The sequence below is a fragment of the Scleropages formosus genome, chromosome 4 (assembly GCF_900964775.1).
Source record: "Scleropages formosus chromosome 4, fSclFor1.1, whole genome shotgun sequence".
NCBI classification, from domain to species: Eukaryota; Metazoa; Chordata; class Actinopteri; order Osteoglossiformes; family Osteoglossidae; genus Scleropages; species Scleropages formosus.
The window spans coordinates 21891309-21963397 of NC_041809.1; the positions used below are offsets into that span (position 1 = coordinate 21891309).

At 40.8% G+C, this 72089-nt stretch overlaps 3 protein-coding genes across 4 annotated transcripts in view; 1 reads left to right on the plus strand and 2 right to left on the minus strand.

Moving 5' to 3' along the window:
• The window catches only part of zbtb44 (zinc finger and BTB domain containing 44), a 12986-nt gene extending 10513 nt beyond the window's left edge, over positions 1-2473 (minus strand). For both annotated transcript variants that reach the window (XM_018755516.2, XM_018755517.2), the window contains exon 1: positions 2098-2473. The gene's annotated coding sequence lies outside the window, so the exon portion shown is untranslated. The remainder of the gene's footprint in view (positions 1-2097) is intronic.
• A 2557-nt stretch (positions 2474-5030) lies between these two features.
• Positions 5031-16295, minus strand: LOC108936184 (A disintegrin and metalloproteinase with thrombospondin motifs 8-like). Its single transcript, XM_018755354.2, has 9 exons — positions 15544-16295; positions 12849-13088; positions 11992-12124; positions 11720-11887; positions 10061-10353; positions 8962-9148; positions 8218-8390; positions 7610-7785; positions 5031-7479 (listed from the first exon to the last, which is right to left on the minus strand). The coding sequence occupies exons 1-9, from the start codon at positions 16267-16269 to the stop codon at positions 6747-6749; spliced, it is 2829 nt and encodes a 942-aa protein (XP_018610870.1). The 5' UTR covers positions 16270-16295; the 3' UTR covers positions 5031-6746.
• A 2174-nt stretch (positions 16296-18469) lies between these two features.
• Positions 18470-38771, plus strand: adamts15a (ADAM metallopeptidase with thrombospondin type 1 motif, 15a). Its single transcript, XM_018755114.2, has 9 exons — positions 18470-18552; positions 19762-20614; positions 27653-27785; positions 28640-28807; positions 32254-32537; positions 32759-32936; positions 33759-33934; positions 35770-35945; positions 36136-38771. The coding sequence occupies exons 1-9, from the start codon at positions 18485-18487 to the stop codon at positions 36908-36910; spliced, it is 2811 nt and encodes a 936-aa protein (XP_018610630.2). The 5' UTR covers positions 18470-18484; the 3' UTR covers positions 36911-38771.
• Positions 38772-72089: the final 33318 nt, after the last annotated feature.

The following is a 72089-nucleotide window of genomic DNA, read 5'->3' on the forward strand; positions in this document are numbered from 1 at the left end:
TGTTCTCTGCATATTGCTTTTTCATGTATCAAGGATTATGTTTGTGTGTTGCCATGGATTCCCCAAGGCTACCTCTGGGGATGCTACAATTGGTGGTAAAAGTAGGACGGCCAGCCGTATGAACAGTTAGATGCAGAATTTTTTTCCCTCCTTCACAAATAGCTTTGCATTTATCTGAAAGTCTTAACATACTTGTTTTCAAAAAATATTTTTATTTATGTAGCACAGAGAGCACAAACCAACTCCAATTGCAACTTCATATGATTTTAGCCAAAAGTGTTAATGTGTGCAGTACATGGCCCCACCAAGCTCTCATTTTCATTACCGTAATGAGCAAGGAGCTTCAATTCTCTGTTGCAAAACAAATTAAACTTCGGCAGTTTCTTGCTCAGATTCTGCCCTTTTAAACACAGCTTCATATAAACGCCATCAATAAAAGAATTTAGGATGTATTTTATTACATGTATTTGTTACACATAAATTAAAAATTCAAGATAAAAGTGGAGCATCCAATCTGCAATCCACAAACTGGACGAAGTTCCAATAATTCTTCGAACTACTGATCACAGCAGCATCAGATACTACAGGAAGACAGGGTCTAAGATGCAGAAACCTGGTCCTGAAATCAAGTCATAGAAAATACTCAAGTGAACACTTGCTAAGATACTACCAGCTTCTACTATGGCTATCTTGAGACAGCATACCTCTGGGCAAGCATAACACCACACTCTCCATTCTTAATAACAGGAATATTAGCATGTCTATCATCATTAATGAGAAGCTTGCGAAACTGAGTTCTATGCCTGCTGTGTTCTTCAGTGCAGAAACATGACCCTAGTTCAAACATAGCTACTCCAATGGGGTTCAGATGTCTAAATCAATTATACACATTTAGGCTTAACATATTTATTTAATGACTGACAATGATAATGACTTAAGTAGTGTAGTATCAGTGCTTTATAAATATTAGCAAGTAAAAGAAACAAAAACATCGTTCACAAATGCCCCTGCATTTTACCTTACTAAAATTATTTCAGAAGAATTGAGAGCATTGGAATTAAAAACTGCACAAGACCACCACAACATCAGGTTAGTGTAAACATAAGCCTTTAATGTTATACTGTAAAATACTTAAGGCTATACTTTTCTGAAACTGCTAATACTGATCTGCTTGAATTAACTTCTGCAGCCTATATACAGAATCAATTTTACAGCTATTAACCTTTACTGAACTGGTACTTTTTCCCAAGAAAATCGACTTCACAGTAATTTATATGTTCATAGTGCAGTGTTGTTTCTAGTGTGTCAATTAAAGGTAAGCGATTTGAAGCCTGGTACTGCATCAAGAATCGGACTTAAACCAGGAACCTTCAGACTGCAAGACACCCGTTCTGACCACACTGACACTGCAACCTGCTGCCCTTATTGACTTAAGGCACGCAAATGTCGCATTCAAGCCAGGTACAGGTGAGAATAACCTTAAACAAAACGTCTAACTATTGTAGGTCTGTGTGCCACTCCGTTTTCCTTTCCGCGCGGTGAATCGCGCGCGCGCCGCCGCCAGCAATTTTAATTACGCCGTTTCCACGGAGCGCGGAGCGGTTGTGGGGGGCGGGGTTCCTCCTTCAGCTGTGTTTACAGCGCCCTTTTCCACGCATCCGCCGCGCGACCACATTTTTGAAACACCAGGCCAACTCTCAAGCTACTCGTTTCTGGAACAGAACACCGAGTAGTAGTGTAGTGCGAATATAAATGGAGTCCGTTACCTACCAGACACACTACTGTACTGGCAAAACAACTCACTCACTGCAGGATGTTTTGTTATTTGTATCCGACCGGCTGCTGTTTAGTTCATATCACGCTGTAAACAACACACACGTAGTGAAACCAGTTTCACCTGAAGCTGTTTACACTTTACAATTAGTCATAATAAGCCGTAACGCGCTCACTACTCACTGTGACAGCTAGCAACCGCGCTAACCCAAAACAGCGCGTCAGCCTGGCGAACCGTCCGTCCCGAATTATGTTTATTCGGGTCTATCCACCACACACACACTCATAAAAAGCGGTCATGAAACAAGTATCTGCGATATTTACCTGAAAAAAAAGTACAAAAGCGAGAAAGATGCGGCCTGCGTGCGGACCGTAAGCGTGCAGGCTAGCGGACTCGAGTGTGGTCACGGCGGGCACGGCGCGGTCGCAGGCGCGGGCGCGGGCGTGTAACGTGAGCGCGCAGGCTTCGGTCGGCTTTCCTTCCGCCGATTAAACTTCCATTTCGCAGCTCGAATTTCGTGATTTATCGCATCGTTCAAGGTCCTGGCAGTACGTTCCGTTTCGTTTCCACGGATTTCGTGCAAAAAAACAGACAGCGTCACTAATTGTTACAAACTTTTACAAAAGCCTTTCTGTTTCGGCTTGCGTCTTTGTCCCTTCTGCGGGTATTTTCGCACTTTATTTTCGTCCCACAATGCAACGCGCAGCCCAGGAAGCCGCCGACGGTCCGCCGCTGAATTCCGTTTTTTGTACATGGATGTGCACGCGCCGCAGCGTGGCACGTGGCCCGGAAAGGCAGCGGCAACTCGATGCTTTAAAATTTTAAGGCTTTACATTTTTTGGCAGGTTTTATAATATTTGAGCAGAACTGATAAGCGGCCTTCAAAATGTATTTTATTTATTTATTTATTTTTTTTTAACTTGTGTGGTCTTTGGTCTTTTGTTACAAATTAATAATAATTTCTTGTGTCAGAGCAGATGGAGCGATGGATATTAGATAGCTTGAGTTTGATTGCTGGTCCAAAGGTGTCATTTATAGGCTTTGAGGTTTTACACCATACACTTGCAAGTAGGGTTGCCAACCGTCCCGTATTTTATTTAAGAGTTGCGTTCCATATTAAAACCACGGAACCCGGGTTTGTCCTATTATGGTTTAACCTTTCACACCCAGTGAGAAAGTATTTATTACATATTATTTGCATACATAAATTTCGCAGTTCGCATAAAAGTGTTAAAAGATTAGGTTAGGTTAGGTTAGATTAGATCGCAAAAATGGATGTGAAAGAGCTGTGTTACGTGGGTGAGTCCGACTGTTATTGGGCGTTGCTAGGTTACCTGGATGCTACATTTCACGGTGGGGGGAGGGTCAAGGCAGGTAGTTACTAACTAGATGACTAGATGTCATCATAGCTACTAACAGTCCACCTAGACAAAAAACAATTAGATAAGTATAAAAAAAATGGGAGACGGAGAACCGATGGCTTAGCAAAGTCAGGGAGAACGAGTTCATGGTGAACTGTAAACTTTGTAAGAGAGGCTAAGTGGAGAGGATGTTCTCCGTAATGAAAAACAAGTGGAGTGACTCACAGATGCTCTGTGTTGAACTCATGAAAAGTGAGCTGCTTGTGACCATGAACTTTAATAAACCATGTAGTGAATTTTACAAAACTGTACTTCAGGACGGGGGTGTGGTGGCGCAGTGGGTTGGACCAAGTGAGTCCCGCTTGGGGTGCCTTGTGATGGACTGGCGTCCCGTCCTGGGTGTGTCCCCTCCAGCCTTATGCCCTGTATTGCTGGGTTAGGCTCTGGTTCCCCGTGACCCCGTATGGGACAAGCAGGTCAGAAAGTGTGTGTGTACTTCAGGACAAAGAAATTTTTGTTGCTGCGAGAAGTGAGAAGAAGTACTCATGGAAAAAATAAGGAGGCTCTAAGAAGAAGGGACTTTTTCTGTTTGCACTTTAACCGGTCAGAATATTGCACTTTTGTTTGTGCTGTTCATAAAAATTTATGAAATGCAGTGTACTTTTAATGAGTTGCTGTGCTTAAAGATAAGTTAAGCTTATCAAAGCCTGTGCTTTTCATTGATGCAAGTTTCTTTTTTTTTTGAATTTGTGTCTATTCATTAAAGTAAAAAAAAAAAAAAATCACTCAAAAGGACTGGGAGTCTCGTCCTCATCAGTTGTGTAACAAGTGTTATAAATGGCCTAGGCAGGTGCTCTAGTGATAGCTCTGTAATGGTGTGTGAGACTTTATCATGACATTAAAATTAATTAATTTTTTTACAACTGACATGTATGTAATTGAGCTAAAAGCAAATGAAATGTGTTTCAGGTTCATTTTAGCATTTAATTCAGTCAAGCAGAGACTTCTTTTTTACACATATACATTAGCTACAAAGAAATTCTGAATGTCCCATTGAACTGTCCCTTATTTTCCTATGAAGAACCCAGAAGTATCCCTTATTTTCTTCTGCAGGAGTTGGCAACCCTAAGTGTCAGTGATATACAGGATCCTTCCAAATTCATGCTTACTCACTCCCTTTCATTAACCGCTTGTTGTTATCAGGGTAGTGGTGGTCCAGAGCCTATTCAGGAATCACATGGTGATGGGCCAGGAGGGGTCAACTCTATTACCATCTCTGATTCGAATCCAGTTTTCCAACTAAGTTATTACTTTGTTACTATACCCTGATCTATAAAGATTGCCATATCAATATGCAATGTGGATTTAATGTATTGAGCCCCAACATTTTAAACCGTTTATGAAGGATTTTGTGCAATGATGGGAGAGCACGCTTCCATCTTACTGAAAGATAGATGGGCATGCATTTTGGCAGAAAAGCCTTCAGCATACTTGTATGTAGCAAAATGAATTCCGTATATATGCTTCTAAAGTCATTAAATGGGACATGACGGACCTACAAATATATAACAATGGTATGGGGATACATGCATAGATCAGATTGATCACTGTAAATAACAGGATTACCAGAAAGGATTGTAAAAATACATTTAAAAAAGCCAGCTGATTAAGAATAGGATCACAAAAACTGTATAAAGACAGTCCTTCATTAAGGCCATTTGGGTGCACTGTGTTTAATGACTGAATATACAAAACTTCTTTCTGTAGCCGACATGTGTCCCTGTCACCACCCCTTCTTCATATTCTGAATATTTCAATGCCCATAAAACAAAGGGCTCCTCTTTTGTTGTTTTTTCTTAAACCACTTAAGAAGCAATGAAGAGTTGCAACACATGTACTTGTTCACAAGTTTTTAATTTTATTTGTCCGCTATTGATTTGGAAGACAGCAGCAACTATAAAAATCATCAGTATTAGAAGATGTCAAAATGTAGAAACAATACAAAAATAAATAGCTTTAAAAGGAAGCTGTAGTATTACTTAGTACAGGCCTTCACTGAAGGGATATCATGCATTTTATTTTTTACATTTCTATTTGTACATTTGCCGGAATGCTACATTGCCACACAATAACAAAATTGAGAATAAGAGTGTAAGATTAGCGTTGATTTCGGGTACAGCTGAAATACCTTAGTGAGGAGTCTTTCGGAGTTGTTTCAGCATGCAGCAAAATATACATCTTTAAAAATTTCACAAAATAAACTTTATTGTGAATATAACTTTTTTGTTTGGGATTGCTTCTGTTTATGAACACCTTCAGTTTTCAAAGCTACTCAGAACTGCTAGGATATGGGCTTTAAAAAATATTCTTGGTGGGGTATAGGCAGAAGAGTTTGTTGGAATGATGAATAAATTTCCTAACTGGAAAATAAACTAACAAGGTAAATGCTAAACTATATTTAGTTTTTACAGATTGTATGTGCAAGACAAATGCAAATTAAATTTTTTGCACATTCAGTACATACCAGTTGCAAATATGCCGTGCTTATTATTATTATTAGAGACTTATGCCCCTGGCAACCAGTCCTGTACTGCTCCAGTAATGTTGTAGGAATCTGATGTACTGTACTGGGAATCTGACATGTATGTTATTTAGCACTTAAGCTAATTCCAACCCTATACTCCCATTGAGCAAGTGGACTGTGTGACATTACCTGTAGCTTAAAGAGTACACACTGTATTTCATTATAAAAGAAATACAGCTGTATAATGTAATTTGAAAGGATCAGGACAAGACTATAATTATGCAAAGACTATAAAAGCTAATATATGGCTTATTTACAAAAATGTAGGTCATTAGAGGCAACAAGTAATTTTGTTACATAGTGTGTGTGTGTGTGTGTGTGTGTGTGCGCGCGCACGCGTTTGTGTGTAGACTACTGAATTTGAGTTAATGATATATTTACTGGTTTGTATAAAGCTGGATATAGTCAGAAATCTGAATTTACTTTCTGCTTTCCAACTATAACATTTTAATCAACATTGAATAATATTACATCAATAAGAGCCCATTAAAAACAACAAGAGATGTGAAACTTAAACTGAAGTGTAAGTAGAGTTACAGTACTATATGTCATGTTAGATAAGAGAGTGAAATGTTTTATATGTCTAATTTTTTCTAGTTTTTAATTCTAAAGTTTTTCCTATATTAGGCTTGTAATGTAAGTGTTTTTCGGTGGGACAACAGAGGTATTTCTAAACTCTCAGTAGCTTCCTTTATGAAAAAAGCACAGTATCTTTACCTAAAGTTATTCTGTTACAAATTTTACATTCTTTGAGGTAGATCTTAAATGGGCTGAACCTTCAATAGTGGTTATGAAAAACACCAGTTAAAATAAACAACAGAAAATTAACTTAATTTTCAAACAGGTAAATGCTTTCAGGCCCATGTTGGGCTAGTTAGTGCACTTCTTTCCCCTAGTTTGTCCATTATAATTTCATTCCTTCTTTTGAGGAATGGCTTGGAGTGGTCTGCAGTTTCACTACTGCGTTTGGTGCCGCCACCATCAAGGCCATTTGTTCCTTACTTTGCAACATTGGGGGACTTAGATCTCAGCACTCCTGGTAGACGCACTCTGTTGAAATCAGTGCGGGCTTCTTGGTTGGGTCACATCTCTCTGGCTGTACTGTCTTCCCAGTGTAGTCAATGCAGAATACACTGCGCTGGCGCTCGCTACGCCCGCAGGTCCGTGAACAGGAGGACCAGGGCCCCATCTGCCAAATGGGGCAGGGAAGGTCACCGCAGGGCCGGATGTCTGCGGGCCGAAGGTCCTCATCACAAAAGAAAGAGAGAGCACCATCTTCCCCCCTGCACTCCACATCGCGCCGGGACCACCCAGAACCACAGCTCTTGGAGCACTCGGACCACTCTCCCAAGGTCCACTCAGAGGTGGTAAAGGGCTGGATGGCATGTGGAGAGGCTCTCTTTTCACTAACCCTGCTGAGGGAAATGTCTTTGGGGAGGTAGAATGTGTACTTGACCCTCGGAGGTAATGCATCCCCAGCTGTGGCCAGCAACTGGATGGTGATTGCCTCCCCAAGCTGCCGGAAGCTTTGGATGCGCTCCAGTGATGTGGAGGACCCACTGTATCTCAGTACAGCCCCCTGGACTGGGATGTCCTGCTCCACAGTGGACACAGAGAAGTTCCCGTTCAGGATATACTCTCCATCTTCTCCCATGATAGCCAGGTAATTACCGTCATGCTCAAACCCACGATGGCTGCGCTGTTTGACATCAATATTTGTGGCGCCCGCAGGGATGGTTACAATGTCATTATAGCCATATCTAAGAGGGCAAAAATTGTTGTCATATATAAAGATCAGTACATCAAATGAAATGACAGAATTTAATCATGTTCATTTATTCTCATCGTGTGATTTGTCCATATCACTGGTGATGCAGGAAATATACTCACATGGCCTTGCTCATGGAGCCAGTGACTTTCCTGCAACTAGACCCATCACCTCCACACACACCGCATTTGTCCAGCTTTTCGTTAGAGCCAATCATCAGGTCACAGCCCGCTTTAACACACTGTCCCTGGACACAGATGGATGTGGTGTCAGGGCCGCATGTGGTGCCATCGATGACCTACACAACACAGGGAACGGAAGCATTATAGGTTTACATAAAGGGTTCTGATGGCACTTCATAGTGAGCCAAGGAAATGTTTCAGACCATTAGATGGAAACAAGCGTGAAATAGTTCTGAGAGACAACATCAATATGTTTGATGGGGGGAAATTATCATTAGAGGGCTAATTTTATTTTATGTTGCTGTTATCGGTAAATTGCAATAATATATAGATACACACACACACACACACACACACCCACCATCTGAAACTGCTTGTTCCATACAGGGTTGCAGGATGCTAGTCCATCGCAAGGCACCCCAGGTGGGACTTGAACCCCAGACCCACCAGAGAGTAGGACCTGGTCCAACCCACTGCACCACCCCACCCCCCTGCAATAATGCCACCTTGTTCAAATACATCTGTCTCAATATGAAAAGGTGTCAGACCTTGGACTCAAACACTCTGAACTCGCTGCTGCCCCTCGCTCTGCAGAAGAGTTTACACCTGTCTCGGGGAGAGACACCAGAGTATTTTGGGATCCACTGCTTGACTTTCCCGTGGGCATCCAGCTGAATGATGCTGTTGTACATCTCGCATTGCTCCTCTCTGAAGCTCTTGCCTAAGAACAACAAGGCCCAGAGCAAGTTAAGAAATGTGCATGGCTGAGGTGATGCAGACCCCTCTCCCCTCAGCTTAACTGCTTTAGTGTTCCAAAAGTGTCAACAGACTCTGGGCTTCTTCCAAAGCGCCATTGTGTGCCGATCTCTTAGATGTACAAGCAAAACCTCTCAACCTCACAATGATGATACGGCTGCAAAAGCATGACTCCTTGCCTTATTTCACATTTTACTGGTTGGAATTCTGTGGTTGAATACTAACTGCCAGTATCCAGCCGTTAATTCATAACTGCACAATGTATTTATTCCTAATTGAAATTTTATTCAAATAACTTTTCAGAAGTGAAAATTTATCGCAACGTAATGCATATTTTTTAATTTACATTTTGTTGGCCCACGTTACTGAATGAACCTCTTGATATATACTGTATGCAGTGTAATGCAAGTATAAATTAAAACATTCCATAAGAACCATTTATAGGATTTCCAGTTCCCAGATACAACAGACATATACGCATAAGATTAATATGAAGATGCCTCTTGCACACGTGCTTTGGTGAGGAAAAGGATTACCGTTGTTTCCTGAGCATGCCTGAGTGTTGCACGACTGGTACTTCACTCTCTGTCCCACGCAGTACCGCCCACCGTGCTGGGGCTCTGGGTTGGTGCACTCCCTGTGGGAAAACTCCACTCCCCCGCCGCAGGTTCTGGAACACGGCCCCCAGTGGCCCCACGCCCCCCAGCTACCGTCCACGGCTGCCTGTAGGCCAGTTAGTGCAGAGAGAGGCTTCCTCTATTACAGTCCAGTCTGACTCAACATAAGCAGTGAGTATTCATGTCCAGCAACCTTTTCCCATTTTTGAAGGTGTTGTTGTCAAGTAATTAAAAAAAAATGACATGTCAATTTGTATAAGTTGTTTTATTAAATCTGATTATAATATAGTAATCTTTAGTGTTATTAAATCTTCCAATCTCTGTTAATCCTCTAAAATAAATTAAGCTATTGTCTCCCCAAAAACAATGGTTCATTATATGAAACGACACTGCAGGTGAATCAGTGTTGAGAAATCTGGGCACAGTTAATGTGTCTGTTTCTTTTGGCGCTGTGGGACTCGGGCAGGTATGCTCCTTGGTGTATCACACATCCCTCACCTACCGCATTCCTGCCCCATGCCTCTCTGCATGTGAAATCCCCCTCGCCACCACTTTCCACCAGATCCCTGTGCAGCATGACCCCTCCAGCTTCAAATTTCACTTTATACGATAGACAGGTATCAAATTAAAACCCCTGCGGAAAGCCTTTTTAAAGCCTGGCACCAAGTATAACTACGCTGCTTGTCATACAGGTATATTTAGAGCATGTTCGGGCATCTTGATTATTTTAAGGTTCTCTGCAAGCCAAAGGGGCTTTACAAGGGCACAGACTGGAGGCACTCTTTTTAAGGGTAAGAACTCATCAAACTCGGGTCATACGAAGCTGATCATTTACCATCTGTACAGTTTAAGAGTTTTTGCTTGCAGATGCAGACAAAATGAGAGTGAGAACACACTGCAACAAAAAGTTGATGATGAAAGTTAATCTTAGGTGTCAGTTATAAGTGGCAGCTTCTAGTGCCCATTTTTAAAGCCATTAATTGTTAAAATAACAAGCAGGACAGGGCAAGACAATCACCTGGGGCTGGGAGACCTTGTGCGCCGCCATACAGGTGCTGTGGAGGCAGGTGCGGTCAAAGCCGCACGGTGTGCCATCTGCCCAAGGCAGGCTGCTATTCCTAGTGGTGCAATGCAGCTGGCCCTCCTCTTGGCACCACAGCTGACCGCACACATCTACATCGGTCACGTTGGGACAGTGTCGGAATGCCTCCCCAAAGGCCTGTTGGCATTGGCGGTCCAAGCTGTATGTCAGGCCTGGCAGCTTGGTGGGCAAGGGGAGGGTCTTCTCAGGCTTGTCCAGTAGGCAGTCACCTGGCATTAAAAGAAGAAGGAGTGGGGGGCAAGAATGTTTTCTTTAAACCAATGTGTGAAGACTATTCATCATCAGAGGAGGGACATCTACTGTATCCCGCAAGAGCTACGGCTTGGGAAACCTTCAAAGGAATGCATCTGCGCAGGGGAAAAAATAACAGCCGTGTCTAAGAGTTATTTTTTGTTGGGAAGAAGGCCAGTGGTCAGCTGTTGCCCACACCTGTCAGTGTAAATATCGTGCTCACATCTCACAAGCGTCCTGTTTTATTAATGAACCCTGCCAGTCAATTTATAACTAACCACGACGTGGTAATAAGTCACAGCAACGTCGGTTTCCTGCTCGGTTTCCTGTTGGAAGAGTGAATGTGTGCCTGGCCGCCCCGGACTCCGCAGTAGCAGAGAACTGCTGTTAGATGTGGAATGTGGGAACCAAGGCTGTCAACAAGTAGCTCAGAGTACGGGGGGGGGAGAGAGGACAGCAACACTGACGGATATCCTTCCTCCGGTTACACACAAACACTATTTTGTAAGACAACTATTTTTTTTTGGTCCTCCCTACAAATTTCTTCATTGACAGAAGGGCAAACCCTTGTTCTCGCAACTGATCCATTGGGGAGCACTTAGTTATTTTTTGCACATGCTACTGTAGTGAGGTTAGCCAGCATAATACATATGCTGGAGTCCTCAATTCAGTGTAGTTCACGGCAAGCAGCAGAAAAGGTTTTTTTGCAATTAACTTGTGCGTTTTTTTAGAAACAAGCTAAGACAGGAATGGTACTGAAACAGTGGGGCAACACACCAGAGTCTGGGCTTATTCACATCTAAAAACTACATTAGAGATCTCAAAACTTTGCAGCGGGTTTCCTTTTAGCAGATAATAATGAGTTGCTAGTAGACTAACAAGAGACTTTCAAGATGTAAACATAGATGTCTATAGAATTTTAATGGCTAGCGTTTTAGATTCATGATTGATGATTTTAAAAAACATGCATATAACACAATACCTCTGTAGACAGTCTCACACACACACACACACATTGTCTGAAACCGTTTGTCCCAAGTGGGGTTGCGGCAAGCTGGAGCCTAACCCAGCAACACAGCAAAGGGCTGGAGGGGAAGGGGACGCACCCAGGACAGGGCACCAATCCGTTGCAAGGCACCCCAAGCAGGGCTCGAACCCCAGACCCACTGGAGAGCAAGACCCGGCCAAACCCACCACGCCCCCTTCTATAGACAGTCATGCATATACAGATATTTTACTGATGTAGTGTCATGTATACAGAGAATCTGAAACAGGCAGTGTAAAGAAGGCAATGATCATAAGGCTGGTAATAAACTGGGTTAGATCAATGCAGAGTATTCCTACCATGTCCGCTGTCGAAGAACTCAGTGATATGGTAGGCACTGCATGGTGACCAAGGCATGTTCCTATTGAGGTGCACGAACACAGGAGCCATCATGTGGTGTTGTCCCAGATGACTGAACTTCTTCTGACAGTTCTTGGAATCATCATGCGGCATGCTAAGCACGTGGCCTGTGCAGACATATGATCCCACAACCATTACATCTCAATCGCCAAACACCACTGCCACATTTGTAGAGATTTCTGGCTGAAATTTATTTCTCATGCACATGCACCTAGCTCATGGGCCACAGTGAAGGCCGCTTGCAGGCCATTGTCCTCGATGACAGAGCAGCTCCTCTTGGAGTCGCACATAGTCCCAACGTCGGCAACACCTAGAGGATTGCAGCTTTGGTGTCGACAGATATCCTGCAATCAAGGATGGGAATGTTTCAAACTATGTTCTTGCAATTTAAATACGTTTATTCCTTTTCCATCATAAAAAAAGGACTCTAATGGCTAATAGGACATTTCTGCTTACGGAGGCCTTCAGCCACATAAGGCCAGATGTGTGTACTAAACAAAAAGCTTTGAGAACTCCAAGGTTACCTTTCTTGTCAAAATGCCCATAATTTATGTCAAATGTTTCTTCAGAGTGAGACAGAAAGTGAAACACATGCACTCCCACAAAAACTCAGAAAGCATCTGGCCTCAGGTAGAACACGAAGGAAAGGAATTGGCACGGGATCCACAGGTATGTTGCTCTGAAGCTCAAACACCAAGGAGCAGCTATATCTCTGCATTGCCTTCTCATGCTTACAGCGTAGGTATCATGTCACTGCTACAGAGTGAGAATACCTTAAAATCATTTTCATCATTCTAGAATTCAAATGCAGCCTTGTGCAAAGACCATAGCATTTAATCACAAAAAAAAACAATATAAGTGAAATAGCACGATTATTTTTAATGTTACATATTTTACGTATCACTTGTTTTGGCATCTGTATATTTGCTGAGTAAATTCAGAATATTTTTGAATTACTTTCAGTGATATCAAACTGGGATTTCAACACATTGCTGGTGCCAGTTCCGTAAAGTGTGGTTGAAGAATCGTGTTACTGTCATGTGTGAAAGGCTTCAGGGACACTCTCACCTCCCTTGTGAAGAGCAAGGCAGTGTCATAGTGCTCTGGGTGCCTCTGGCTGGGTGGGTTGAACAGTTGCTGCCAGGCGCAGAAGTTGCGCAAAGTCAGGTCCCCATTGCTGGAGACTCCAGGCCCCACCTCCTCATCCTCCACCACTAGCATCTTCACCACCACCACATTGACTGAATTCTTCAGGCTGGGGTGTTTATAGAGCTGGGCAGCCATGCCCACCAGGGTCAAGAGGTAGTGCTGTAGGAAAGGGTGACATGTCTCTTGGGTCATATGGACTTACAGTTGTACCCAGACATGAGTCCCCATGAACACAGCTGTCAACTTTTCCAGCATTTTCACATGCTATATGTCTGACCAAAAAACGTAATCGTTAATCACACTTGACATTATTCTTTATTTCCCAACCTCTAAAGACTCATAGTGTCAGTGCATATTGGGAAACGCTTCTAATTATGGAAAAAGTGGCACTGTATACCAGAGATGCAAAAGATCAAAATACATTTTGAAGAATGTGTCTTTTAATGGGAAAATATGTTAAATGCTTTGACTGATGGTAAACTTGACACTGGTCTGACAGTATAAGAATCACGCAACTGCACGATTATCTGTTGAGCTGTAATGTGGGTTACTCTTCCAGTCTGGGCAGTGAGCACTGCTTTCAGAAGCTGTGGTTTCCATATCCACATGGGGAGACAGAGATTATATGACTGTGGTTTACAGTTTGGTTAGCTCCTTCTGCCCAAACGCACTGAAAAACGCACACATATGTATAAATCCTACATGGATATTTACGACGCTTTCTCAAGGGTACAACAGCAGTGATTTTCCAAGAATTTAAATATTGTCTGCTCTAGGTCCAGTTCCCTAACCACCACTCCACAGAGTTTACTTTTAAACAGATTCATTTCCAGAGCAATTAAGGCTGATGCCACCAAGCAAAAACGACCACATTCTTTCCACCCTGAACTGGCAGACTTTTAATGACGTGTTAATTTCTACACTGTGGAGATAATGAGTACTCTGTGGCTGGACTAAGCCACTTCTGGCTGGACTTGTACACGCTGACTGATCCACTTGAACCTGCCGTCAAAACAAAGCCATGTGGGTTCATTTTTATTTGGCAGGCGACAACCCTGCCAGCTTGTGACCATCTGCTGAAGGGCTGTAAAAATTTTGGATCAAAGCCTGAAGTCACTATTTGCATGGGAAACTTTTCAGGATCTGTACCCATATGCCATCAGTGTTAGGTTGGGGCAACAGCTTGGTACAGACCACAATCCTCAAGGAGTAAAGTACCCATAAATGGTTTAATGGGTGACACAAGGTTGTGGGTTCCAGACACCATATCAGTATACTCAAGGAAGCATGTCTACAGTGTAATTGGTTTTTCTTTCCTTGCCAGCATCAGCTGAACTGTGCAAGGTGGCCCTTGAGGTTAGTTCTCACTTTCTTTAAAAGCACTGTATAATCTACAGTGATTTAAACCCTGACTTGTAGTAGCCTGTGTCACAGCCTTTCAAATACTGTCTGTGGAAAGACCTAATTTGTCAATCTTGAGAGCTAGGCAATGGCTTCCTAAAACTGGTAATGTGACTGCTGAAAAATGTCTCGGGCCACTGGTGTAGAGCACCTTGCTTCAAATGAATTGGACTGTTTCCCTTCAGCACTGAAATAAAGGGCTCAGCCTTGTCTCTAGCACAATGGATTGTATTCATCAGGTGACTGAAGCACAGTGTCTGTTGTGAACCCTTTAGAAAGTCAAAGAAGAACCGGAGACTTTGAAGGCAATGATGAACACAATAGCATAAGATACCTATTCTGTAAGGTCTATTCCGGCTACCACGTTTTTTTTTTTTTTTGTGGGCAGTGTCTTTCCTGGAGTTTTGCCACGAGCAATCATTCAGCAAATATTTGGCAAAGATCATTGTACGCAGAAATTAAATATTAGTTCATGGAAAGGATTGCTCATAGCACACAGCGCATGGGCTATCGTAAAAGAATAGTCGCGTGTGCAGATTTAACGGTTCTGGGAAGAAAACCAATGCTCTTAAAAATATGTGCAAATCAAAATATGCCAAAACTTCTTGAGAATTTTCTGACGTGCATGTTCTTAAATTACGGCTGGCAAAGCCATCTGGCACAGGAGATGTCCAATTAACGGCCATGCATGCTGCATTAAAGTGCGGAAAAGAGTCGGGACTGCCTCTCATGTCTCTTCTACATCATTCGGCATTTCATGCACCTGGGGGTAGCGGATAGCGCTCACGACAGCTGTCGTGAAGGTTCGAATCCCGCTCCTGCTGCTGTAGCACCCTTTAGTTTATCACGGTATTTATCCTAAATGGAGACAGTAAGAATCCAGCGCTATTTTAGCGCATCACTGTACAGCCGTACTTCACCAGGCTTGGACAAAGGCATCAGTTAAATATTTATTTGTTAATCCTGCAATCAAAGATGTATTCATTAATTTGTGTTCGAGTTCCTTCTAAACTTACGCGGTTTTAGACGCAAACACAGCTTGAGCGAAGTCAGTGCAAGTTCTGGACAGTGTCCGGGTGACAGCACTCGGCGTGTTTATTTAAAGCAGCGTGCGCTGGAATTTATGTACTCTCTCCCCTTAGAAATTACATCAGCAATGGACGTAGAGGGGACACGAGAGCACAGCTCTCAGTCAGGCTGCGGAAAACCCTACCTTTATGTCGTCTCCGTAGAAACGCGCCATAGATGCATCCGCTACCACCAGAGTCTCGATGTACCTCTCTGTAGATACAAAGCGCCTTTTTCGCGTCATCCTGGGTGGCCGCGTCTCCCCTGCTGACCATCTCGTCCCACTGTGGCTCCCGGGCGGTCCATCGTCCGCTCGGTCAGACTGGGTGTCACCCTGCTCTTCCGTGCTGACCAGGCGTCTCCTCACCACATGAGGCTGCGTGAAGCCGGGCACCTCTGATCTCCAAGTGCCGGAGCGCTGGGGCTCGATCAGGTACTCGTCTCCCTTTGCGATGAAGGAGCCGTGGATGCCGTGGCACAGGCTGACAGCCACCATGGAGTTGTGGTTCGAGTCCACCGTGCCCGAGTAGAAGCAGCCCCTCAGAGAGGATCCCGTCTCCTCGGTTGCGTTAATATATCTGAGGATGTCAGAAGCTGCCCGTTCTCCTGGAGATTCGCAAGATAGTGGCACCTCGGAACGGCACCTTGATTTAATGCGATGAATCTTAACGAGCGGAGCTAAAAAGCTGTCATCCGGAGTCAGATTTAAGGTGAATTGTCTACCGAAAGCGGAGAGTCTGAAAGTGATCCGTTCTTCGCACCTCTTATCCTTTATTATGACAGGTACCACTACCTCCGATTGGAACAGCTCACAGAGGGCAATGTGAGTTAATGAAAGAGTAAATAAAGTTATTCGTATCGTTGAAGACATTTTACAAAATCAGAACGAATTGCCTGTGAAACAGAATGGTTATACGTACACTTTTTATTTTAAACGAATTCTTCTTAATAATGTCTTCTTTGAATGATTAAAAAAAAAAAAAACAGTATCGATATTAATGCCAGAAAATTTAGGCTATATTTGTATTCAGTTGCAGGCAAAAAGTACAAAAACTACAAAAATATTTTTTTTCTAACTGCAATAGATATATAATTAAATTCTCTAACACGTCCGATTAAAAAAAAAAAGAAACGAATCTTGGTTGGTTATGTGAATTTCAAGCGCTACTTTGAAACGAGTACAGTACAGTGTTACTGAAAAGCTGCTCTGGCCCCTTCACGGCACCAGTGAGGAGGTCTTGATGCGCTCGTATTTATACGTTCTGGCTTAAACATTAGAGGTTTATTTTTGATATTCTTCGCCACTTCACTCTCTCCTCCCCTTTGCGCTTCAAGAGAAGGAAAAAAAAAATCTTTTGGATCAAAGTGATCCAATGAGAAAAGCCTGGCGCTCCGAGCCGCAGTCCGCCTCTCCACACACGCGTTATAACAGCGCGCGCCTCCCTGCGCTCTCTCGCTCTACACACGATCCCGCTCGGTATTATAATAATGGCCATTATTAATCTTCGTTTATCTCACGCCTTTGTCCGAGCCGGCGTGCAGTGCTTGTAATGTTCGTAAAGATCCACTTTATTTAGTTTTCTGATCTTTTGAGTAAAAACTTATTGGTGGTTGTATCAAAAATTGATGCAGGTAATTTGTACTTCCCCCAAGGTCGCTTTTGAGAAAACTTAAAAAGGTCTTAAACTAGCAATGTCGAGCTATACGTAGTGAGAGGGGGAATAACGTTTTGTTTTTCCTTGGCTATTCCAGTGTTCTGATTTTTTCTGATTTACTCCGTAAACGTATCAAAATTTATGTTTATGCAGAATAGAACACTATATGAAAAGAAGCGTGACTATGATTGATTATACACTTGTTATCCGCGCACACAAACTAGAGATGCAAGTGCAAGTCTTCTGGAGTATTCCTACATTGCACCTTCTGACCCGCCTGTCGACATATATCCATTCATTTCCAGTAACCACTTGTCCACAGCCTCATTTTGAATCATGTTTTTGGACCATGGGAGGAAAACCACGTGGGCACGAGAGGAACATGACATGCAAACTCTACGTCGAGTCGGATTGTAACCCTCGCAAAGCATTTTCAAAGATGTGTTAAATATATGATCTGCACTGGTTCCACTGGAGGCAAAAAGGGAGGGAAGTGTGCAGTTCTTTGCGCAATCGCCCTGTAGCCAGAACAAGAGCAGATCCGTTGTTTAGCGCTCTCAAAGGCAGGGCGAAAGACAAAGAGAAATTTGAATGAGACCAGAAATGAGTTACAGTCACGAGCTGAGCACTTCTGTTTTGTGCACACGGCTGATGGAGGCAATAAATGCGATAGAAAGTATCCCCGCTATTTACATGTTTATGCTGTAAATTAACATAATTTACTATAATATAGAGTATATACTAATATAAATAATAAATAAGCCAGAATAGTGTTCTTCCGCACACTCGGCAGATAGACAGTCAGATAGATAGATAAATAGATAGATAGATAAATAGATAGATAAATAGACAGAATACATTTTAGGTCTCTATACATTTAAAGATGCTCAGCAGCAAACATTCTTAACGAAAAGAAAAGAATGATCTGTACTTTTCCGTCCTGATATACAAGCCCGTACCTGCATAATACAATCTTTTCCTTTAGGTGTCAGTGTTGTATCATATTTTGATGTTTGAACAATAATAAGGATCGCTATTAAGGATGCAGATATAAAATTGCAGCTGTAGAAGAGGAATATGTCAAAGCATTGTAAATTTCTTTAAATTAGTGGGGACTAATTAAATCTTTTTTATAGTAATTAATTTGTTCCTGTCAACACGTGATCTCCATTGGCATCAGTTACAGGGCTTGTTGTTCTTTGACCACCAGGCGTCGCAGTTGTACAAAAAACTAGGTCTGCATCCTCGAGAAATTCCAGGCGCAATGACACCAATTTACAGCACTAAATTAAATTATGTTGTTTAGAGATAATAACTTGTAACATTAGGTAATTAAATTTTTCATACCTAAATACACCCTCAGCCAATACAATAATTTTAAGATGTAGATGAGAAAACAACGAACAACACTTTTTGTACTGTAAATAAAACATGTCGATATTTAAATGCGTAATTTTGGAATTCATATTATTTAACGGAGTCGTTCTAAGTATTACAATGTAACTCAGAGTAGATAGTCTGGTAGCTCTGATACGTGACGTATGCAAAGTAACGTTACGGTTAAAATGCGCAGGTATCCACATGCAAGTTGGAAATTATAACAAATATTATAACAAGTATTTTCTATTATTAAACACCCCGTCGTCACTACACTCTTGCGTTATGTTTGCACTTTCAGGCTGCTATGAATTACAATAAAATCTGTAGCAAACCGAGTGTCTTTACCAATTTGAATGAAAGTCAGCCAATTAGGCGGATTCATGCTATTTTGCGGGACAAAATCCGTCAGATTTAGAATGTTGCTTCACGTTGTTGCCACCTGTCTACATCGCCACACTTAAAGCCACAAACATTATTACTTTCATTCAGCGGGACATTTTTATATGAACGCAGTGAGTAACACATCCTCTCAGTGTCTGAAGAAGACGAGGAGGACTAGTTAGGAAAAGAACAGCGACCCACTTCACTTCCAGTGCTTTTTTTGTGTTACCGCAACAAGCACCTGGAAAACTGAATCTAATAATTATCGGTGACGTTTAATTGTAGTCAATTGTATATTTTAGGACATGTCGGGAAAATATTTTGAGACAAGCCGCTTAGTTTCCTCGTAGCTCTAAAATATACGAAGGGCAAACGCTGAGATGTCACTTCTCTTCAGCGCGACACGCAGCGAGCGCGCGGTAAAACCCGCCTCAAGTCGCGCGCGCGTTCAGCGCTGTTCTTCGCGCCACGAGGGGCTGCGTTCTCATCCCCAAACCGGGGGGCTACATCCAATGAGCTCTCTGAGCGCCTCCCCAAAACTCTCGTTACTGCTCTCCGATGTTTACACATGACGCAAAAGCATAAAGGCGTCAGAGGGAGAGGGTCACTCGAGCAGACAGGTAGAAGATGATGGGCGCGCGCAGCAGCGGGCGGCTGGTCATTTCGTGCTGAGAGCGCGCGCGCGCGGCGGCAGTGGGTTTTGATTTGCGGGCTGCAGCGTCCCGGATTATCAATAAAGCATCCCGTCGGCCCGAGTGTCACAGCTGAGCTCACGTCGAACTTTGATGCACGCTTGCAAGTCTTGCTTTAACTCAAGTTCGGCGCGAGCACTGCAGTTTAGCAGCAATGACAATGTCCGCGCTGGCCAGGATTACAGCAGCAGTTCTTTTAATTCTTCTTCTTGTGTCCTTTTTCGTGTGCGCGGAAATCACCCATTCCGCGGAGAGCGACGTTTGCTTTCCCGTCCGTTTGGACCAGCACAGCGCGGAGCACAATTTCGTTCGCAGCTTGGAGGAGACACTTCCGCGCCGCGCACTTTTCCGCATCCACGCCTTCAAGGAGGATTTTGTTCTCAATTTGTCGGCGGACGCCAGCTTCCTCGCTGCCGGCTTCTCGGAGCGGAACTCCGCCGCCGCCGATCCAGATGTGAGCCGGTGCTTCTACTCCGGGGATGTGAACGCCGACAGGGCTTCTTACGCCGCCGTGAGCCTGTGCCGGGGCTTGCAGGGGGCATTCGGGTACCGAGGCTGGCAGTATTTCATCAGCCCGCTGCAGAACCACACCGCGGAACCGGGAGCCCACGTCGTGCAGCGCAGAAGGAGCCCCTCGCAGAGCGGCAACTTCACCTCCAGGTGTGGGGTGGACTCTGATCACCACCATGACATTGCGCAATCCTTGGAAAGGTATAAACACCTGAAGGGGATCAATAAAGGGAATTTGACCGAGAGCACTCTGAAAGGTTTTGGCAGGTCCAAAAGGTTTGCGTCGGTTCCCAGATATGTCGAGACTTTGGTGGTCGCAGATGAGTCCATGGCCAAGTTCCATGGCGACGACCTTAAACATTACCTCCTGACCCTCATGTCAGTCGCTGCCAGGCTTTACAAGCATCCCAGCATCCTCAACTCCATCAACATTGTGGTGGTCAACTTCATGGTGATTAACGAAGCTGACAAAGGACCCAAAGTGTCCGGCAATGCTGCGCTGACTTTGCGTAATTTCTGCACCTGGCAGAAGAAATTGAACAAAAACAATGACAAGCACCCAGAGTACTGGGATACTGCCATCCTCTTCACCAAGCAGGTAAGATGGTAGGCGTGGACCCACAGCAGGACATTCGCCTTTCCTGAGGGGCGATGGGAACTTTCGTCGCAGGTTTCCAATCAGAAGGACCTGGGTTCAAGTTCCCGTAATGCTATAGTGCCCTGAACCGATCCAGTAACAATGCAGTGCTCTATAAATTGCCAAGGTAATATCTGACATACCCAGTCACACACACACAAAGATGTCAGCTTAATAAGTCATAACTGTATGAACCATGTGTCATGCAGTAAATGCAGGGCATGTATTCTGTGCTTTGTGAGAGAAATCTCAACAAGTTAAAGTACAGCACAAATTTGCTTGTATGACACAATGACTGTAATCAATTCTGTCCCATGACATTGTGAAATCCAACTGAGCGTAAGATGAGTGTACTAGATGTGTACACTTAACGTACTTGTAAAGTTAGTGCACTAGTAAGTATATTTGACAACATGGCAATGTTCTAATTTCACAAAAAAGCAAAGCCATCCCAGCAAATGTGTCCAGGGTTGGACAGTATTTGAATCAAAGCCTTTTCCCTTGAAAAGTGTGCATGTCCAGAGTTAATGCTTTGTTCAGTCAGTGTCATATATCCTCAAGCAAATTTGCTTCCAAATGGACCGGACCATGCAGGCCTTTAACTGTTGGTGCGTGGAGCCACACATTTCCTCATATATGTACAGAGAAATATCTCAGGTGGCATATTTTCATGCAAGGCCTGTTGGTTTTGCTCTTCCTTTAAAAATAGTGCATTAGTGACCCTTGAACTCCAAAGGGAGCATCACATTGCCTTATGTTTGAAAAACCTATGAACTGCATTTATCCAATATTCTACTATTTAAAACTCAGTATTTTAATACTTTCTCAAGTTCACGCAGATAGTGGACTCGGTGTCCTTTCCATGCTTGTGTGATTTGTTTTGGTGGCTGTAATGAATTGATTGATTTTCTGGTAAAAATGACCCTACACTGAATTTCTTGACCTGTGTAAAATGGTCTGTCGCATATTTAAGAATGTGACAAAAGTACAATGACTTCAGCTTTGCGGTCTCTTCTTGATGATTCAACTTACGAAAATCCTTACACCCTCCCCATTTATGTAATGGATATTTCCATCAACTCAAGAGAACCCAAGGCAAACATTTTGGACACATGTTCAGCGGACAGACCACACATCTCTCAGAGGCCTAACAAGACTAGCCTGCCAAAAATCCTTATGGGAAACTTTGTTTGGGAAAGGATTTAGATCTACCTATTTTTTTCATTGTCTCCTTTCTCAGAGTGTGTAGTGCCAGAATCTCAAGCACACCCTAAAATTTAATTTTTTTTTCATTATGAATTCATGTTTCATAGTTCTCAGAGGACCACCTGTTTTCCATTCTAGAACACCCACGACAACTGTGAAATTAGCACATTGGCCTCATTCCACTAACTTAGATACCTACAATCTGTAAAAAATTAACTTTGAATACTGTACAGGAGTGCAAGGAATCATAAGGCAACACAATAGGACAGGCTAGCAGTGTTTTACAAGGCTTTTATGAAGTCCAGAGCGGTGATTTATCATTGATATCCATATAGTGCAGTAGGTGTTGACTTGTAACAAACATTACCAGTAAAATACTGAGCTGCACAACTAATAAAATTGTATATTTTTTTGGACAAAATAGCTCACTTAGCAGTGATGTCATAACAAAGCTCATTTTTCAGTTGGCAGCTTGTCATTAATGTAGATATTAGGGTTAAGTTAATCATTGCACTATTCCATGACAAACATTGTTATTTTCTGATTGTGTCAATATGGGAGAAAGTACTTGACTCATGTACTGAAAAAGCTGAGCTGGCATGGAGGACAGGATGGTCACATGCAAACTGTCTTTGCCTTTAGGCCAGTCTGCTGACCCCTTAGAATTAACACAAAGTGTATACAAAGGAAGGGTTTGAAAAACATCCTGCTTGATTTAGGAACAACGAGACAGGCCTTCTTAGAATATTGAGAAATTGTGAGTTGTGAGTTCGGCTCACCACATTTGTGCTAAATGAAGTAATCCTCTAATTTTAATTTCCTCGCTCTTGCCATTGCAAGACAGCTCGACCTTCTGTGGAGAAATATCCCCCTGGGTTGTTAAACAGGTGAAATATGACATGGGTCTCAGGATCAGTGGTCCTTGGAAAAAAATGAGAGGTGATGTGGAAAGATGTGCAGACCACCTTTTTGACTGCTGTGACACGACTTCACAAAACTATATCCAGGGTGCATCAAAAAAAAAAAAAAAAAAAAAAAAAAGCAGAAATCATTCCTGTGCCATTTATCAAAAAACCTGTGTTCACATTTGTTTGTGTTAATGTAGTTCAGCTTATGCATCTTAATTTAGCCTTTTCTTTCCTTATTAGGATCATAAGTACCACAGGCCACAGGTCAGGGATTTAATGGGAAGTATCCATTTTCTATGATGTCCCTACTTCCAGCTGTGAGTCCCCAGTTCTGTTCCTCTCCTTCCAGGTAGCCTGTTTCCCATTAAGCTGTGCTAAGCTGTAATGGGAGAGGTCCCAGTGCAGCGCGGAAAGGCCCATGATTTGGCCCACCTGCTAGCTCGCAGGAACAGGGAGCAAACCATTTCCAGCCAGACCAGCTGCAGTCAGAGAATCATCATAACCATTTTAACTTGCACAAGAGGAGCACAGGAACGGAACAGATGCACACACACACACACACACACACACACACACACTGACCTACCTTTTAGAGTAATGACTCCATTCTTGACAGGGTCACTCTGACAAAATAGCTGTCAAGGGAACCAACATGCAGTTTTATGCCTGAGAATTCTTTGTTGTCTTTCCAGCTTCTCGAATGTGTCCCATGTGGTTTTGTACAATGCATATTTTTTCATGCCTGGAGCAGTGGGGTGGGACGACTCTCTCATCACCTCCAACGCAAAGGATGCAGTTACTAGTGCATGATTTGGCGCATTCAAGGCTAGTGACTCCACCCTTGCAACCTGGGACTGAAAAGTCCATTATTACTGTGTGTCACTTGCATCCAGCACACGGAAAAACCCTCCCAAGTGGTGGCAGTGCGGACAAATCTGCTGGTCAGCGTTGGAACAAGCAACGCCAGCATTGTGATGAGCAACACTTTGCGATTATAAAATGTTAAGTCCAGATTTTCCATTTGGTCAGAATTGACCTTGGAAATGTAGATGGTACACTGCTTCCCCCTTCCAGCGGAGCAAAGTTTGAGAGTTTCTAAGAAAGTCTTTTTGTAAAGGTTTGGACTGCTTTAGTGCTTTCACTTGCCTCCCTACAAAAAGTGTCGCACAGACTACCGCAGAGACGTCTGCTTAGCCTCGTCGATGCTTCCTTCCGTTTTAGTCCTGGGAACAAGTTAACGTTTCATTTGGTAACCGTGATTAAACTGAAAAGCACAAGAAGCATTATAGAAAATGTCTTTGGTTTAGGGGGTGCGGTGGTGCAGTGGGTTGGACCGGGTCCTGCTCTCCAGTGGGTCTGGGGTTTGAGTCCCGCTTGGGGTGCCTTGCGGTTGACTGGCGTCCCGTCCTGGGTGTGTCCCCTCCCCCTCTGGCCTTACGCCCTGTGTTGCCGGGTAGGCTCCGGTTCCCCGCGACCCCGTATGGGACAAGTGGTTCAGAAAGTGTGTGTGTGTGTCTGTCTCTTGGGTTTTACATACCACTAGAAGAAATGTTTTACATACATTTGTGGTTGCCGAGGCTTCCAGTTTCATTTTTTTGTGAGAGTATCTAAGATACTATCAGAACATACAGTTTTGATAAAAGTCATTTCAAGTTCTTAAGATTCTAAAGATTCTAAAAAGGATCTTTATTAACTTGTTAACTTTTTGACACTAGGATCAAAGGAAAATCATATTTTATATTTGTGCAATCTGAAGAGTTCCTAGATAGAATTTGCTTGTAGAAGGCACGGTGAAGCTGTGTGTGAAAGTGAGCTTTGGGGATTTTCGCCTCTTTTCTTCCCACATCAAATTTAGCTCATGCTGTGGAAATAACGTGTCCTTGTCGGTAATATCCACACTTAAATATAAAAACAGGTGACATAATTTTTTAAATAAAGTGCAAGAATATGGATGGAAATACTTGTTTTTTGAAACCATCAAGAATTTTTTGGTATTTTCGATATGTTAATTACTCTTGTTATTTTTCTTATATTTGTTGTACGCTCTATGTGGACTGTAAAAATCATCCATGTCCAAGTAGACAGTGTTGATAACAGTTCATAGCAGTGATGGTGGCCATAACATTGGGCAATACAGTGTTTTGCAGTGATTAATGGGCAAAGTTGTTTGACTATTGTCAGAAGTGCTGTGGGAAGAAATATAAAATATACATCACTGGCTCATAGACTGAAGGAAATGACAAAGAAGAACCAACTACTGAAGAAAAAAGCTTGATTTAACTTTTGGCAACTCTTGTTTATTCACTGTTTATATTTTTGAAACCTGCAATAGTTAAACCTAAAGGATCATCATGTTAAAGGATGAAGGATCATAAAGTCAAATGCAACATTTGTCATAGCTGTGTATCATTTCGTTGGAATAGTAATTGACTCCGACGAAGATTAGCTACAACATCCATTTCGAATTTCATTAAACTCATTCCCAGACAATTTGTAAGTATATTAATGATAAATGAACCGAACCCACCTCAAGCTGAAATTTGGAGGTGTAATTATCAGGGCAATGTTGCTGAGCGCAAAAATTACCCAGAAGCCTTTCGTACAACAGTTGTCATTCCTTGTTCAGACTCCTTTCTGATTCCTGATTGGCTTTTATCTCTTAGCAGTCTTTCTCAGTGTTGAGAATTAGACTAGATGAATTGGAATTTATGAGATAATTTGCATTTCCATGCTCTTTTACCTTGAGCATCTGCATGTGGATATTCAATGTATTATACACTTTTTGTAACAATCACAATTCAGTATATTGAAAGCAAAGCGAGAGATTCTTTTCTTGGCAGGAGTTACTTCACCAAATTTTTCTTCCCAGTATGGTTAAACAGAGCATTTAGTAGGCTTTAGATTACATGCCAAGATGTGGTGGTAATTAATGACTGATTTCAGCCAACATTGCCAGAGAAATGGCCATACAACTATGACCATTGCCCCGAGAACCCACTTATTTCATCACTCCGAATAGTAGAAGGTTAACTCACGGCTTCGTCATTTAACCAGCTGCCTGAACCAGCGAGTAAAGCCTTGACTCAGGAATCCCCAGTGGCAAGGGAATACAGCTCCCGCCTGCAGTTTTGGCTTCCTGCTCAACAGTAACACTTCCCCCCAGGGGAGTTTGAAAATGGAACAATTTGGACTGTGGACCAAGGGGTGTAATAAAAGTTTCATATGCTTTTCTTTCTGGGTGCCAATTAGGTCAGGTCTCCTTGAAGTGTTCTATAAACTGATGATTAAGACACCGGGAAGCGTGGGAAAGAGGTTGGGATGTGTGTAATCAAATCTGGAGCTATATGGGAGAAAACCGATTTGCCAGTGCTGACCATGACAATTTCAGTCATGATGGCTTAATTGCAGTTAGAGTGCTAGAAAATTAAAAGCCAATTGCCCGATTTATTAAATATAAAGGCTATTTTAACTCCTGGATTGTTTCTGTCCTCTGCCTTCTCTGTGGTCCACAGAAGACAGCACAAATGCACATACACTGCACATAATTTAGATAGATCTTTATTTTCAGTGGCTTTGTCTCTTATGTTTGCCTATGAATATTATGCATAGAAGCATACAAAGTTTTATAAAAAAGTAGAAATGGATTCCTACCTTTCAGTGCCATTTCTTCCTTAGGGAAGGCCAGCTCTGGGTAACTAAAACCCAGGTTTTAGTTTAATTTCGTGAAAGACTGGAAAAAGGGGGAAAAAACATTAATATTTTTAGATCTCTTGGAAGAATCTAAGAGACACTGGCATCATATGGTACGCAGTCATCTTCGTAGAAAAAAAGAGTGACATCAATATCTGCTTTCTCATACGTTCAATGTGTCATAATGACTTGTTAGACAAACGTTTAGGAAAATATCCATAGTGCGCCTCAGTGCACTCATGATGTTAAGTGTGTAAAAATGTTCAGTCATCGTGGGTGGAAGCACAATGGGGATTGCATGTGGTACATATGGCACACAGATAAATACACTGAACAAATGAATGGAAACTAAACTAAGTGACACTCCCTCTTTCCTCCTCTTTCTCACACACATCTTGATTGGTCTTTTAATTTCTTCTGACAGGGAGACAATTCTCTCTACTGGCCTGGGTCATAGCTGCAGTCAGTAACCTTGGTTGCTGCTATTATATCAGCAATTTATGTCAGAGGCTACCGTAATTGAAACTGCTGAACTAAAACAGCCCATGGTGGAAAATGGGCTGATCTTAAAAATTACAGAAATTAGAAATAACACAATATACTCATGGTGATGCACAGCCATCTGAGATAAATTGCCAAAAGAGTATAATGTGACAAAAGCATTTAAAAAATACAGATCCATTACTTCAACTGTAGCTTGCTAGGATTTCATGTCAGCTCTGCTAATGGATCTGAACATTAGAACAAACAGACTTTCCATGAACATCTTTCAATGCAATTGTTGCTCTAGATCTAGGACATCAGCAAAGTTAACAAAATATAAAAAGTGGTCCAACAACAAAACAGCAGTAACAGTAATGGGTTCAACTGAAGCAAACAGAAAACATGCACAAGCTGCAGCCAAAAAAGAAAATGCTGATTTTCCTTTTTATAATTGTCTCATAGTGTGCGCCAGCAACCACAGTTCAGATTTTTTCTAGGTCTTGACCATTTTTCTGAGTGCTCATGCTATTAATTTTAGGAAACTAACGAAATGGTAGGCTTGATTATATTATTTTGTCAAGGGACTGCCAAATGTATTTCCCAATAATAATAATTCCACACAAACTTAACAATTTCTTTACCATATAGAATTTGTGAGCTTGGTCAGGTCCTGTTGTGATGCTGTTAATTCTTGCTCTCTCCTGTGGGCCAGGATTTGTGTGGGGCCTCAACCTGTGACACACTGGGCATGGCAGATGTTGGCACGATGTGTGATTCCAAAAGGAGCTGCTCAGTCATTGAGGACGACGGCATGCCCTCAGCTTTCACCACAGCTCACGAGCTTGGTGAGTATCCAGTCCTGGGCCTTCTGCTCAGTTCATGGGCTCATCTAGTATCCAAAACTGGGACTTCATCAGGATCCATGGGCTTTGTGAGGATCCAACCCTGGGCTTTCATTATTTTTGCTGTACAACTTGCTTGTGGTATTTTAACTGGTGTATTATGCATTTATCTTTATAAGAAGAGTTTCAGTCATGAAAATTGATGTACTCCTATTGTGAACAAAGTCAATATAATAATCTATTTGTACAGTAATAATAATAATTGACAGTATTAGACAATCTTGTGAAAAGAAAGGTGCCCTTTTAGCACCGAATGGCATCATCCCTACTGACTTATTCAAACTGACTTTACTGACATTTAGCTGACACTAAGATTACCACAGGACTGTTTTGAAGTACAGGTTAGCATTATCCATAACCAAGAGTTGGCTGCAATGGCTCTCGAGTAAAGCATCTGTTCAGGAGTAGGATGGAAGGGTTATAATTCACAGCAGATGACAAAAAAAGCTTACAGATGTGAGAGCTCTGCACAAAAAACAACTGCCTTGTATTCCCATGAGATACTGAGGTTCTTGTTGTAAGGTTGTGGCACTGAGAGTGACAGTCTGAGAATGGAAGATTAACAAAATTACCTATTAAATATTAGATATCTATTTACATGCAACTTAATGCAGAAAAATTGGACAGTGTGTAATACTCAAATAAAATAACCTAAAATTATTTTTTATAATCCTCCCCATCTGTAGAAAGTGTGAAATTGCATCTGCTATCCATTAAGTGTCATTAAGGAATTAACAAATGTCTCTGCATTGCTAATTACACTTCCTGAAAGGTGCCCTGTGTTTGTTTATGCTCAGGACATGTCTTCAACATGCCTCATGATAATGTTAAAGCCTGCGAGGACGTGTTTGGGAAGCTGAGTGACAACCACATGATGTCCCCTACATTGATCCAGATTGACCGCAGCAGTCCGTGGTCTGTATGCAGTGCAGCCATCATCACTGACTTTCTTGACAGCGGCCACGGTTAGTCTCCTTTTTTGATGCCTCCTGTTGCAGCACCACTGTTCTCCTTTACTATCATTGACAGACTGGAGAAAGTAATAAAAGTGATTATTGGTGTTACTTAATTGCAGACTATCACAAAAAAGTATGAAGGTACTATGTACTGATGTTAGAAACCATTCGCTGTTAATTAGCTCTTGTCAGAATGAAGGCTGCAGCACTCTGGAGCCTACCCCGGAAACACACCCTGGGAGGGACACCAGTCCATCACAGGGTAGCCAGACATGCACACAAGCACTCGCTATGGGAAATTTAGAGTCTGAACCTAAACTGCATGTCTTTGGACTGTGGGAGGAAACCAGAACATTCAGAGGAAACCCACACACATGTCGCCCATATAAAAAACAGGAAAGTACTACTCTTTTTCTTTACAACTGTGACTGCGTTATAGACCTCTGACCGAGTTCTTAGGCAACATATTGAGTAAATTCCTAAAGGACAAACATCTGTTGAAAAAATTTGACTTTAATCAGAGTTTCTCATTTATAAGCACTAAAATCTTAAGATTGCAGTATAGAAAAGCCATTGCAATATATAGTACATGTTCTGTACTGAATCAACTTATCACTATAGGTCCACCAGTCTTTTTGTCATATGGTATAAAATACTGTACAATTTTTTGAACAATTCATTTCTTCAGTGTTTTTCAAATGAAATATTATTTTTTGATCATAGTCTGTTTATGAAGTACCGAGAGTACTATGTTGGCGGTACACTTTGTGAGCTATGACAGCAGACTATAAAATATTGAGATGGGCGTTGCCAGCTAACAGGCTGAACATACTTTTAAGTGTTCTTAAATTTTTACTCTGTCCTCCATCATTATCTACCTTGAAATACCACAGCACAGAGCAGAGTGGTGTCCTCTGGCCTGTAGAACAGATTCTGAAATCCAGATGATGTTAATTTAAGGCCTGGTGACCTTGGCCTACCATCCCATCTGCCTGAAATTAGAACACACAATCAAAAATTGTTGGTATGGCACCAGGGTGTGCTGCCAAGGAAAATGTTAAAAAAACAGAGAACATTTTACTGCATTCTAGAGAAGTGTTGAAAATAGACATTTTATAGTGGAGGCTGAGCTTCTCTCCTTTTTCTTGTTTAAGCACCTTAAGCTTTGTGTTTGTCGTAAGTACAGAACAGGTGTTACAAATGAAAGAAATGTTGTTCACTTGGTTCTTTAATAACAAGGCTAGAGTTTTATCTAACTTTGACATGAACAAAAGTAAAAAAAATTAATGCGTAGGAATCTGATACCAAAGTACCAGCACCCTTTGTGCAAAGAAATATTTTCTTTGTTCTGACATGAACTGATCCTTATGCACTTTCCATTTGTGGCCCTATAGTTTGGAATTTTTAATAATAGCAGCGAGTGTCAGGGTTGACTTATCTATACATTTAAGGATTTTGCAATAATGTAATAAGGTTCCCTCCCAGTTACATTTGCTCAAGCTTAACAATTTAGTATCGTAACCATTTCTTGTATGGCAGCCACGTAAGACCGAGGTAGAAAAAAGGAACATGCTTTGGTTGGAACAATGTATTACCTTTAAACAATTTTTCTCTTCTTTGAGGCAAATTTGAGTAGATAACGTTTTCTGTAGCTCTTCAGTGGTACAGCTTATCATCAGGAGTGCGAGAGTAAAAAACATTGCTCCCCCATGTTGAGAAATTCAGTGAGTGTTAACTAGTATGGCTCCAAGCAACCACTGATAAGAACGGAACTGTAAGGAAGCCACTTACTAGACACAATTAGAGTCTCTTCTTTTGTGTGTGAACAAGTAAATTTAACCTGAAAGAGTGACTGCACAGCCTGCCTTTCCTCTGTTTCTGGTCTAGATCCTTCATGTTTGGTGAGGGACCCATTCGGATGCTCTAAAACCTGAGTTTCATCTTCTCCTATTAAAGCTCACTCTTTGGTCACTCAGCAACCCACCATATATTTACATTTACATTTACATTTACATTTATATTTATTCATTTAGTAGACGCTTTTCTCCAAAGCGGCATACATCTCATAGAAGATACAATTTGTGCATTACATTAGGAGAAAGATACATAGCTGCAGATGTGTGACTCTTAAATACAGTTAGTTAGTTTCCTTTACCATATGCACCGACATTCATCACACAAATAGCTGCATAAAACTTTACCAGAATATCGCCGATCCCTGTATTTTCCAAACTTATTCCAGGCACTAAAGCTCCCCTAATTGCAGGTGAACTGGCCTTAATGGCTATTTATGAATGTAGTGGCTGGGCATAAATGAAGCCTTAGAAGTGGTATCCCATAATGCACTTACTCATAAACTTGTGGATTTTCAGTGTCCAGTGATTAAAGTCAGAAATTTCTGAAATGTAGAAAAAAGTAAATACATAATCAACCCAATGGCTCCCAAAATATGTAGCCCCAAGGCAAACTTTTAATGCTGAGTACAATTTAAATACAGCTAAGTATTGGCACCATGATTATGCTTGTTTTTTTATGTTGAGTCAGGTAGTAATTTTACCTTTGTTAGTTTTCTAAGAAGTCATGTACTGTAGGTTCATTGACTGTCAGTCCATGATGACGGCTGTCAGGACTGTTTAATGTAGATGGGAGGCCCTTTGTAATTGTAATTTTTTTTTTATTTTGTTGTTAAGATAAATGATTTTTAACCTTTGACTTCAAATAAGAGACATATCTTGTTTTGACTGTGGCAAAGAGTTGCTTATTTCTTAAAATACCATTTCTTAACCCTACATGCTAACCCGCTTGAGCTAAAATCGACAATGAAGGCAAAAATAAAAAAAAAAAGGGAAACGAGGACAGAGCTGCAGGGCTGGTGAAAGATTATCCATACCTTTCTTGTGGTTAAATGGTATGGGTTTTTGGCTCCATGGAGTGTGCAATGTTATGGCTTATGGAAGAGATTTTCCCATCTCTGTGGCATGGATCATTAGCATTTCCAAGGCCATGTGTCGTTCCAACACCATGCACGTGGAGGTTAGAAGAGGGTCATTGGCCAGAGGCCTTTCTGCTGCCCCATGCTTACTATTTTACAGGCAGCGGGATGACTGGTCCACCCTCTGACCCTAGGTTCCAGGCTTCTGGAAAATATTAATGCGGTTCAGCTAGCTTACTTGCAGAAAATATGGTTTGTATTAATGACTTCACTGCTAGTTTGGAGGCAGGCAGGGGCAAAAATAACTCAGCTTAATTAGGCCATCATACCCTAAATGCCTTCCTGCAATTATTTACACAAATCCTGGTGGTCTATTTTAATCTCGGGGCTACAATCTTCAAGTTAAAGAGGGATAAATACCGTAAAAAGTAAACAGGGATGTGTTTTGAAATGCTTGCTTACAAAACAAGACCAAGTTATGGATGTATGTACTTGCCTATATGAGAGTTCTGTTTTTTTATAGGTGACTGCTTGCTGGACCAGCCCCAGAAGGTCTTGGCATTGCCTGAAGCACTCCCAGGCATCACATACACTCTCAACCGGCAGTGTGAATTGGCCTTTGGCAGTGGTTCCAAACCATGCCCCTACATGCAGTCCTGTGCCAAGCTGTGGTGCACTGGCAAGGCCCAGGGTCAGCTAGTGTGCCAGACACGCCACTTCCCTTGGGCTGATGGCACTAGCTGTGGGGATGGACAGATGTGTTACCAGGGCATCTGCATGGACAAGGGCAGTGTCACCAGGACTAAGGTGAGGGGGTTCAGGGCTTCCTCCTTCCTCTGTCTCCTTGTATTTCTTCTCTTTTGTCCCTGTGTCTGTGAGCCTCAGTGTGAGCCTAGTAGAAGAAAGACATATCTTAATTTTCACTGGATTATCTGGGTAAAATGGTCTCAGAGGCCCCCTGGCCTAAATGGCATTTTGATACTCGTGATCCATTGCTAATAGATTTGGTTTGTATGTGTTTTCTGCAGGTGGACGGCCGATGGGGGAGGTGGGGAGCATTTGGCACATGTTCCCGTACGTGCGGTGGAGGGGTGCAGCTGGCAAAGAGGGAGTGCAACAATCCCATCCCAGCCAATGGTGGAAAGTACTGCCAGGGGATCCGCATCAAGTACCGCTCTTGCAACTTGGAGCCCTGTCTTGACACAGGTAGAGCTTAGACAAGTCTGTCCTCACAGGCGCATGATAAATTGCCACAGTAATTATTTTATTGCAGACACAATGGGGTAGACCACTGGTTTTCAGATACGGTCCCATGACACCCTGAGGTGCACCTGAAAGTGCCCAGGGTTACCCCAAATTGTCAGTGATTTTGCTTTTTCTTGATTGTCTTAACTGTTGTCATAAATTTTAAATTATTGTAGCAAATTTTAACTAATACAACAAGATATAATAATTTACACGAACGGTGTACTTTCTTTTATACTGGTTTACATACATGGTTAGTGATTGAGCTAAACTAAATAAATATAATAGTCACAGCATTCTTTACATCGGGTTCTTTGTTTATATTTACTTGCAATCCAATTGATTGGTCAGTTGATGTGTCTGAGTTGTGTGAGAGATGTAATGAGTTGTTTTATTGCTCATTAATACAGTATTGACTAAGTGTTCTTGGGGAAACCATTCCAATAGAAAACTGAGTAGAGGTGCCATAAAGTAGGATGTATGACTTGAGGGTACCATCACTAAAAATATTGAAAGCAACAGCAGTAGGCTGTTAGGTAGGTATCATGTACCTGTAGATACTTCTAGTGAAATGTACTGCATGTGTCAGGTCAATTACTTATGTTAATTAGTCAAAAAGTCAATTTGTTTCCTTTTGCCCACACTAAAGTTGGAAAAAAAATCATTTTCTTCACTTACGCAAGTAAACACCAAACTTCCAAAGTCATCTCTGGTTATAAACCATTCCTCTTGATACTGATGTATGCATACACAGTGTGAACACAAGTACTGTTTCCCCCACAGGTAAAAGTTTCCGAGAGAAGCAGTGTGAAGACTATAATGGGGTTAGTCTCAACACCAACCGCCTCACCCCATCTGTGGTGTGGGTGCCCAAGTACTCTGGGGTCTCCCCCAAGGACCAGTGCAAGCTTATCTGCAGAGCCAATGGCACAGGGTACTTCTATGTCCTGGCTCCTAAGGTGAGTGTATTATTTTTATTTTTTAATTTTATTTAATTAATGAAAAAACAAATATTTATCATCTGTGCCTTTCCATTTTATTGCTAGATATGTATGGGTATGAAAGCACGCACACACACACACACACACACACACACGCACACACACACTATCTAAAACCGCTCGTACCTATCAAGGTCACTGCAAACTGGAGCCCAACTCGGCAACACAGGACACAAGGCTGGAGGGAGAGGGGACACACCCAGAACAGGACAGCAGTTTGTCGATATGAAAGTAGTACTGAAAAAAATAGTTCCTAAAGAATAAGTGTGGGGAACTACCGTTACTAATGTGCAAAAGGCAATAATTCCATCACACTTTTGAAAAGCATTAATAAAGGAGAAGAATAGAGAATGTTGGAGAGAATGACTTATCTTCTGGAGATATGGAAGAGTTTGGTGAGAAAGAGCAGCGGTGGCAATCATGACAGGTCTGGGTCTGGAAAAGGAAAAGTCGCTTGTGCAGCTGTGGGGGGCTCAGCTTGCATTGCTCATGGGGCCCTCACTAGTATGTCCTTCTGGGGCAATGAGGAGGCTGGAATAAGTAACCCACCCCTAGTCCATATGCCACTTGGGCCTTGGATGTCTACTAGTGAATCTTCAAAAATCCAGAGAAACACTTATTTTGTTTGCAAGTTGCACATTGTGGTAATTTTTATGGTGTTACACTTTTTGCAAAGGTCAAATCAGAGAGCACCATCTGTGGTTTACAGCAAACTGTCTGTGGGCAGCTTTTTTATCATCAGCTGTTTATTAATATTGTAGAAGAACTTTACAACATTACAAAACATATAGATAATAAAATTTATTGTAAACAGAGGGCTATAGGAACAAATGTTTTGTGAAAGGGTCCTAATCATTGTGTTGTAGTAGTGACAAAACTAAAACAGCCACTTGAAAGACACATTGCATATTTGAAACACAACACATTGCTCAGTTAAATAATGCAATTTTTGCAGCAATTGTGAAATGCAAATTGAAAATGCAAATGCAAATTGAAGCTATTATGTTAGAAGGTGGTGCAGCTGTTTAGAGAGAATTTTGCTTGCAATGGCTGTGACTTAGATGACAGTCCTGTCTTTGAAAATGTTGACTGTCTGTCTTCTTAGATCAACAACCAACATTTTGAAAGATAGAACTGTTCTTGGAACTGTTATGGGAACTATTTTTTGGAATACTAGTTTCATATCATAGATATCTAGCAATAAAATAGAAAGGCACAAATGATAAGTATTTGCTTTTTCATCAATTAAATAAAATAAAATTCTCTTTTTAGCCCAGTACAAGTTCCATAGCTTTGACAAGGAAGGAGTACAGACTTGATGTCTTTGATTTCAATATTGCATCCTTCTAGCGAAGGAGAGCTCCACACTGACCCTGCAAACACTTTGCACACACTTTCTACCCTTGCATAAAAATGCTGAACAGACCACCCTGAGGCTAGTGGTGACAAATCTAGAGAACTCACCACAGAACAATGGTTTCCATCGACTTTGTTTCAGAAAATAGCCTGGATTTTGGGCCCTTAACACCGTGTCACAGTGTTTGTCATCATTGTTTATTTACTTGTCAGGTGTTTTTACACAAAGCTGCTCACAACACAGTTTCTCTATATATATTGCTGATTATACACTATTACAGTAAATGTGGATTAACATGCTCAGGATTGCAATACCAATAAACAGCTCAAATTATGATTATTTACCTGCAGTGTTCTTGTCACTGATCAAGCGCCTTACTTGTTACCAACAAACCTGTTTCCTAGCTTTAAGCATGTTCTTCTCATGGTTCTTTCAGGTAGTGGATGGCACACCGTGCTCCCCTGACTCCCCTTCAGTGTGTGTGCAGGGAAAATGTATCAAAGCTGGGTGCGATGGAAAGCTTGGTTCCAAGAAGAAGTTTGATCAGTGTGGTGTGTGTGGAGGGGACAACCGCAGCTGCAAGAAAGTTTCGGGGCTGTTCACTAAACCCATGTGAGAAACTCCTCTGCTTCTCTGCATTGCTAAGTGCAAGGACAGGAAGAAGGAACACATACATTTAGTAGGAATTTCACAAGTTGGTAGCATCTCCCTACCAAAATGCAAAATCATCTGTAATGCATTGCAGTGATAAATAGGTTGATTAGTTTGGCTATTAATGATGTCATCTCCTTGTATCTTTCAGATATGGATACAACTTTGTGGTCATGCTTCCCATTGGTGCCTCCAACATTGACATCCGGCAGCGTGGTTACAAGGGCTTGGTGAATGATGACAACTACCTAGCAGTGAAGGACAGCCAGGGCAACTACCTGCTGAATGGAAACTATGTGGTGTCAGCTGTGGAACGAGACATCATGGTCCGTGGTACTTTGCTGCGCTACAGTGGTACTGCCACGGCAGCCGAAACATTACAGGCTGTCAAGCCCCTTCAGGAGGCTTTAACTGTGGAGGTGCTGTCTGTAGGGAAGATGACTCCACCTCGCATTCGCTACTCCTTCTATTTGGCCAGGGAGACCAAGGAGGAGAGGACCTTGAAGAAGGAGGTCCGGAACCAGGCCCAGAACAGTGTGCTGGTGGAGAATAACAAGGTAGAGCTGAAGCAGCCACCTTATGGGAGGCCAGCAAATAATAAGTGGGCAGCAGCCAGCTGGGATGACTGCTCAGTGACCTGCGGAAGTGGAATGCAAAAGAGGCTGGTGCAATGTCTGGACCCAGAGGGCCGCACGGCCACAGACTGTGACTCTGCTCTAAGACCTAACGCCATGCGGCTCTGTGGTGAGCCCTGCCCAGGCTGGGACATTGGGGATTGGTCCCCCTGCTCCAAGACCTGTGGGAAAGGATTCAAAAGGCGGGCACTTCGCTGTATCACTCCTGTGGGTGAGCTCAGGCCACGTGACCACTGTACAGGCAAGCGAAAGCCTCAGGAGCTGGACTTCTGTACATTACGGCCTTGCTAACTTCTCTCACACCAACCCCCTCTGAATGGACACTCATTTTTCATCAAGGTATTTTGGACAAAATTAAAAGGGAACCATATTTAACAATCCAGAACCAATTTTGTTCTGGTGTATCTGCTTGCTACAGTGGAAAAATGAGAGGAAAATTATATAAAAAGAGCAGCATTGAAAGGATTATTGAAACAAACAACGGAAACAAAGAGGTAAAGAACAAATTGTAGGGCCCCTTATTTCAGTTACCGACCTGGAATTGCCTGCGGATAATCTACCTCTCATCAGAAGCAACTATTAAACACACAAACACAAATGCATGCTACATGTGAGTATGTGTGTGAGTGCTAGTTGTAAATCTGGGTACTGAAATCCAAATACTAAACTATTAGATATCAAAAAGTTACTGAGAAATCACTTACTGGATACCCCTAACAGTAATAATATTAAATTAAAAAGTTCAAGAAGTCTGAAATAGGAACTAAGCACCTCTGCATTCAATTGTTTTTCAACTTTATTCAAAAAATGATAGACACAAACATTTCCAGAGTAGTTAAAATAAATTCTCTTTGAGACAGTAGTACATCAATATAGTATTTTTAATTTTAAAATCTATTTCATATTGCATTATCACTGGTCAGACAATCATCATGAATGTGCGGTCATTAGAATCCTGGTATTTTATTATTAAAGGCGTAATACCAAATTATTTTTAAGCAGTGTTAAAAGATATTACCGAAAAATTTACTTGGCTCATTCAGTCAGAAAAGGACTATGGAGTAAAAAAACCATTGAGCTTCCTCTTATTCAGTTACTCAGTTGAGCTTACTTAATTATTGTATACTTCATTAAAACATTCTAAAAGTTTAAAAGTCCTTCATTAGCTTGAAGTATCTTCAATAAAGTTAAAACTTCAACTTTTACCTTCTTGTATACCACAAGTCTAAACACCACAGAAACATCTAACACATTTGCACTGTGTTTGCATTGCCGCCTTTGTGTTTTGACCTGCTCTGGTCTCCTCTGAGCAGCTTGGTCCTGTGCTGATAAATAGGACAGAGCCATTTAGAACTGTAGACCAAATTACAACATTTGAAAACCAAAGAACACCTGCTGACTTAATGAATACTACATTTTTATTATTTCTAAATGAATCTTCCTCTGATTGTCTAATGATGCAACAAATATTTTAAAATACATTCTAAGTGCAGACAAAAAAGCAGCCAGTGGAATCACCCGTAAAAAAACAAAACAAACTGTAAAACAAACCAAAAAAAAAAAAAAAACATGAAACATAATGTTCCCTGGTTGTTGAGTATCTGTTATTTTTACTTTTGTAACAAGTCTCTTTTGAAATAATCAAATTATTCCTACAGGGAGTCCAACTGTTGAGTTTCCCAAAAGGCACATGGGAAATTGTTATTTTTTCCATACCTTCCTCTTCCCTTTCCAAGCCAGAGGTGCAGCTGCTACTATCGTGCCCTGTCTGGTACAGTTGCCATTTTCTAAGTTATTGTGATTTAAATAAATAAATATGGCAAAAGGCATGATTTTTATAATGCTGTACATGTATCACCAAGTTGGACCCTCGGTTTCTCAGCTGTACGTGTTCATCTGTTCTATAGCTTCTTTATCAAACTTTGTAATCAACTACATATTGTTTTTTATTTTGTTTTACTTTTTGCTTTGGTTCGGAGGGACCACATTTTCCATCTAACAGATGGTTCCTTTATAATTTGGAATGTTACGTTTGCTTTTGCGCATTGTATAGCAGAAGAACTAAATGCCTTACACCAGCTGCATTGTATACCATGTATACCTTTGTACAGCTGTGTACCAATAAATAATGTAAATACTTAGCAGTATTTGTTAAAATTGAGGTTTTTTTTTCATTTTAATATGATTTGTTCCAAATGTATTAAATTAAATCGAATATCCCCACACACCTGTATGCTTTCTACATTAATGTAACAAGCCAGACCATTGATAGACAGTGTCAAGCCGGGGCAGCTGCTAGTGTAGCAGTTAGTGGTCCTGCCTATCATCCCAAAGATTGCAGGTTCAAATCCCCCCTCTATCTATAACACCCTTGATCAAGGCACTCACTCTAAATTAGTATGGTAAAATTAGCCAGAAGTATGAATGGGTAAATAATTCTAATTTGCTTTGGAAAAGGATGTCAGATAAATGTAAAATCCACATATAAATCTGTTTGCTTACACGGTCAGGAGTGCACATGGTACATTTTCTCTGGAAGATGCTGGGATTCTTTTATAATGAAAAAGGGGAACCACATGCTCAGCCATAAACTCAAGTATCGCAACAGCAGCATCAGCCTTGAGAGATCTGCACAGCTGGGCTGACTGTTCAGGAAATACATTGACAAATCTTTGAACGTTATTTTAGTTACATGTTATTCACAACCGTGTCTCAGCTATTGAGCAGTAGTTACACAGAGCTCCTCAGAGGCCTGGCTACCTAGATAGTGCTATGAAAAGAAACAGTTCAATGACACCAGAGTTGTCTTTTTGTATTTTTGAGTATTTTTTGGAGGTACTAAAGCTGGTGTCCCAGCTGTCGCAGCACATGGGTTGTGCGATGGAATATAGGTTTAATCCCTGCCCAGTCTGTGTTGTGTTTGTATGTTCTTCCTGTGCTTGATGGATTTTCTCCAGCTGCTCTGGTTTCCTCCCACAGTCAAAAGATGTATTTCAAGTGAATTTCTGGCTTTGAATTGCTCTTAGTGTGCATGTGCGTTGGTACCCAGCAATAGTGAATATGACTGATTATGGGTATGCTTAAGTGAGTATTACCGTATGTTAACATCCCTTTGTAGGTCAAAGAAAACACTACTTTTCTAAAAGCTCTTAACAGACAATGCTGCAATAAAGTATCTCTGCAAACTGCAAACTGAATTATGGGAGGCCTAGATACACAGCCATGTATGGAAGATTAATTTTATTACAAGGTGTTATATAGATGGCTAAAAGAGAAACTCAAAGCCTTTCAAGAACTGTAACAACTGACAGATTACATCTGGCATGGATGACATTGTCATTGAGTCAAGCTCTACTCATAGTGGCCACTTGTGGTTTCCAAGGCAAAGGAAGAACGGAAGTGCTGTGCCCGTATCTTCTTCTGTGCATGTCTGGGCATTGCAAATGGGGAGAAATTTGAAACCCAGACCCACCGAGCAGCTCAGGAGCTGTGAGGCACCAACTTTCCCTTCTGTTCAACCCTTTCTCGTACATCTGATATAAGGTATTATTTATCAGTGTCTCCAAAACAAGTCATCCTGTACATAGCAAGGTCATCTATTTAAAAACAAAAAAAAAACAGTGAGCTTTTTTAATTTCTGTTGTTGTTTTCTGATACTAGCTCAGAATTTTCTGAGAGTTCTACCAGTGCATTCAAAAAATTAAGTGCATCAAGTGAAAAAGAAACCAACCTAACAAGTTTTGTAAAAAAAATGAAACCCTCAGTGTGAGCAATAAATCATTGAAATGTGATTGCAAGTACTGCAATGATAGTGTTTTTCTCCATATTTTATTTAGTAAGAGGCTTGGACTGACACTGGACCAGTACCAGAAGACCTGAGAGCAGCTTTGGTACTAAAACTGATTTATAGCAAACTTGCCAGTTTGTTATTAATCACACAAATTCCAAAGCACTTTTTCCACATTTAACATTCCACACACTGACATCACAGCGAGCAGCCAAGTGGGAGAAGTATATTCCGGAACAGGAGACTCTTGTGACAATTTTGAGTGTGGCTTGAATACAGGGAGTACCCACATCGAGTAGGGATAGGGAGGGAGGTGTAGGGCAGACAGACTAGGAGGAACTGAAATCCTGATCCCATCTGTGGGGCTTAACTCCTTTGACCGCATCACATCCCCTAATCTGCTGGCTGATGGGGTTTGAATATGTACAGCCGGCAGCTGGGCCAGACCTCCATCTGAACCGCTTCCTTTGTTATTCAGACCACTCTGCAATTCTGCTGAATCAAACAGTCTGACTTTAAAAACTCTTGACCCCATCTCACTTGGGTAATGCCCTCCCATTGTGAAGGGGGAGCCTGGGTCTTGCCAGATTATCTGAGTGTCGCTGCACTTTGTGCATGTCTATGTGTTTATTTCTATTTCACTTTGGAACACTCAAAATCTGGTGGCACATTTCTGCTTGATCTGAATGTTTTTTCATTCCCTTTCTATGTCATCACTTACCTCCCTGTCTGTGTTTTTTGTACGTGTCTGTAGTAAGAGCATTGCCCAAGCAGCGTCTGAGTGTCTGTTGGATTCCTTGGCGAGCTGGTGGTAAGATGGAATGTAACAGAGAGGCCTTCTGAGAAAGTGAAAATCAGACAATTCCATCAGCATGGTCCTGATGTTTCAACAGGACTTTAATAACACTTTCACGCTTTGAGAAAAATTGGTGACGGACTATGAGGTGCTTATCCCTGGTCTTAGTCTAAAAACTCATGAGCGTAAATTCTGGGCTGCAAATATTTCCTTGGAACTGATTTAGTTGTCAGTATGTGAACTTCAGAATTACTTTTTTACAGACTTGGGAGCTTGTATGAAGCATTGCTGGGTCATGAAAAAATCCTGTGGACCAACAAAATCATGAAAAAACAGAATTAACATGAAAATCATCTTAGTTCTACTTTTTCTCTGAATGCTCAAAAGTTTAGCATCAAAGTAATAAATGCAATAAATTTTTTTTGCATCATTAAAATTCAAAAAGAACAAAAACTTGCTTGAACCTATATGTTTTATGTTAAACACAACATAAAAGTGCTGAACTTGGTCCCTTGAGATTGTTCAACAGACATAGTTGGAAGAAAGAGAAGAAAATAAAGAAATATTTATGAACAGACATAAAATGTGTTCTTGTATGAGAGAGAAAGTCTTCCGTTGCTCAAAATATTTCTTCATCTTTGACATCACCAAATACATAAAATATTTAACTACCCCAAGAATGCAATGAAAATGCAACATACTTCAGTCCACTGACATAAAAATGTCGTCATATCTAACCTACTGAATTTACAAGGTAGCTCAGTCTTGATAGACTCCGCCTGGATTTATTGGGTTGAATGCCCTTTGTAAGTTTCTTCACAAACAAAACTTCAGACTGCTCTTCCTCCCATTTCTGACTCATTGGGAAGAACGGCTGAAGTGACGCTACTATAGTTGTGCTTTGTGAAAGTGATAACAAAAGAAACCTAAATTGTCTATTTGTTCCAGTCTTTCAATTAACTTGTCAGTGAGCATGGGGCAGCATGAGCTAAAAACTTTCTCTGGGAAACAATGCATGGCAGAAAACCTATGGGAAATGTGTGACTTCTCATGTGTTGGACAAAGTGTATGTTTCCCCAGGGCTAAATGTTGTTGCAAGTCCTACAAGCCAGCCTCTATAAGCGTCCACGTATTGCCCCCAGCAATGCTGATGTCATGCAGAACCGAGGGAACCGGGATGGCTGGACCCAAGTGCGGAGTCGCTCGTCTGGATTCAGGGGATCAGGCAAGTTTTCAGTGTTGGGGACAGGCAAATGGTCGGTTGATCGGCGGTCGGAGTCAAAGCGGGGATTCATGGGCGAGGTCAGAAGACGAAGCGAAGAGTCAGGCGATTGGTGGTTGGCGTTGAAACGAAGATCCGTGGACGTGGTCGGGAAACAAAGCGAAGGTACGAAAACCGGAGGACGAGAACTGAAAACAAGGGTTACGTGTGGACTGGACGTCACGAAGGAGGGCGGTTGTCTCTGATGAGATTCCGCAAAGGTATGGATACTGAGGAGGGTCTTTTAAAGGGTGAGCAGTTAATCAGGAACTGGAGTCAAGTGCTGTCAATTGGGTTGTGGGCGTGAACGTGACAGTTGATAGTGTAGTGAAAACTTCACTTAACCTGTAAAGGAGGGCTTCCAGGAAAATAAACAGAACTCCATTTAGATGCCTGGTAATGAAAGATGACATCAAACCACTTTCTGTATATTTACTTCCATTTTCCAGAGACATTGCAGCCATACAGTACTCATTGTCTGTGTCCCATGACTGGTGCTAAAGGGAAAGGAAGGACTAAGTTCCAAGGAGTCATCTTGGGCCAGGAGGTGGTGGCATATCTCAGGGAGTGGGACAGCTCATGAAACAGATGCAACAAATCTACATTGGTTTGTCAGACCCTGCTTGAGACCATAATTAGGCTTTTGGGGCAAACAGGGTCAAGAGAATGGGTGTCATTTTTTTTTTTTTTTTTTACTGTCAACACTTTGGGGATACGACCTTCACTGTGCAGAAAACTGGAGTTTTGAGACCAGGTCTAGTGAATGGAAATGTTCATCTTGAATTTCTGGAATTTATGACATAAAGGTAGTGTGAAATACTCGAGTCAATAGCTACTTACTTGCGTCAAGGCAACCCTCTTATCAAGCACTTGGAACATTTGCACATTCTATTAATATTATGTTACTACATTTTACACAAAGCTGTCATAGTACTTTATGCATGATGCATGTTTTCTTCAAAAATTTGCAGATTAAATCACAATTTCCACAAAAATTAAATAACCCACTGTGGAACATTCTGGAAAATCTTATTTAAAAGAAAGTCTTTGAAGAATATATCTGGAAGGTAAATAACTTTTTCATTAATTCTGTGATGAAAAACATAACAATCTAATGAAATAGTAAACAGTCCTACACTGATACACAAATAAAGTGTCTGGGTCAGGGGGGTCCCATGGAGTGGTCTGATTTTTCAAATTCATTGTTGAGCCAAATGACTTCATTCTTTCATTGCTTCCTTCAACATGTTTTGCCTGTTGAGTAATAAACTCCCTGGCTGTGAGCTGCCAGAGCCCAGATTGGTGTGGCAGCAGCCCAAACCCTCAGGAAGCCTGGAGCATTGTGTCTATTTATCCTCCCTCCCATCTTCCTCTGGTCTCATCCTGCCACAAAGCACACATGAAGTTCCTGGACAGCCTGTTGGTTCTCACGAATTCCCTCCTACTCGCAACGCACACAGTTTCCACCACCTCCCATTCCTCTTCCCTGTCACAAAATCACTCTTCTGCTGCAGTTTTGAGGCAAACCAAATAACGTGGTGAATAATCTGTCCCAGTCCTCCGAATTGGAGTTCTGTGGTTGCACCTGCTTGTTATATATTTGTGATATTTATTGATGTTTGGCTGACTCACTGTGGAGCCTTTATTGAGCAGGTTACATATCTTTTGATTACATTCAGAGTTATGTAGATAGAAGGTCAGGAGTTAGACTATTAAGGGATGTGAGTTTGCACTGACTTCTGTCTTGGTCTGTGAACCAAACACAAACTCTTCTCTGCAACACTTCAGGAGATGCTAGACCTCTTGGGCATGTGTTTACACTAAGAGGCAGCCTCCTTCTTGGGTGAGAGTATCCACACTTCACTATGTCACTGTAACCCAATATGCAGAGGTGCATTATGGATCTTGTGGACATTTCATGGCTTCAGCGACAGGACAAATCAGTCACAGCTGTCTTAAGCTGCACACACCCTTGGACTGTCTAACCTTAAAGTATGACCTAATGGAAACCCAGTCTCACCCTGATGCTCCTCCTCACACAATGCATGTCTGAGTAAGGATGCTGATGTTAAAGTATTGGTTCTGCTTTCTGGAATGGTTCCATAATTCCACATATTTGACATTTTCCAGAGTTCCTCATGGGCTACTGTGTAATGTGCCACCCTGTGTAAGGTGCCACCCTGTGTAAGGTAGCACAGTGACTAGTGCTGGTTTCTCACAGAATCTGGGGGCCTGAGGAGTGTGAGAGGATGTTGATTCGATCCCCATTCAGTCTGTGTCTGTGTGGAGTTTGTATGTTCTCCCCGTGTCTGCGTGGGTTTCCTCTGGGTGCTCTTGTTTCCTCCCAAAGTTCAAGTTGTTTTTATTGTCATTCCTCTATACAGTTTGTACACAGTGGAACAAAATGTTGTTTCTCCAGAGACCATGGTGCACCACAGAACATAGCACAAGACAATAAATAAATACACAGGACAGGACGTGGACGCGGGTATGACTGTGAGCTGTAGGCAGTTGTGGTGTTCAGGTAGATTGGTGACTCCATGTCAGCCATAGTCTGTGAGAGACAGAGAGAGTGTATTGCACTGATGTATAGATGAGTGACCCATTGTAAGTAGTGTATAGCAGTGTAAGTCACCTTGGTGAATAATGTTTGTAGGCTGAAAACACTTCATAGAGTTCATTGGAAGTCGTTTAGGAGAAAAACATCTGCTAAATGAAACATCGTAAAACAAACATCAAATTTTTAAGACCACAGCTGCTTAAAATCCCAGGAATTTTTCTACTTATATATACTCTTCTACTTCACTTTGTAAATAGGAAATTTTTGTAAACTTTACTAAGTAGTCACGGTATTAAAATGCATCCGTGAGTCTTTAAACCTGATGTAAACCTGACTTTGCAATTTATACTGTTATATGGTCTATATTAGCTATATTAACTGTTTGCATTTTTCTTGCATTTTAGTTTATTGGTTGATTTTCTTCTTTCCTTTTTTTTTGATTTCCTTTTTTTCTTTTTCTTTTTTTTCAGTAAAGTCTTCATAAGAAATATTCTGGAGTAAGTTACAAAAACTTATAAGATGGATAAAATTGTAGAGTTTTGCTCAGTTACCTTACCTGCCCAAATTACACCAAACACTAGAAGTATAACCAGGCCAGGCATAAATTTTCAGAACATCAGAGTGCCCTACAGGTATATATCCCCTTAATCTTCTTTTGATATAAGAAATACATATCTGACTGGGAGTTTAAGAGTTTTACTGGGAAAATTCATTCTTACCACATAGCCTAGGAAGATGGAGTACTGAGTGAGAGGGTTGCCCTTACTGTCATGTTAGGAGGGGGGTCCTCTGAACTCATCCCCTCAACAGCAAATGACTGATTGGCATTAACAAGCCAACCCTATTGTTAGCCATTACAGTGTTGTTTATTCCCCTGTTATACCCCAGTACCTTGCTCCTATATGTACGCACACTCATATGCAACCTCTCACACACATGGCTCTGTCAGAATGGCAGTGTCCCTTCTTTACCTGGTAGTGATGCTTCTCTACCTCACTACTGTAGTACTGTCAGTGGATGTAAAACGCGTACATTCCGGTGCACATGATCATCAGCAAATTCTCTGGCAATTTATAATGGTTCAAGGGTTGCTGCAATAACCAAGCATAGCTGCACGCAGCATTGATGAGGACGACAATGTATTTTTTTCACATGACATGTAATGATCAGCCCCATGAAAATCAACTTCAGATCTCCTGATGTGGAGAGGGGATTTCCTCCAGACGACTGTGTTTACTGTCAGTCATGGAATTCCTCTGTCAGAGTGACCTGCAATTGTTTAATCACCCCTGACTAAGCAGAAAATTGAAGACATACATATTGCCTGTAGGTAACTGTGGAATTATGAGAAAGTTAGGAGGCATATCTTTTCAAGACAGCTGAGCCACATTAATAGTCTAGTGTTGTTTTAAGGAATACATACCGACGTCTTACTGACAAAGCTATTCCCATTATTTTATTTGGGAAAAACGCAACCTTTTTCTGAACTGAGACAATTTCACTGAAAAATGAGTTGAAGCATACACAACCATTAAGCAGCACTGGTCTGGAAGCTTTCTTGAAAGCACAGAGCGGGAGGCAGAGTAGAACCTGGACAGGATACCATATGATGATATCTTTGTTTCTCTCACTCATCTTTAACCCTGAGCATAAGGATGTGCATTGAAGAACACAATACATTGTTCTATTAAAACATAAACTGAGATGCATCTGTTGCCAGCATCTTCAACTTCACTGCATCGCTAAGGATTAATCTACCAAGACAAGCTACCAATGTAAAAAATATACATAGTTGGGCCTAGTTGCTAATCTCAGTGGATAGCTCATCAAGTTTGTGTGGTTGAAGATGGTTCATTCCAGATTTGTTGCACTTACTGAACAAAAAGTGCATATAACCAGGGAGAAACTGAGGTGACTGGTAGAAATGCTTGAAGTCTGAATAAGCTATTATCGAGTCGCTGTATAACGGAAAGGCATACACGGAATTTTTGAGAGCAGACCCCTTTTCTCTGTCTGCATGGATGATGGGCATATATATGTAGGGGTTGATTAGAGGAGCAAAATAGAGGGTGTGTATACTGCGCTAGATAATTGCCTGGATGCATATGCTCTGGGGGGTGCGGTAGTGCAGGGGGTTTGGCCGGGGTCTGCTCTGTGGTGGGTCTGGGGTTTGAATCCTGCTTGGGGTGCCTTGCAGCGGACTGGCGTCCCGTCCTAGGTGTGTCCCCTCCCCCTCCAGCCTTGTACCCTGTGTTGCCAGGTTAGGATCTGGCTCACCGCGACCCTCCTTGGGACAAGCAGTTGTAGACATTGTGTGTGTGTGTGTGTGTGTGTGTGTGTGTGTGTGTGTGTGTGTGTGTGTGTGTGTGTGTGTGTGTGTGCATATACTATGAATAAAGCAACTGTGCTGAAAACTCCCATTGTACAGCAGCAAGAACAGCAGTATTGACAGTCTGGCTTGAGTTTACTAACTATTTTAATATTTATATTATCTCTTAATGAAATGTTTTCATTATTGCCATACTTTGGCGAGAGTCCAGTGTCTCACAAGAATTTTATAATAGCAATTCCAGATGTCACAAATTCCAGAGCTTCAACATTTACATATATTTATTTAGCAGGCGCTTTTCTCCAGAGCAATGTATATCTCATAGAAAATACAATGTGTGCATTACATTAGGAGAAACATTGTTGCAGATGTGTGATTCTTAAGTACAATTAGTTTCTCTCTTTCACCATATGCACCAATGTTCATCTCACGAGTAGCTGCACAAAACTATCAGAATATCAACGATTCCTGATCACCTTCCTAGCAATTTTTTTTGAGATATATTAACATTTATGTGACATTATAGGAGTAGCTCTATAAAGGATTGATCCTGGTATGATCTTAAAGTTATAGTGCATGAACATTTATACCTTACATGAACTGAAGAGATCATAGGTGAAGTGAGTCTGGAAAAGGTGAGTTTAAAGACCCTTCTTCAATGTGGACAGAGAATCAGCAGTTCTGAGTGACAGAGAGAGGTCATTCGATGACAACGGACCCAGAACCGAGAACATCCGTGCTTTACCTTTTGTGTATGGGACCACAAAGTGGGCAGATGTGGAAGAGCACAGTGGTGTGATTGGGGTGTAGCGGATGATCAAGTCTTATAAATAGCTGGGAGCAGTCCCACTGATGCATCTGTAGGCCATAACTGGGCTGTTAAATTTGATCCGGGCAGCTATAGGAAGCCAGTGCAGAAAAATGAGTAGAGGAGGTAGATGGGAACGCTTCGGCAAGTCAAACACAACTCGTGCAGCAGCATTCTGGATCAGCTGTAGAGGTATGATGGCAGTAGCAGGAAGACCACACAGGAGAGAGTTGCAGTAGTCCAGATGGGATGTCACCATGGCCTGGACAAGTAGCTGTGCAGAGTCTGTGGTGAGGTGAGGATGGATCCTGTGGATGTTATGCAGGATGTATCTGCAGGTCTGGGTTGTGGCTTCAATGTGCTGAGAGAAAGATAGACTTCAGTCAAAATGTGAACGTTATCACCAGACCAGGTCTCAAAACTCCAGTTTTCTGAACAGTGAAGGCCAAATCCCCAATGTGTTGACAGTAAAAAAAAAAACATAGAGACACCCATTATCTTGACTCTGTTTGCCCCAAAAACTTAATTATGGTCTGAAGCACAGTCTGGCAAACCCATATGAATTTGTTGCATCTGTTTCATGAGCTGTCCCACTCCCTGAGATATGCCACTACCTCCTTGCCCAGGTTGACTCCATGGAGTTCAGTCCTTCCCTCCCCTTTAGCACCGGTCCTGGGAGACAGTCAATTAGTACTGTATGGCTGCAATAGCTCTGGCCTCTGGTCCAGAACGGAATGGCCTTTAAAAGTGTCAATTTCTCTTGGGACATCTATCTCTTCTTTTCCATCCTCCACATTAAAACAAACATCTCCAATACCCCACAAAACACAAGACCAGTTTCTTTACTTTTGTTTTTTTTTGTCTTGATGATTAGTTATCTAGCGCAATGGTAATGGAAGCCAGATTTCAAATTCTTTTATCTCTGTCTGTATGTTTATGTGAAGTGAAAATTTCACTGCAATGTCAGCATTTAAGGGGGCAATTTGTGGACACTTACGGTATACAGGCTGGCTTGTAGGACTTAGAACAACGTCTCACACTGGGGAAACACACACTTCGTCAAACACATGAAGATTCACAGATTTCCCATAAATCTTCTACCATGCATTGGTTCCAAGAGAAACATTTCCATTCATGCTGCCACTACATGTGGCACTGCAAGTAGCATTACTGTTTCATAATGCCTAGGTAGTGCGAGAGGAAAGACGTTCAACCTCTGCTCAGTCAGTGTAGAGTTTGCATGTTCTCCCCATGCCCAGGTTTCCACCGGGTGCTCTGGTTTTGTATCACAGTCCAAAGACATGCTGGATCAGTGACTCTAAAATCACCCATAGTGTGTGTGAGAGATTAATAGAGTGAAAGTGTGTTCCACTGGTATATGGATGAGTGACTCATTCTAAGTAGTGTATCTAGCATTGTAAGTCACCTTGGTGAATGAAGTGTGGGCTGATATTATTGCATCGTGTTCATTGGGAGTTGCTTTGGAGAAAAGTGTCTGCTAAATGAATAAATGTAAATTTCAATGAAAAAACTGGAGCATGTAGACAATTTAGGCTTCTTTTGTTATTGCTTTACCAAAGCACTAACTATACTAGCAAAACTTCAGCTGTTCTTCCTAATGAGTCAGGAATGGAAGGAAGAACAGCTTGAAGTTATTGTTTGTGGAGAAACTTACAAAGACCATTCAACACCAGTAGTGTATCTAGCAGTGTAACTCACCTTGGTGAATAAGGTGTGTGGGCTGATAACACTACACAGAGTTTGTTGGAAGTCACTTTGGACAAAAGTGTCTGTTAAATAAATAAATGCAAATGTAACACGATGAATTTTTCATCCAGATGGAGTCTGTCAAGATCTCTTAAGAGCTAGCCTGTAAATATGGTAGGTTACATGTTACAACATCTTTAAGTCACTAAAATGAATTATCTTGCATTATTGGTGTGATTAAATATTTTATCTATTTGATGATTTCAGAGAAGAAGAAATATTTTGAAATAAGACTTTGTCTATCATATGAAAACACGTTGAGATAACCTGAATAGAACCTTTCACATGTATTGCTGTGGACTTTCTAAGTTAGTCCTCTCTAGATCATGTTTGTTTGTTTTTTGTGCTGAAGAGTTATTAGAGGGGTCTACAGAAACCACATTTCCATCATTGTGCTCTTAATCAAGCTCAGGATGAGAATAATCAAATCATGCTGCATTCCATTTGCTTTTATCGCACAGTGGTGCTGGAACACAGATCACACATCATTCCCAAGTTCCACATCACTGGGCTCGCAGAGGTCGTATGTGGGGTTTAAGGAGAAACAAATCCCATAGCCACTGAGATGTGAGTGTGTGTATCTGTGTTTGGACTTGCGCAAGAACAGAATGTTTTACTTATACATACCGTAAAATGACAAATATGATAGCTATTCTGAAACACTGACCACATGAATGGTGTTAGGTAAAGAATATATGAAAAGTATGTATGAATATGTTTTTTTTTGCTATATTATTGTTTTCATTTCAAATATTTCCAGTTGCATTTTGTATGTATGTTCTGCTACATAATTTAGTTAGGATCATAGATTCTGTAAGTATTAATTACATAAGTCAATTACAATTTGAATTGTAATTTAAATAATTACCTTAACACTCAAAAAGTCTGGCTCCCTTTATAAACAGAACATTTTATGGAAATGTAATGCATCTAATCCATAACTCTTTGTTACCAATGCCACAGTCAGATAACTTATGTCCGAACAGGGCATTTGGGCTCTTTGCAGTTCTGTTGGACATCTTGACTCCAGCTGAAACGAGAGTCATTTAACAGCAAAAGGTTCCAATTCCAAGTTCTCCTCAAAATGAATCAAAGACATGCCATCATGGGATCTTGAAAACCACTCAATCCGCCTCCAGGTGTGAGTGATCTGCATGTGGAGTTTCTCATGCTGAGTGTTTTACTAACATACCATGTAACCCCTGCAGTCTTCAGGTTCATGAACTACAACATGGAAATAGTGATCGACTGAAAAATTCAGTACAGGGATCATAAAGCATGTGCACTTCTCTTGAACCAGAACAATTATATCAAGTATTTCAATTCTAATAAGGCTAGTTAAATAAATAAATTATGATAAATATCTAGATTGAAATGAAAAAAAATACAACAAAATGCTGCTGTGCTGTTAATACAAATCAAGCAAATGTTTTCATCTTTTTCACAGCTAATAAAATCATCTGATGATATATATCAACTGATACAGAAAAAAGAACCTTAATTACTGAATTGGGATTAACTTTTGAGAAACTGAGGGGTAATTCTTGCAGAAGGTATCACAAAGTCAAGAAGAATGTTTGCACCAAAAAGTACTAGACTATATTTATCTCACTTTTGATGTAGGGCACCAATTCAGATTTCCATAGGCAAAATCTATAGAAAAAGAATATTCTTGTATTTAGCAGGATTTTTTCAATACTTCCCTGTTTGGTTTGCATGTTTATGGATCAGAATGAAAGTGGGAAAGCTATCATCATAGCCACTGTGCTGTGTTTAAGAGTTCACTTAATATTTTAACAATGTTAACATCAAAAACAGTTACTCAACCCTAATTGCCTTTTGCAAGCCCCCAGGGCATAAGATTCACAGTGAACATCTTCCCCCTGCTTGTAGTGTCTTGTGGAGGACTATGATGAAGATGCCCTAGCATACAAACCTGGAACACATCTTCGTTGTGATGATCAGTTGTTCATCAAAGGATTTAGTAACACATATGGCTTATAGTCAGTTATACACACACACACACACACATTTTCAGAACCGCTTGTCCCTTACGGGGTCACGGGGAACCGGAGCCTACCCGGCAACACAGGGCGTAAGGCCGGAGGGGGAAGGGGACACACCCAGGACAGGACGCCAGTCCGCCGCAAGGCACCCCAAGCGGGACTCGAACCCCAGACCCACCGGAGAGCAGGACTGCGGTCCAACCCACTGCGCCACCGCACCCCCTATAGTCAGTTATAGTAGTACTGTTTTAAGTATGCTCGGAAGAGGGCTGCATTTGAAATATATTCCATCATTTTGCTAATGACTGTCAAATGACTATCCAATCAGTAATGGTAACAGAAGCACTCACTACTGAGAAAAGTACTAAGGCCAGAAGAAGCTCAGCAACCATTTCAATAGTAACCATTTGAAATACATTTGGAAAACATTCTCAGCTGAACTACAGTTAACTATTACTTAAAACTATAAATTTTTTGCTTATTGGAATCACTTCTATGACAAGAACAAACAACAACAACAACAATAATAATAATCAGTGAATCCTTCAGTAATAATAATGAATTATTATTATTTTTGTTATTATTTAACCAAAACTTTGGTTATTTAATAAGTAGAATATCATTGTCAGCAGTACAATAGCAGAGTCCCCTGAAGACTTTTACTGACAACTTTAAGGTCAAGACTGTGTTCTTAGTAACTCTACTACTTGCTGGCAGCTGGATCATTTCCAATATTTCAATAGTAAAGATTTACATACTTTCTTCTGCAAAGTCTCATAATTTTTGCAATGATAGATGGGATTATTAGCCTTGGTTTGGGTTCCGCTGCCTCCACCCCAATAACAACATGTTTGCAAGAGTAGATATCTGGCTGACTATGGGCCCAGAGCTCTGTTAAAAAGAATGGGTCCAAGAAAAACACAATTTTGCAGCTGCAGATTCCAGCCCAGACTATGACCTTGATGGGCCAAGGAGCCTGTTTCCACCCAGAAATTTGAGGTAACTTCTCATCTGTGTCCCTAAATCTGCATATGTCCAGCGTTCCTTTCCTTCCTTTGGCAGAACCAGAAAAATTCCCCATTAATAATGAATGCTATTTTCCATGGTGCTGACATTCCGAGGCTCGTTCCAAATTTAAATAAATAAGAAAATAAATAAATAAATAAATAAACCATGAACGAGCAGGTAGTGTACTGTTAGCATGGCTGCCAGTGCATTCGAAGGACTAAGGTTCAAGTCCTGCCTCTGGCAGTAGGCCTCTTGAGCAAAAGAATTGCTCTGAAATACTCCAATAAAGAAACAGAAATGTATAAATGGTGAAATCATGGCAAGTGGCTTTGGAGATAAACAAATAAACAGAGCTTTTTTTAAAAAAGCTGACCTTGGTTGGTAGTTTCAGTGACATGTTTGATATTTTACTAGGAAAAGTTGAAAAAAAAAAAATCAGATTAATGATTATATTGAAAAAGACATAATTTCCATTTGTTCATCCAGACTCGCTCAACTGAAGTAATAATGTTAGAATAACTTTCAGTGCAAGATTATATGCTCTCTCTTGCTGATAGATAGGTATATATCGATGGTACATGATTTGCTATCATCAGCATTATTACTATCCTTTGCAGAAGAGATAGATAGAGTGGATATTGGAAATGGATAAATATTTCACATGGGGTTATTAAAGGGTCCTTACCATCAAAACAAATTGTTCCACAAATTATTTATACTCAGTTTCATTGTGACACATCCTGGGTGTGTCCCCTCCCCGTCTAGCCTTGTGCCCTGTGTTGCCGGGTTAGGGTCTGGTTTGCTGGGACCCCGCCCAGGAAAGGCGATTGTAGAGATTGTGTGTGAGTTTGTATGAGTTTCATAATGATAATAGCACTAATTTTGTAGTTTTTCAGTTCAGGGATTATACTTTGTATTTTTCTAATGATGGGAGTGAAGAGTTACTCTTCTCTCCATTGCTGGCAAGATCCTTGCAAGAATACTGCTGAACAGGCTGGTACCAGCTGTCGCAGAGGAACACCTCCCAGAGAGCCAATGTGGATTTAGTACAACCTCAGCACGACCAGCATAGTGTTTGTATTGAGACACATCCAAAAGAAGTGCCAGAAGCAAAAAAAAGACCTTTGTTGACCTGACCAAAGTGTTTGACACCGTGAGCAGGAAAGAGCTCTGGTCAATCCTGGAAAAGCTAGATTGCCCACCAAAGTTCCTGGGCATGATCATGCAGCTCCACGAGGGCCAGTTCGGCCAGGTCAGACACAGAAACAACATCTCACAGCCTTTCCCAATTGCAAATGGCGTAAACAAGGTTGCGTTCTTGCCCCCATTCTGTTCATCCTATTCTTCAGTATGATGCTCCAGCAGGCTGTCCAAGATTTTAACGACAATGATGGCATTTACATCCTCTACCACACTGATGGCAGCCTATTCAATCTGAGGTGACTGCAGGCTCACACCAAAACCAGGGAACAGCTGTTCCGGGAGCTTTTGTTTGCTGATGATGAATTTTTCTTGCTGTGTGCCTGTGTTAAAGTGCTCTGTGTCACTACGTGAGAAGAGCGCTCTATAAAAAATAAAAATAATAAATAATGATGCTGCCCTTGTTGCTCACACAGAATCCGCCTTGCAGCGAATATCATCCTGGTTTGCAGAGGCTGCCCAGCTCTTCAGACTGGAGGTCAGCCTCAAAAAGACAGAAGTCCTCCATCAACCCTGCACCCAGCAAGAGTATAGGTACCCCAGCATCTTCATCAGGCAGACAGAGCTAAAATCAGCCTAGCAGTTCTGCTATCTGGGGTGTGTGATATCCTCTGATGCAAAAATCGACAAAGAGGTGGACAACTGACAATAGTGCTTTTGGCAGACTCTCCAGACGTGTCTGGAACAACAAAAACCTGAAAGCAGACACGAAAGTCAGAGTGTATAAAGCCATTGTTCTGACCACCCTCTTATATGGCACTGAGTCTTAGGTCACCTACTTTCGCCACCCTCGACTTCTTGAGCGCTTTCATCAACGCTGTCACCGCACCATTTTCAGCATCCATTGGATGAATCATGTCACCAACATTGAAGTCCTTCAAAGAGCAAAGTGCACTAGCATAGAGGTCATGCTCCTCAGGATACAGCTGCACTGGGCAGGGCATGTCTCCAGGATGGATGACCATCGTCTGCCCAAGATTCTACTCTGTGGCAAGTTGGCCACAGGTCATCATGACCAAGGGCTACCACAGAAGCGATACAAGGACACTCTGTAAAAGTCCCTCACGTTCTGCGGTACAGATCACTGTCAGTGGACATCCCAGGATGTGGACAGAGACTTGTGGCGGCGGACAGTCCAACAGGCTGTGGCACAGTTTGAGATAAACCGCAGGGCCGGCATGGAGGAGAAGAGAAGAAAGCAAAAGAACCCTATTCCTTCAGCACCAACCATTAACCAGTCTCTCCCATGCAGCTGCTGTGGCAGACTGCCTGTCTCACATTGGCCTCATCAGCCACCAGCGTGCCTGCGGCAGAAGCGGATCCTATCCTTCCTAATCTTTGTTCATGAAGTCATGCCGAGAGAGAGAGATTCTAATGATGACATGGATTGTACTCTCCCTCCAGCTGAAAGAAAGAAATGGCAGACAGACGATTTTATAAAGTGCTCATGCTACAGCATAACATGACATGAAGCGTGACATGAAAGAAACTTCATCCCCCACAGAACCTGTGACCCATAGTGATCTTTTACTTACCAGGCACCGAGTGGTGCACGGTTGTAAAAACAGTTACATTACATACAAGTTAATGTTCCTTTGCTGCTACATGTCACAGTGTGGGATTGTTTATGGGTTCAAATTTCACGCATGTGCATTAAAAAAGAAAAAAAGTGCAATGTTTTCGTTCAGTCCAAGATTCAGTCCTGTTGTTCAAGGGTTCAGGAAATGACTGAGATCTATTTACTATGCACTTGCACTCATAGATCTGCTGACAATAAGGGTATCATTCATCATAGTGTCTATGAGATTAATAAACAGTTAACCGCTAAAGAAAAATGGATTTCTTTATTTGAGTCCCTCAGCTAAAATTGCCGGTGACCTGCACAAAGTAACCTCAGAAGTAACCCTTGCCTGGGCTGAACCAAAGTACTGCTCTGAAATAACTATTTACAATATGTCTGATAATTTTTTGGAGTTTGTCTGAGTTCAGCTTATTCAGCTTGTTCAACTTATGAGTTTTAAACTTATTCAGAAAAATTGGTACATGAACTGTAACTAACATAAGGTCTACTTGAGTGGCAGATTAAAGAGCTAACAGAAACAAAAAGTGAACAACAAAGCCCTGATTTGCAGAAATATTTTAATTTAGTTTTAATTTCATGTCTTAAAGCAAAACAACAACCAAAGCTAAAACACATAGAGAAAAGTGTAAGGGGCATGCAGTACTATTATTTTTAATTAAATGCTACAGTGATGTCATTCAGTTTGTTTTTATTCATACCTAATCAAGTACTGAGACTAGGTGTCGGATGCACTGTGAACTGAAAACAATTCCTTGCGTACATGAAAAAAATGTTCTATATAATGCCAAAAGCAGCCAGATGTTGAGCACACTCATTAGTCCTTTCATAGTATTGTTGATTTATGGCTTGGAGAGCACAATATGTTCCCTTTGTTTTGTTTTGTGCGAAGTCTGCCTCATGTGGAGCTGCAAGTGGCCCTCATTTAGCCATAAAGTACCACTCTGATCCTCTACCAGTTGGGAATGAACCTGAATACCTTGCATGAACCCCCACCAAACAAGCCCAATGTAGAGGGCAATACCACATATCTTTGGGTTGTTTGTTTGAGGTTTGGGATGGGGTTTTAGTGAGGGGGTGGTTTGATCAGAAAACTGAGAAATGAATATAAGGATAGAGCTGTTTTTCTTGTCACTGCTAATTTCTCATTTCTCAGAGATTGCCGAGTTCATGAAGTTCTGGAAATGATTAAATAAAACATGTTACAATCTTAACTTTATTTGTATTTAAAAACAAATACTTAAGTAAGCAAATGATATGGCTAGTTAGTATTTTAAAGGGCTTTACTTTCCAGCCTTTAGTTCCCCATCTGTACTAGTACTAAAAATGACTATAATGTCAACTTTCCTCATAAAATGTTTAACATTTTTGCCACTTATAGAAACAATACACTTATATACACCATCACATGCACTGACTTCTCAACTTAACACAATTTCAGAAATCTGTTTGTAACTTGATTTGTTTGTAACTCCAAATTTCACCAAAAGTCACAATCAAATAAAACATGAGTAGTAGAAGTGTAGCTTGACTTATTCATGATTAAAAAAACTCCAGATAAAGCTATAATAATAAAAACTTCCTTCCATCCATCCATCCATCCATCCATCCATCCATCCATCCATCCATCACCTACTTATCAAGCACACGGTTGTGGTGGTCTGGAGCGTTTACGAGAAATATAGGGCCTAAGGCAGGGCACACCATGATTGGGATACCAGTCCATTGTTGTGTAATCCTTTTAGTTTATGTTTTTACGTACATCAAATGACACTAAATTGATAACTTATTTTAAATTTCTGGAAATAAAAAAATGTTCTATTAGTTCATTTCTGATTGCTGACCAATTCATCACATAAGCAAATGTAACATTTCTCAGCTTCTGGGACCTTTAAGGTTTATTTACAAAATCAGTAAAAGCTTATTAGTACAAATGTGTATTGTTGTATTTACTGGAAAAATAAAAATCTTGGACAGCTTTAGACAGAGTAAATAAAACATTTTATAAGGCTTTTCCTTTTAACAATTTTTACCATTGAAATATATTAAGATTAAAACTATTTCAGAATGACAGAAGATAAAAATACCTTCTCTCTACAAACTAATATTTGATTGTGCTGGTTCACAGATTCATCCCATAAACACACATTTTCAGAACCGCTCGTCCCATACGGGGTCACGGAGCCTACCCGGTAACACAGGGCGTAAGGCCAGAGGGGGAGGGGACACACCCGGGACGGGACGCCAGTCTGCCGCAAGGCACCCCAAGCGGGACTCGAACCCCAGACCCACCAGAAAGCAGGACTGTGGTCCAACCCACTGCGCCACTGCGCCACCGCACCCCCCATCCCATAAACATTACCTTGTTATTGGTCACCATTACACAGGGCCACCAGACACCAGCTGTAAACAATATAATGAGGCATTAAATCATTGCCGCAGTGTTATTCTGTTCTTGGTTGTGTTACTGCTATCTAAGAGCTCGGTATGGAAATGCAGATTGTGTTCCCTTAGCAACAGAAAAATTTTTAGAAAATGGAATGGTTAACAACATGCTATTGGAACTGGGAAAGGTATTCCTGAACAACTTGAACGTTTGGAACGCAATGACCCAGAGTACAACAGATTTATTATTATTATTATTATTATTATTATTATGCAGCTGGTAGTGTAGTGGGTTAAGCTGCCGCCTTCAAATTTCACCTACTGTTGTAATACCCTTGAGCGAGGTACTTACCCTAAATTACTCAGCTGTATAAATGGATAAATAGTTGTAGGTAACTTCATATTGTAAGTTGCTTTGGAGAAAAACATCCGCTAAAATGAGTATAACGTAACACAGTAAAATGAGATTAACTATTATCTCCATGACTCTTGTCAGGACAAGTGGTTCCTGAAAATGGATGGATTGATGGATTTAATAATAACAATAATTATTTTTATTATAAAGCATCTTGAAGTTTTTGCTGGGACAATGAGCAAACCCATTTAATAATACAGAGGACCACTACAGGAACAAAGAGTTTCCAGATCTGAGAGACACTGCTGACACTAACACTGGTGGGGAACAACAAAATCCAAATCAGGCTGTTGCCAAGTTATGATTGCAACCATAAAGATCTTGAAAGTCTGTTCCCGCATGACACACATTGAGGAGGCTGAAGTCAGCAAATGAGCTGAAGTGAAACGGCTTTGACTTGGTTTCTTCCCAACATCCCAGTGGGTGTATTTCCACCGCTCCCACTCCACTCAATAGGAGAGAGGGTTAGGAGGCCAAAGGCTGTGAGTCAGGCACTTGGGATCTCTCTAAATGCCTTTTAGTTTACATTATAGCATGAGAACAGCCAAACATTTATATCTTTGTTTCTGGAAAAAATATATCACACAGGGATGTACATGAGTCTTTTTTTTTTGAAAATAACTGCGGTACATTGTATTGGAGAGTTGAGTCCACTGCATTGTTTGGATAGCCATCGCTGCAGATGCACCTTTATTTTTTTCTTTACTATTATCTGTGTGTCAGCCTGCTCATAAAATCTGTGTTTAGATGTACATAATTTGTTTCTGTGTGTTACATAGTATCTGGCCACTTCATCTCCCCTGAGTAAGAATATTTTGTTCTCTTTCTCTGCCATCCTGGTCTGTCCTTATTTGAATTTCATGCTGTCTTCATTACTACCCCAACCACACTCAGTGCTTGTTCTCTATTTTTCTCCTGGCCCCACTGGCTGCTGCCTGCATAACCTCAATGTTTTGCCAAGTTCCCTCTTAGCGAGCAAAACTTCACTGATCTTCCTATGTGACATTAACCTGCATGTCAAGAATATTCATGTAACCAGCATTATGCCACTGCATCAGTGTTTTGATTTCTGTGTCCCACTCCTCTCCTATACACAAGGCCAGCAATCATCTCAACTTTGTCTTCTCTAGAGATTGTGGATTTCCAGTCTTTTCTCTGACTACACTTCAAGGTTCTGGTCATTTCTTGATTTTCTTTCAGCCTTCGGTCACGACTAAGCCCCCAATTCTACATCCTCTGCCATGTTCTACCAAAACTTAAAGTCTGTCCCTCCCTTTTCCCTCTCCTCTGCCATACTGACCTCCCTCTCATCCACTGCAAAATTCTCAGATTTGTCCACAGATGACATCACCAACATCCTTCTTTGAACCCTATCTTTCTCCTGCAGCTCTCTTTGTGCTCTAACGTCGAAACCAGCACGTCCCATCTCTAGACCATGGTTATTGGATAGACTCCATGCCAACAGATTCAAATTTTGTGCTGCTGAACAGAAATGACAAAACTTGAAAGTTTCACAGACTCAGCAGTTCATAAGGTGCTCCTCGTGTCCTTTCTCTCTGTTGTTTCCTCAGCAAGAATTACTTTCTTCCAGAATAATCTATGGACTATAGCAAGCTTTTAAACCGCAGCTGAACTATGTGCAATATGGCAACAAACAAGTTAAACGAATTGACTGATATAAAATTTAAGACTATTGAAAGAAATGAGATCAGGAAGAACAGCAAGACAAAGACCAGAAAAACTAGCTAGAAAGATTGCCTCTCAACAAACAGTATAAAACACTGGTTGGTATTATCACTGTTATTCATAAAAAAATGCTTTTTTTTAATATATTAAAGAATTCTATGTGGTATTTTTGCCCAGCAACCATTTTTTTTTTTTTAAAGAAATAATGGTTATTCAGCCCATTCACAATGGGATCTGCATGGTAGGATAAATTCACAGAATAAATTAACTATTTTCATGAGGAGTGGGTGTTTTATGAAAGAAGGCAAAGAAAGGCTTTAACACAAGCAATTTGGCTTCTGGAAAACAGAGAGGAATAACAGACTGATTGATGGCAGCAAATAAAAATACATTGTACAACTTGAATATTTTGTGTGCGCCCATCAACCGAATATTGGGTTGTGGTAGACAGATCCTACAATGATTCAAGCTTACATATTTTGACATATTTCTCCGAACTTTAGCCACCACCTTTTCTTCAAACCGAATATGAGCCAAGTTAATCCCAAAAAGAAGTTGCAAAACTTTGGCATAAGTATAAGAAAGAGAACATGATAAAGGAGAAAGAATTGCAGAACACAGACAGCTGTAAGTACACACTTGGTGGAGACAGACTTGAAAATTAAAGTTTTCCAGAGTTGAAAACAACACATACTCCTGTTTAACAAGGGAAAAGTGCGTACAGGGAACTTTTGAGAAGATCTTTGTCCGACCTTACATTGACATCCTGAGTTTTTTTATCACGTACTGAGAGCAATGTTGGAACTTGAATCCAAAATGATTTTTGGTGTGTCAGCTGAATAGATTTGTTGGAGCAGTGTGCTGCAAGCAAGCTTTGTAAGTGAGAAGTCAACATGTGTGCTCAGTCAGTGTTCCAACACAGATCCATCCATTCCACTTCTAATGACATGTGCTTGAAGCAATTAAGGAAATTAGTGGGAGTGCAGCAGTGTGCTTCAGATGATACAAGCCACATGCATTGCTTAAGCTGACATGTCTATAAACTGTGCCAGGATGTAATATGTTAGCCATCCATTCATTACAGATTAAATTTAGAGTGGGAAAGTGATACTGTAAATAAGAACAATTTAAATGCTCAACAGAACAAGACTGTGAGCATTGCAAAAGCCTCTAAATACAAAATAGCTGGAATTAAAAACACACTCCACTCTTTGCACAGTGTTTTTCCTTTAATTTCCTTTCTGTTGAACCAGAAAGGTCTTGGGCCACAGAATCTAGCTCACTTTCCCTGTCTTGATATTAAACAGTTCTTGATTCATTGGGTAGTCCACAATGCAGGTAAAGTTGAACTGCAGAGAAGAACAAAAGTGATGTAACAACCCTTGTTTTTTTTTCCCCCACTATTGACATCTGGGAAGATAGAACAAAACAGGTATGTTTGCTGAGATTTCAGTAGTGAACGGTGTTCATTAGACAGTATCCTTGTGTGTCTGGCTGTTTGAGTGAGAAAAGCCACGGGAATAAATTTGCCACAGTGTTATCAGCTTGTTCTTTATTTCTGGACAGAGAGATTCCATGTACAGTTTTGATTAGAGGCATATGGTATTGAAAAACATATACACAATTTATTTTTATATTTATGACACTGTACCTTTTTGAAAGTCAGTCAGCTCAAACTTGGTTGTAGAAAGGACACTGATATCATTATCAATTTTACCACTATGTAGTTTATAAATGAGAATATTTTTATTCAAAACAGAGTTTTACTAGTGCAGGGGTGAATCATCTTTTCTCAAGCTTCTTTTGAAAGCAGAACCATGGCTGAGACTGAATTTGTGTGAGCCAGACCCTAAAGGTAAAGGCTGTGACCCAGAGAATCTGTGCATTTTGTTAGCCAAAGACAATTAATGCTGATCATTTGCAGTCAGTTCTCCTGCATAGTATGTTGACATCACAATATCACAAGTATGTTCTGGCCTCTCAGGGTCAAAGGGTAACCCTCCCAAAGATACAGTGGAGTTTTTTCTTTTTTTTGGAGAAAACTGATGATATCTGCTATGGTAGAATGATATTTCAGAATCTACCAAAACATTTTTTTTCAATTCTGCTATTCATTCCATGTCTGGCACAACATCTTCATCAGATCACTGATCTAATCATTTGATTATGTCCTCTGTAGTTGCTTTTGCCTTGGGGTTTTTTTCTAAAAAAAGGATACATTTTTTTAAAATAATCTTCACTTTTAAAGAGCATCTAAGACAGTTATTCATGGAAATTTTCACTGCAGTGTTCCACAATAAAGCAAAAATGGTCTTCATTATTGATTTGCTGTTGTTGACATAAATTTTAGTTATGAAGGAAAGGGAAACATTTGGTAAACATTAAAATATAGACAGTTCCAGGTTTTTCCCTAATGTTTTCAGGAAAATAATGTAGCCTTAATATAGCATGCACACCCCCTTCAACCCCTGAATTAAAGATAGAGAAAACCACAAATTTTGTCAAAGACATACAAAAGCAAATTTTCCATTCTTACCCCATAAACAGCATCTTTCAGGAGCTTCTTGACCACTGCCTTGATGTTAATAACCTGGGCCCCTCGCTATAAGGTTCAATGTTGCATTCTTGATGAGAAATATGTCTTATCACTGTTTCTAGAAGGACATTTTAACAATTTGCTTGCTTTGCATGCAGAGCATGAAATTCCACACTGATTATAATGCAACATACCCTTGATGCAAAGAATTAACCTTGGCAATTCACAGCGTGAAAAACAATTGCGCTCATCTTGGGGTGACATAAATTGGCAGGCACCACAAACGTTTGAGTATGTCTGAGAGTCCAAAAACTCCTTCCAATTAACAAAGCTTATATTTGCTTTCTTGCAATTATACTTTCCTGGAGGGCTTAACATGGATCATTTAACTTTGGAAGCCTTTCAGTTTCCCCGGGAACCCAATAGCTAGATATCAAGTACAAGGGCATTTTTTTGCTGACAGAAAACTAAAAGCATGCATGTTTTTCACCAAGGCACTCCTCTATCGTTCTGTAGCTCAGAAGTCACTCAGTGAGCAAGAGCTAGTTTGATTGATTGGGAATGGCCAATTAGGGTCAAACAGGCCTCATTATTGGCACTCAAGCAGCAAATTGCTGTTCTGATCCACTTTACAAAGTTTACAAAGTCACTGAGGAATCTCCTGACATCATTCACTGGCACAGGTCAGCACTGATGGCACTGTTTGACTTGCTCTCTTGCCCATTTGTCTGCCAATAAGAACAGTGAGAGAATATTTCTATGTAGGAACACAGTTTTGTCTCATTTTCCAACACCCTGTCCAAAGGCATATATCTAAGGTAAAAAAAAAAAAATTAAGCATCTTGCTTTCCATGTTGAGCATTACAGATCTTGAGGTAATTTAATGTTTTAGTAATGTTACTTGTAATTACGTGAATTGACAGAAGAAGCAGATCTTGTATTTAATGTCAGTGATGCATTACGTATTAAATTTTTATTAAGATCTTAAAGGTAATGAAAAAAGAAAACAACTACAAGAAGCTAATTATTACACTCAAAGGCTAATTAATCATAGCACTTTTCCCAATAAACAGTTTCACCGGGTAGTAGTGGTTTGAGATTTCTATTCTGATATTAAATGACTGCAGTGGACCGTTAGACGTTAACTCTCTTTGTAGATCGTTTTAAGGAAATGGACCAATGAATGGGCTGGTGAGGTATAGGGTAGCAAAAGATGGATGAAGGTTTCTTTCAATAATACTCCAGCTCAGCCAATGTACTCCAAGGAATGAATAGGGAAATCGTTTCATAGTTCCAGCAGCCACCGAAATGAGTGATGCCACTGAAGAAGGAATGCATCATTGAATCATTGAAGGAGAAATCCATTACAATGAAGATCAGCTATACCAATCATATGATAATACAGTAAACTATGTAAGTACAAAAACTGATATCTTCTTGTCTTTAGAGTCTGGTTCTATCATTCTATAAAGCTTGTGATTTGCTTAAAAAAATTTAAGTGTACAACATTACTCTGTAACATTATTATTCCACCTGCAGCCCTATGTCTAACACTATATATATATACTTTTGACATGGCACCAAGTGCTATGCAGAAGATGCCAACACCATGAGTAATTAATTCATATGTCCACAGCTGCTGCAGAGAAAATCAATTTCAAGGGAAGCCAGGTCCTGTAATTTCAGAACATTCAATAGAGCCTTACCTTGCTTACAGCTCATTTTTGCCTCTTTGGTTAAACTTTTTTTCTGTGCTCAGTAATGTACAGCTGTCTAGAAACATCAACACTGGAAAAAAACCACACTATTCATACTTGTTTTGCACTGCTAAAGCCAAAACTGTGGGTGGCTTGATGAAAACATTGGCACAGGATAGTCATGTAATAGAGGCTCTACGTGTTTGCTGATGTATTGCACAGAACAGTGAGGGTCTTCAGAATGAGGAGATTTTTATTAGTAAGCTGTAGAGCATTGGAGCTATGAGTCAAAGTTCCATCAAGCAAGTTCCAACAGTGTCTGCTGGAACACGAAGCTCTGGACCGAAAGGTAGAAAAAAAAAAGCTCATTTATGGACAATAACAACACTTGTTAATACCAGCCACCTAGTTTATTCTCAAATGGTAAAAGTTAATGGCTTATATACGAAAAACAAACAATTAGCTGTCTATTCCCTAGTAAAAATAAAGACCAGACCAAACACAATTGATGACTGTACACAAGCAAAGGGAAAATATCACCAGTAAAGGCAGTTAATATTACCCGCAGCACTATGGTGCCACGTTGCTGACATGAAACCACATTAATGTTCTGGGTCATTCAGCTTCTCTTATCTTGGTGAGGCAAAGCATCAGGCTTTCAACTGCAGGAATGATGTCACACTCCTTAATCGAGTGGATCTGTTTTCTGTTTGTGATTTACCAGAAGACCCTCTAAATTCTGTCCCCTATTAAGTGTCATTTGCACCTTATTCTGTTATTCAGGCACAGATGTTAATAATCCAGTCAATGAAAAATTTCTTTTCTTAACTCATAAATCACTGATATCAAAATACTTACTCCAGTTTTTTTTTTTTTTCCCCAGTAAGACCATCTTAAAAACATCTAAGAAATAAATTTGGCCTGTCTGACATCGATTCTATAAAGGCTTGTAACACAGGAAAAGAGGATAGACCATGGCTAGAGTTAAAGTGGAAAAATGGCTCATGTCTCCCGATGCAATGATTTTCTCTAAGTGCTGAAGTCTTCACTACCTGCACCGCTCTAAGTGTTGAGGAAACGTAGTTCATGTACAGAATCTAGATTACTGAAAAATGTTTCTGTAGGACATTTCTTGTAACATCTGAGCTATGTTTTAAAAATAAAGCCATTCTGTGCCCTTATTTAGAAATTTCTGAGCATTAATTCTAGAAATATATTAGGATAAAAGCTTACTGGAACAGTGCTCGTTCTACTATTCACAGAATCTTTAACAAAAAAGTTGTATTGCTTCCTCTCCTTCCTGCTTCTGTAAACCACAACCCACATTGTGTTTTTATGAAGTTTTAGAATGTAGGTTCATTATTCTTACACATCTGGCAAGGAAACATATTTTATTGCCATGGACCACACCAAAAGCTCCCTTTACAAATATGTGGTTAACTCAAGTGTCTAAGTTTCCTCCACTACAAAAGCTAACATTCAACCTGCATGGTGATGAAAATAAAGTTTGGACGATTTCCTTTCTGGAATTTCTTAGATTGTGCTGTATGACCATTCTGGCTAAATATTTTAACCTTTTGCCCTTGTGCTGAATTATATGCCTGTATGACTTGGCATTTTCTTACTACACTGTTCCTGTCTCTGTGTTGTTGTAACCCAGTTCTGTTTTGTTGTTAGTTAAATTAAAAAGCGTAGTCGAGAAATACAACAAGGTCACCTTCAACACAGATTTAATCCAGGATGTTCAAGTACAGCACTAACATGTAAATCAAGTTTATGTTCAAGACTATGTTCTGTGTCTTAGAATTATGACCTATTGGACCTAAATTCTCTGAAAAAACAACATTACAGCAATTTTTCCGTTTAGAACAAAGGTATTCAGGTTTTTGCCCACACCTTTTGAAACAGTTGCATACTTCTTTCAAGCTTCTGGAACAGAGGGAATTTAGTGTACCCATACAACAATATACAATACTGTTGTGTTCAAGAAAGATCCTTTGCCAATACAGTTTGTGGCACTCCAAGCCTCTCCATGTACACACTAATAGTTTTAGTTCAAGGGTCTAAAAGAAACCATCACTGGACATATTAATGAGACAATATAATCAAGTTTATTTATAGAGACCTTGCTTTATTCAAGTATATTTATAATGGCCTAACATGTACTAACACATTTATGCAAGGTGTTTACTCATTTAGATATCTAATTATACATTATTAACTGTTTGTCTGCCTTGGAGATTGCCACCTTGTTGGGAATTATTTCATATTTTGTTTTGGTCTACCACATTCATCAGGGTAACTATACGAGGTTGTGGACTGACTGTTGAGAAGGTGACATCAAACTTCAGCCAAGATTTCTCAGTAAACCAAATATATACTAAACTGAGAAAGCATTGTGACTGACTTATGAAATCAAGTGAAATACCATATTTGTTTTAAAATTCACTATTTTTAAGCACCAAGAATGAGCGATTTGTCTCGAGTGCTGCTGTTTTTCATTTCAAGAATTGTTTAAAATATTAGAATGGAGCTCTCTGATGGGCCGGTGTCCTGTCCAGGGTATACCCCTCTTAGCCTTGAGTCAAGTGCTTCCAGGGTATGCTCTGGATCCCTGTGACCCTGTTCAGGACAAGTGGTTATTGAAATTGAAATTTGGAGAAAAGCGTCTGCTAAATGAATAAATGTAAATATATGTTAAAAAAAAAAATTGGATGGATGGATGAATGGAGCTCAGTGGTCCTAGTTTAGTATACTTCATCAAAAGCTCTTCGAGATTCATATTTGATGCAGATCAACATCATACCATTTTAGGTTCAAACTAACACCAGAATAAATGCAGATTAAAAGAAAAGCATGATAACCTTCTGCAGACATTCAGACAAATATAATAGTATATTTCATGGAAATAACATTCCATTGATTGGCTTTTCTTTGACTTTGCAATATCTTTCAGTGAAAGGACTGTTGAACAATATTGGTTTTTAGAGGACTCACTGCTGTTGTTTTCCGATAATACAGACCTCTGTTTCCTTAGCTCCTCTGGCTGTTCTTAAATTTTACTTTGTGTGCATGAAATCTTAGCAATACTTAGCAATACTTTTCTTCCCAAATCTGACAAAACTTCTGTTGACTTAGAGAAACTTGTCAGTTATTCCGTAACACAGGGCCTAATTGCCAGATGTTTTGACAAAGAACAGCATGACTGTGCCACCACCTTGAAGTTATTTTGTTCTTTAAGACACAGGAGGTCCACATGACTCACTGACACACAGGGCAATGATGTGAAAAAACATGGGTATTTTTCTGCAGCTGTAAATTTTGATGTTCAAGCATAAAATCATAGACTGAAGAAATTACCTTTTTTGGATGTTTTTACAGCCCTCTTTGTCCTCAGAATAATCTAATTTTGAAACTGCAAAGAATGGAACAAAGCACAAAGATATCACGTTTCCTGAGGTATGCTACAAACATTAAACTCAGGAAAAACTGACAGATCTTCCATTATGCAGAATGGAAGTTTCTGCGCATTTCAGACATGCTGTCTTGTGCCATATTTTCATTTTTGGATCAGAGTCCAACTAATGCTATATTAAGCCATAAAGACTTATTGACAAAAATTGCACAATTCATTATAGGACAACAATAAGCTGTAGGATATGAGTGAGCTGTGAAGATCATAGAGAACCCTGCCACCTGAAGAAGTCTAACAAGAGAAGCCTGGGTGGCATGGTAGCACAACGAGTAGAACTGTGGTCTTACAATGCCTGTGTCGTGCAAGTGGAAATGAGTTCAATCTCCACTCAGTCCATGTGGAGTTTGCATGTTCTCCCTGTGTCTGCATGGGTTTCCTCCCACAGTCTAAAGACATGCTGCTCATGCTCACCCATAGTGTGTGAATGACAGAGACAGTGTGTTGCACTGATGTATGGATGAGTGACCCGTTGTAAGTAGTGTATCTAGCAGTGTAAGTCACCTTGGTGAATAAGGTGTGTGAGCTGATAACACTACAGAGAGTTCACTGGAAGTTGCTTTGGAGAAAAGTGTCTGCTAAATAAATGTAAATAGAAGTTAACTTTGTGTAATGAACAAATGAATTTTGAAGTTGCTAAATATTTTCTAACATATTTTTAACAGTCATGTAGCTGAACCATAAACCACTGACTTTCTAAGGATCCTCAATGATAAGGGTTACATATGTATATGTATATGGATTAGGAGTTTTCAGTGTAGGGTAAATGTGAAACAAAATACACCATTCATATACATAAACAAGACATTCAGTAAACTGAATGAAAGCATTTCAGAGAAACATTCATCTAAAACACTGCAATCATATATCACTGTCAAGACAGACAGCCTAATTTTAAGACTTCCAAACAACAACTGGCATTGAACTGAAATAAGAGGAACAACAGTTTTCATTTCAATATGGAAAAAGGTTTGAGAACAAAACTCTGTAAATTAGTCTCTTTTACCAGGGTAATGAAACTTCTGCAAGTGCATGTGCATAGTGAGCATGTCCTAGGCTTGTAAATTTTAATAACAGTGATTGCTTATTCCATCTTACTGTAGTGAAAACAATAGGGATGTCGGGATGACTTCAGCAAGGACATTGTAAGACTTATAGCACCTGCATTTTTGTACTTTCACACAGTTTCAGAAATCAATTACTGTAGAGTGTGAGACAGTCATTTTCAGAAGCATAAAACTCATCACAAGCACACACAATGTCTACAACTGCTTGTCCTGAGCAGGGTCGCAGTGAACCGGTGCCTAACGTGGCAACACAGGGCACAGGGCTGGATGAGGCACACCCCAGACGGGACACCAGTCTGCTGCAAGGAACTTCAAGCAGGACTCGAACCCCAGACTCACCACATAGAAGGCCCCCACCAAATCTGCTGTGCCACTACACCACCACACCCCCCCCCATCACAAGCTATAACTTCAAAAAAAATAAGAAGAATCTTTGAGTAAAGGATCATCAGTCACACTTTTACCTTGGAATACTGACATGGAAAAGTATATGAGACATTTGCACTGCAATAAAAAACACAAGCTGGAGCCAAAGGAGCCACAACAGTATGGCAGGCTGAAAATGAAGTACATCCCAGTGTCAGTACATACAATCAAGAAAAACTGTTATGGCACAATGACTGTGACTTGTTGCATAACATGTGGAGTGAAACATTAGCACAGAAAGATTAAATCTTGTTTATGTCCCTGTTTACACTGCCAGAAAACACAAAGGTTCATTGCTGTGGAAAAAAAAAAAGATTTACCTACTTCTCTCTCTCACACACACACACACACTGGCTCAAGCTGCTTGTCCCGAGCAGGGTCACGGTGAACCAGTGCCTAACCCGGCAACACAGGGTGCAAGGTCACGCCCAGGACAGGACATCAGTCCGTTGCAAGGCACCCTCTAGCAGGACTCAAACCCCAGACCCACTAGAGAGGAGGCCTCAGCTAAACCCACTACACCCCCCAATTTACCTCCTTTGGTTTTTTAAGTTTTTTTATGCTTTTTAACATAAAATTCAATGAGATATTCTCTTTGCAAGTATATGAATAGAAATATTACACACCCACACCATTTCACTGAAGTGTAAAAATTTAATTGCACCTTCACAGTCAATAACTGATTGCAACTTAACAAGTTGAGTAAGTCTACTGTTAATTTAATAATTGGGATTTTAGAAATAGGATGACTTTATTCAAGCTGTACAGACCTGAAAGAAGACATTTAATATAGATATTGCTTTGCTGAGAGTTAAAACAGATAGACAGAAAATCAAGATGGTGAAATCTCTGCAGAAATCCGGTTGTCTGACCAATGAAGTACATGGCTTACATCCCAGCAATTTAATGCCTCATGACCACTTTTAACAGCTAGTCTGATAGTCATGACAGAATATCTCAACAAGGTGGAACAAATGGGTTGGAGATCTGTGAATGCATGCCTGCAAGCTGTGTTCCCTGCTTCCTTTAAAACCTCATGTTCACACAGGTAAAAATCTTCATTTGGCTGGAGATACTTACTTACTCATTTACTAGTGGCAATAAGTAGAAACCAAAAGCACTGCAAATAAATCACTTATGATTCTCGTGAGGTGTCTGTTAGAATGCCAGTGTGGTTTTTAGTAGAAGTGGTGGTTTTGTTGTGAGGGGGCAAATGCGAAATCCAGGTCAAAGAGCCAAGCGTAGATCAAATGTCGGTGATGCTAATCCGAAATCAAGGTCGAAGGTCCGAGCAGAGGTCCAAACCAAAGGAGTGAGGAGCAAAGAGTCAGGACAGCGGGGATGGTTGTCTCAGTGTGATTCCACAAGTACTGCAGGTAAGTCTGCTTCTTTTAAATGGTGTTTAATGAGGGGCAGGTGTGTGACATGTATTTGTGATTAGCTACGATGGCGGTTGCCTGTGGAATTTCCCTCTGAGGTTGTGAGAATCACCTCTTAGACTGGCTTTTGAAGGGAGAAGGCAAGACTGAAACATTTGATTTTCCACTCATGCAAAATGAAAAACCATGAAAAACAAGACAAAGGTATTTTACTTTCAAGTTTGTGGCCATGCAGTGAGGTTATACAAGCTTCTTTTTCCAACCAGGTCAGCTTCTTTGTGCTCATCGAATGAGGGAGGGATGTATCTTCCACAGAGAAAAGCATTCATAATGTGTAGATGAAACAGAAACCCTGTGAAGTTAACAGCTCTTCCAACCCTCCAGACTCCAGACAATTTATTGTATTTGTATCCCATAATACAGTATTTCATATTTTGTGTATGACCTTTTCGACAACATTGTTCTACACTAGCATGACAAAAGAATTTGAAGGCGATGACCAACAAATCAACAATGCTAAAACAACTGGATAGATTAAATGTCATAAACAACTCCTTAATCAATCAAGGACTTCTGGTTCCTGCATAAACAAAGGTACATATAAAGCAGAAAAAAAGCAATACAGTGGAGGTCTCCAGTAGAACATCTGATGATAGATTTCCACAGAACTATTTGTTCTTTGAACCACAGTGCATCTTATGGCCAGACTGGTACACTGGACTGTGTACTAACATGGCCCAAGCAAGTCCAAGATAAACACCTCTGCAACCATCAGTTGCAGTTGCTCCCAGGAGTTTATCATCTATTCACTTACTTGTTTATTTACAGCACACTAAAGCAGATGAAAAGCAAGCTGAACACTAACAGAGTCTCCCTTGTTTGTTTATTTTTCCATCTACCCCCTTCTATACAACAGCTACATTGTGGTAGATCTGGTGGGTCTTTGGGACATACCAGGCTTGCCCCAAATTTAGGCTGCCCTCTGGTTGGCTCTGTCCACCAGTGCTGAGAGTGTAAGCTGCCAGTGAAAGCTGAGATTTTCAGTCTGGGGGCTGGTTACGGCAGAGGAGGAAGAATTGTCATGAAGAGGACTATGTTGGTGGGAAGAAGTTCTAAATTTCTACCCAACATATGCACAGGAAATTTTGATGCTATTTTTTGTAGTGTCCTTTTGACCAACATTACAACAGAATGCAATAACGATGCAATAACGATGCAATAACATATCGTCATTATACAAGAATATTGCTTGCCCAACTGTGAATTTGCTAATGTCTCTTTGCTGTATAAGTAAAAAGTTATATAT

Coding starts and splice junctions, on each gene's coding strand:
- LOC108936184 (XM_018755354.2), bottom strand. CDS start 16,269: ATGTCTTCAACGATACGAATAACTTTATTTACTCTTTCATTAACTCAC. Junction 10,354..11,719: donor GTTCTTCGACAGCGGACATG/GTAGGAATACTC, acceptor TTTTAATGCCAG/GTGACTGCCTACTGGACAAG. Junction 9,149..10,060: donor ACAAGGTCTCCCAGCCCCAG/GTGATTGTCTTG, acceptor ACTGGCCTACAG/GCAGCCGTGGACGGTAGCTG.
- adamts15a (XM_018755114.2), top strand. CDS start 18,485: ATGTCGATATTTAAATGCGTAATTTTGGAATTCATATTATTTAACGGA. Junction 27,786..28,639: donor CACCACAGCTCACGAGCTTG/GTGAGTATCCAG, acceptor GTTTATGCTCAG/GACATGTCTTCAACATGCCT. Junction 28,808..32,253: donor CTTTCTTGACAGCGGCCACG/GTTAGTCTCCTT, acceptor GTTTTTTTATAG/GTGACTGCTTGCTGGACCAG.